The following is a 72,089-nucleotide window of genomic DNA, read 5'->3' as shown; positions in this document are numbered from 1 at the left end:
CATACGCATCCACATAAGAACCTAGTTGAAGACAAAATGTTGAACTTCTTCCAGGCCTATAGTGAACTGCCTATACATTACCAGTAGAGCTGGGCCAAAACAGTGGCTCATTAACGGAATCCCTTGACAGACACCTATGACTAAGGTGCTGGAGGGTACGAAATGCATAAGGTGGGCCATTGTTGGGGCATGTACTATCTTTTCTATTTATGCTAATTTAATAAAGATTTTTTTTTTTACAAATAGCAGTTCATGGGATTCCTTTAGGTTAATGATTATTTGAGAGTGCCCTGTGAACTGGGGTAAAATCCTGGAACTTTATTGCCCTGTGGGTCTCTCAAGGCAAGTCCTCGGCCTCACTTTGAACAATAGCCTCCCCACATATGCCTCTACCAGTTCACCCCCCCAGAACTAGTCTCTTGCACTGCTGATTTTGCACCCCCATCCCCTCTCCTACCTTGTTCCAGCTTGGCTACTCCTCTCGAGCTTGGCTACACTTACAGGAGAGAGGAGTGCCCCCCGTTATTGTCCCATAGGCACCTGCCTCTTCTGTCTACCCATAGTTCCAGTGCAAGGAAACCTCTATGATCAGGGCGGTCAGAAAGATTAGTAAACCATCGCTTGGGGGCAAGTACTTCTTAGGCTCAGTTTGTGCATCTGGCCAGAAAAACTGTCATTTTTTGCTGAGTTCTTAGGCTTCATAAGCTTTAAAATAAGAGAAAATCCTTCTGTATTATGGATTTTATCAACCCCAACTTGGGTTGAAGTGTAACCATAGTAGTAAGATATTTCCGAACATTACCCCAGTGTCCTTTTCGTGTACCATTGTCCGCATGGTTGTCATGTACTAGACTTACCACACTGTTAGGGGCTGAATTAAAATCCTTTGACTTCGAATATCGAAGTCGAAGGATTTAGCGCTATTCCTACGATCCATCGATCTAAGGATTTTCCTTCGATCAGAAAATTGTTAGGAAGCCTATCTCCTTCCCCATAGGCTAACATTGGCCTCGGTAGGTTTTAGGTGGCAAAGGCCAAGTGTCTGGTGTGCTTCCTCCCTATGGGAATTCATGTATGAGAAATTGGCTTGGAAGTAGAATGAGGAGTTGAATGCACTTATGGAAATAAAGTAAGTGGTGTGCCGAAGAAAAGTGTGTCTTGATAAATTGTCAGAAATAGTCTCTGCAGAACACCTAGACTGTGGTGCAAACAGGGCCGCCATCAGAAATTACAGAGTCCCATACAGCAAATTTTTCCTGAGCCCCCTGGGCTACACCCACCACAAGCCCCATCCACAGGTCCGCCCCCCCCCCCACAGTAAAAAACAAAAAAACATTGGTGACTAGGGTCCCCACACATTAAAAAAAAAAAACATCTGTGGTCAGGGCCTCACATTAAAATATTGGTGGCTAGGACCCCACACGGTAAAAAAAAAAATGGTAGACAGGGTACACTAATACAATGACAGGGACCACAAAGGGTTAACTTTAGGAGGGCCCTGCCATGTTGTAGTTACTTCATTAGTGTGACCCACCTGTCAGTGAGCTGCCAACTTCAGAAGGGAGGAGGGGAGCACAGGTGGCTGCATCCTCTTCCAGTAACAGCATTTTCTTCCCTTATTTGTCACAGAATTTAAAGGAACAGTTCAGTATCAAAATAAAAACTGGGTAAAAAAACAATGTTTTGTATGTAATGTATAAAGGCTGGAGTGACTGGATGTGTAACATAATAGCCAGAACACTACTTCCTGCTTTTCAGCTCTCTAACTCTGAGTTAGTCAGTGACTATAAGGGGGGCCACATGGGACATAACTGTTCAGTGAGTTTGTAATTGATCCTCAGCATTCAGCTCAGATTCAAAAGCAACAGTTATGTCCCATGTGCCCCCCCCCCAAGTCACTGATTGGTAACTGCCTGGTAACCAATCAGTGGAAAGCAAGAGAGAGCTGAAAAGCAGGAAGTAGTGTTCTGGCTATTATGTTACACGTCCAGTCACTCCAGCCTTTATATATTACATTTTTTGGCTAACTAACTATATTAGATACATTTTTCATTTTGCACAGCCTATCTTTTTATCCAGTTTTTATTTTTACACCCAACAATTCCTTTAAAGCCCCTGCTGGCCCATTCCCACCTGCCCAACACTCGGCGCTCTGTGATCCGATAAAAAAGGGTTGTGGGCGGATGGCAAGGGGGGCCTGAAGTTGGTAGAAGGTGGGTTGGTGGCCTGTAGCATGTGTGTGGGCCCCTGATGTGGCAGCCCCGGTAGGCCTGGACCCCCAACTCCAACACTGCATCTGGGATCTTCCTGGTAGGTAAAAAAAGACCAATTATTTACATATTGTACTTGGACAGTCTTATTAACTTCCATCCAGCAAAGGATCTCTGATTTCATAGTAGACCCTTTGAAGTTCAGCAATAAAATATGGTAGAAGTACCTCAGCCCACAGCTCTGTTGGTAACCTTTGTCTCTCTGCAATAATATTATATGCAGGGGTCAACTTCTCTAGAGAATTCTGTACCACTCTGAAAAAAGTTATTAGCACCTGTAGTCAGTGGCGTAACTATAGAGGAAGCAGAGTTGCAGGGGGGCCCATGGAACAGGTCTGCTTCCTCTATAACTAATAAGAAAAAAGAAAATTATTATCATACTTACCGGAATTTTTTTTTCCTGGCCATCCTCCCCGTCAACATGAAAATTCACTAATGGGTTATTCTCCTGCTACTCCCAGCCTGGACAGAAGATAGTTAATTTTAAGAACCCATAAAGCCCACCCCCTCCTGGATCACATCAGTCTGTTTATAAAGCCACCATAGGGAGGGCATGTTGACGGGGAGGATGGCCAGGAAAAGAAAATTCCAGTAAGTATGATATTAATTTTCTTTTTTCCTGGCCATCCCCGTCAACATGAAAATTCACTAATGGGTCATACCCAAGCAATTAACCACAAGGGAGGGAAAATAATTATACTTCAATTTATATGGCCCAACAGGCTAAAAAATAAGAAAACTAACTGTCCAAACAGGACCTGAGATGAAGACATAACCTCAAATCTGTAGAGTCTAAAAAGAAACATAGTAGGGGTAACTGCAGATCATTTTGGAAGACACTCCTGCCTCTAATGCCCATGAGGCTGCCACACCAAGTGTCTAATGTACCTACACCCCTAGGCAAATAGTTGCCCTGCTATTTACAAGCCCTTGATATGGTCTTGAGTATCCAGGAAGAGTAGACTTTGAGGCAAGTTCCCCTTTTCTCCTTCCTGCTGGCACAGCAAACGGTATTCTAGACTTTCTGAAGTCTTCTCTTCTTCTGAATAAATCTCAAAACATTGTAAGACTAGATCTATATTTGAATTCTCATCCCGAGAGGATGCTGGAGGCTCCAAGGACAGCAATACAATTGGTTAATTAATGTGGAACTTAGAAACAACTTAAGGCAGGATACTGATTATAGTCTGAGAAATACTTTCTCCTCTTGGAACATCCTGTAAGGAGCATCTATCGAAGGGCCTGGCCCTCGAAGGGCTGACGTCAAAAGTTTGACTTCACAGCTAACTAGGAGTAAGCAACCACAAAGAACTTGATCTAAATGCTCAGTAGTGTAGTAGAGAGGGATCTCCGATCAAGAGGAAGACCCCAGGTTGGACAAATCGACCAGTTCAACGGTGGACGAATTTTGAGTTTTGAAAGGAACAATGTATCTACTAATGGATCCCTCAACCACCTCTTCTCCAAATCACCAACAATGCAGAGACTTGGTCTTTCAGAGTGCTGAGACTCAGACCCTTTTGTAGCCCTATGTTAAGAAACTTCAGGATATCCACCACAGATGGTGTTATGTATTAAGATGCATCTCAACAGCCCAGTAAGAGAATATCTGCCAAGCTTTAAAATATTTACAATTTGTATTGCATTTCCTGGCATTGATAAGGGTTTGACCTGACACCATCAGTTGGTGATTGGGTTTGGATGCTTCCAACTGCCATAGAGAAGGAGACCTCTGGTTTGTGGAAGTAGTAACAAACACAATTGTCAGTCTTCTCAGCAGTAGATACCAAGGTCTTCTTGGCCAAGTAGAAGAATGGTCATCATGTCCATCCTTGACAATAAGATCCTTTGCAGGACTCTAAATATTATACGTACTGGAGGAAAGATGTAAGCAAACAGACCCTCCCAACTCTCGGAGAAGGTATCCACTGCCACACTCCCACACAAGGGACTCTGAAGAGGAAGATCTGAAGCTTGGAGTTCAGATCTATCGCCATCATATTCAGCTCCAGACAGTCCCAATAGATGTTGGCTGAGATAATCTGCCTCAAGATATTGCGCTCCTGGAATGTACAGAGCAGTTAAATCTTGAAGGTGGATCTAAACCCATTCCATGATTGGGACAGTCTCTTTGAGCAAGAACTTGCTCCTTGTTCCCCTTGATTTCTAAAATAAGCTGCAGCTACTGCATTGTCTGATCTTCACTGCAGACCCTAGGAGAACCACACTAAGCTCCAGGATATTGGCCAGTATCTAGGAAAAGGTCTTCTACCTGCCCCTGAGGCATCTGTGAACACCTCCATCCAAGCTGGTTTCCCGAGGGGAAACTCCTTGCAGGGATTGCTGGGTATTTTCCACCAGGCTAGATGTCTCTTGCACTCTTGTGTTAATCTGAATTGTCAGTTTCAAGCTATAGGATCCTACTGCCTGAGAAAATAACTGAATAGACCTCATCCTCCATTTGGTCCATTCACCAAGTTTATAGTTGAAATCAGAAGGCCCAGAATGATCACAAATTACTTTGCAGATGTGAATGACCTCTCACAAAATTGCGTTACCTGAAGGACAGGTGTCAATTTGAGCTCTAAGGTATGCCATTTTCTGGCATGGTATCATCTGACTTTTGGCTACCCTTATGATCCAGCCAAACTTCTCTAAAACCTCCTTTTTAAGAGATGGATGGTGATGTGGTTGGATCACTCACCCCTAAAGTAAATCATCCAGGTAATGGCAGATCTCTATGTTCTCCTGCCCTTTAGCTTGACTATTATAACAAGAAGACAGCAAAATTGGTAATGTTGGTCTTAGTGACAAAATAGTAGAAATCTTCTAAAGCAATGGACACATGCAAATAAACATCTTTAATCTAAAGAGGCTAGCCAATCTCTTGGACAAACTACAAACTTTATAGTAGCAAGGGTCTCATTTAAAGTTTGGCTCCTCTAATATGGTCTAATATGGGAAGTAAGTCTCCAGTAGCAAATAGCAGATAATAGAAAACTCTTCCTTCTTCCTGGGATGAAACCACTGAAATTGCTCTCTTAACAACAGCCCTGGAAACACTGGCAAGAAATGTCATTTTCCCTACGTCTTGAGGAATTGCAGTAGGAACAAATAATTGAAAGATACATATGTATTCACCCATGAATCTTGAACCTTTCTAGCCGAGACTTCCTGAAAGGTGAGCAACCTGGGGTTGGCTGGATGGAGTGACTGTAAATGAGCTTTTGAGGAAGGTTTGGGAGATCTTGGGACTCCAACTCTGGACCTGAAAGAACCTTGTCCTGATCGCCAAGATGAAAATCTAAATTATTCTCCGGATTGGAAATTTTTGGAGTCCTGCCTTCTTCTGGAGAAGACCTACAAATGTTCCTGGAATTGTCATGAAACTGCCATGCTTGGGAAAGAAAAGTACTCTTCCCCCTGAAGACTTGGAGACCATGTCATCTAAGGCTTTCCCAAATAATCCTTTCCCTTCAAAAGGCATCTTGCAAAGAAATTCCTGGAGCCAGTATCTACACACCATGTTTTAACCCAAAGGGCTCTGCGCTGCAACTTCAATGACAAAGAGCAAGCTGACAGCTGGACAAGCTCTAGAGAGGCTTATTCTGAAGTCATCCAGACCTTTTAAGTTTTATGAATTTTTTTTTTTTGTATTTATTTATTTATTTTTCTTCTGGGAATGTAATCCTCAATGACTTGTTCTAGATTCTTTGCCCACATAGAAAGGGCCTTTGTAACTGCCACAGAGCTACAGTAGGCTATAGGCCATCCAGAAGACATATAACATTTCTTTAATTCCTGGGATGTTTCAGTGCTGAAATGTCATCTATTGGCAACGCTGCCTTCTTAGCTAATCTAGCCATTGGAGTCTGCCATCAGATCCACTTGTCTCACCTGAAAAAAATTATACAGCTCTTACACTTATCTCTCAACCAGAACTCTTTTGGAGATTTTAAACTACTCTGCCTGAATAAAATCTGGCACTTAAGTATTCATCAAAGGATCACAGCCGGTATTCGAACTCAAAGCTCCACAGCCGTAAACCAGGTGCTGTGCCACAAGGTCTGAGCCCTTGGAAAAAGAAGAGAAGTGGTTGGTTGGTCAAACTCCTCCAGGTTGAGGGTACATTTTACAGTCTTAATAAGGGGATTAAAAGCTTTTGGTCAAATAGCGAGATCTCTCTCTCAGCCCCCCTTCTTAAGCTGTATAAAAGGTGCATCTTTGATTTTTCTACAAGGCAAATGAGTACAGTTGTAGGCTTTCTTTAATAGCTGACCATGTCACTGAGCTTAACTGCTGGCCCTATATTAAAGGAAATTTCCTAGATAGAGAAAACCTTGATAGGCACAGAGGGAAGCACTGTCTCTTTAAGAGTTTGGGATACTGCTCTCATAATTAAAGACTCCTGATCTGGCAAGGAGTTGGAAGGAATGGCTGCATAATGTGAAACAATTCACCTTCTTAGAAAGATATTCAATGAAACTGTATTACAAAGTCTATGCCCTTCAGTGCAGACTTGTTAAATGCTTCTGAATCTCACTTACCCACTTTTACTGGGCTTTTCAGAAGGAGCAGAGGCACTTAAACCAGCAGGAGAATGCATAATAAGCATAACACTCTGGAGGTTCTTATTTTTTTGAAGTGCAAAGCATGGTACTCACTCGGCAGCTTTTGGAGCGGCTCTTTTAGATGCAGCCAGATCCTCATAGTACACATGTAGCAGCAGCAGCAGCAAGGAAAATCCAGATTGGTGCCAAACAGCTTTCCATACAGGGTGTGCAAAGCACCAGCAGTCACTGCAAAGCTCAATAATACCCCGGCCGCACAGGGTCCCCTTCCTGACAACGCAGTTGTCAATACGGAACAGGGGCTGCGGGTGGAGAAAGAACCTCCAGAAACAAAACTGCACCCGGTAAGCTACAACTTGGCAAATAAGTGAGTACTTTCTTGTCCTGTAAAATAAAGAAAAGAGAGTTAGTTTAAACTGTTAACCCTCTCACACTATGCCCAGGCTGGGACAGAAGAAAAAGACTGATGTGAGCCAGGAGGGGGTGGGCTTTATGGGTTCTTAAAGTTAACTATCTTCTGTCCAGGCTGGGAGTAGCAGGAGATTAACCCATTAGTGAATTTTCATGTTTATGTGGGATGGCCAGGAAAAATATACCCCCAAGAATCTTTAATGAAAGACTGGCAATACTAGCTAAATTGTGAGCTATATGCTCATAATAACGAACACATTTAACCGTTGATGGCTTGAAGTCGTGGACATTTCTCTGTGTCTTAGCTTTTCTTGGTAATGTCAGCTTCCAGCATGTTATATCGGGAATCATCCAGCCTATGTGTAGAATCATGTGTTTGACACTATCCTTAAGCTAACAGCTATTATCTATTCTTCCTATCTAATAATGAAGCGTGGCAAGCACTTACCGTATATACTCGAGTATAAGCCGACCCGAGTATAAGCCGAGGTACCTAATTTTCCCTACATAAACTGGGAAACCTTGTTGACTCGAGTATAAGCCTAGGGTGCTGGTAAGTTTTCCTAAATTTGGCCACAAAAAAATGCCTCACTACATTTCTACACAACTCTCCAGTAGATCCATTAAGTAGGTTCAGCAAGTTGAAGTCAAGTATTTAGGGGTGTCCAAACTGTATACTGTTGCCGCTTATCCACACCCAACAATTACATGTTAAAGAGAGGTGTGCAAAATTTTCCATAATAAATAGCAACCCCTGAGTGTTAATGGGTAGTTTCTGAACCAGTAGTACTTAGTGTCACTGCTAGGATGAGAGAGAGAGATTTATATTATGGTTGCTAAATTAGGGCAAGATTGAATCCACACTAACACATGTATAGTATGTGTGAGTATATATATAATATATAATATTAATAAAGCAATAGAAGGATCAGTTGGGATGTTTTTCATTTACTTGAATGGTGACAAATGAACAGCATTTTTTCCAAATCCCTCTCATCAATGTGTGACTGAGGCTACAAATCTCCCAATAGGCCATTACCTTTAAAGGGAAATGCTGTTTATTCGTGACCATTCAAATAAATGAAAAACATCCCAACTGATCCTTCTATTGCTTTATTATATATGTATATATATATGTAACATTGATGTCTCTCTTCAGGAGGTATAAGGGCCACATGAAGTTGTGCCTGGTATGTGTAGGGGAGAGAGCAGTGAAATGAGCTGACGGTGACTTGTGTGGGAGCTGCCTCTACTCACAGAAAGTAGTGCTGTAGTCTCCATTTCCTTTAGAGCAGCCAGGGGGGAGGGAGAGCAGAGAGACTGGATCGCATGTTACCGGTAATTTACAGCAGCTGAAAACCGGCACAATCAACCTGCGTCGGCACCGGAATATGCGGAAGGGGCCATGTGATCTTTTCTTCCATGGAAGCTCTGCCGCCCCAGGTCCTAAAGCCCCTGGATTGCATGTCAATTTACAGTAGGCACCGAGAACCTGAAAACCGGCACAATGAACTCAGCACCGGAAGATGTGGAAGGGGCCATGTGATCTTTTCTTCCATGAAGGCTCTGCAGCCCCAGGTCCTAAAGCCCACTGGATCGCATGCCAATTTACAGCAGGTGCTGGACGCCCCTGCAGCAACAATAATTACGGTAATGCATTGAAAATAGCTTCCGGCTGAGCTACTGCATACAGCCAGGAACGAGGCAGCTGTGTGGGCCACAGGAGGAACTTTCATGGGCACAAATTGATGCGGTTTGGGTAATGACTCGAGTATAAGCCGAGGTAGACTTTTTCAGCACATTTTGGGTGCTGAAAAACTCGGCTTATACTCGAGTATATACGGTAAGCTAGGATTTTTTCAGCTTGGGGGAATGGCCAGTGTGCTGGGGTCCATATACGTCACACATGTCATGATTGTACCACCCAGGCCAAAGGATGAGCAGTTTTGCTATTGCGCTGTTTTTATGCATTCAGCCGCAGGGGAGCACAGGTTTAGACGCATTCAATTCTTTTCAATGTGCCTGTACTCACACAGGCGCATGTAGGTGCCGAACGCAGGTTGAGATGCAACATGCTGCATTTTTCCTGCGTTTGGCGCCTACACGCACCTGTGTGAGTACAGGCACATTGAAAAGAATTGAATGCGTCTAAACCTGTGCTCCCCTGCTGCTTTGGTTGTTTTCTTTTAGAAAATGATTTGTCTCCATTTAACCCTATAAATGTAAATTTGTACCTTTGCAATTTCAGTTCTGCTCAATAAAGTGGTTACTTGGTAATTAGTGGTTACTTGCTGTACTTAAATGTACACATATAACAGAACTTTTATGAGATTCATACTAGTCAGATTCTGACTATACTCAGCCATTTGCATAGTGAAGGGAAACGGAAAACTTTGAAACTGGCACGGAGGTGGTTACTATAGAAAGAGCACATTTTTATTGGAATAACACAACACCATTCAGGTGTGAAGCACATTTTTAGCATGGAAAAGCGAAATTTATGGAAGCATATAGTAAAAGGTTAGGTAGTTAATATGCAAGTTCCTATGGCACATGTACTTAGCAACTACATAAAAATAAATTTGCCAAATATTTAGGTTGCTATGGCACATGTATTGTAGCAACTAGATCAAAATAACTTTGCAAATAGTTTGGTTGCTATGGCACATGTATTGTATCAACTACATCCAAAAATTCACTTGGCAAATAGTTTGGTTGCTATGGCACATGTATTGTAGCAAGTACATCAAAATAACTTTGCAAATAGTTCGGTTGCTATGGCAGATGTATTGTAGCAAATACATCAAAAAATTCACTTGCCAAATAGTTTGGTTGCTATGGCACATGTATTGTAGCAAGTACATCAAAATAACTTTGCAAATAGTTCGGTTGCTATGGCAGATGTATTGTAGCAACTACATCAAAAAATGCACTTGCCAAATAGTTTGGTTGCTATGGCACATGTATTGTAGCAAATACATCAAAATAACTTTGCAAATAGTTCGGTTGCTATGGCAGATGTATTGTAGCAACTACATCAAAAAATGCACTTGCCAAATAGTTTGGTTGCTATGGCACATGTATTGTAGCAACTACATAGAAAAGAGTTTGAAAAAATACACTTTCTAAGGACCAATTAAATGTTCTAATGAGACCAATTAAATGTTCTAAGAGATAACCACATTCAATTGTGCAGCATATATTTAGCATGGAAAAGCTAGGGCAGATTCACTAAAGGGCGAAGTGACTAACGCTGGTGCAAATTCACTTACTTGCGCATTTTACTGAACGTTACCTCTTGCGCCAGACTTGCCTTCGCCACCTCAGACCAGGCGAAGTGCAATAGAGTAGATAGGGATTGCTTCAAAAAAAGTAATTTTTTTTTCTAAGTCCCAAAAAACGCTGGCGTTTTTTCATTTTTAATGCGTGATCGGCTGAAAAAGATCGAAAAAATTTTTGGGGCTCCCCTCCTTCCCCCTTACATTTCCTAACTCATGGTACCTTAACTATACAGTGGGCACATGTGTAGGGCAAAATAAAACATTTTTGAAGTTTTCCAGGCTTGTGTAGTGATTCTACATATACCTCCATTGTAACTTCAATTTGGCGCCGTATGCAAATTAGCCATCGCTAGCCTAACTTCACGAATTAACGCTAGCGCAACTTCGCAACCTTACGCTACCCCTGAGCGCAACTTCGGCTTTTAATGAATTTGCGTAGCGCTGGCGAAAATACACCTGGCGAAGTGCGGCGAAGGCGTCGCTGGCGCATTTCCGCTGCTTAGTGAATTTGGGCCCTAGAGAGGAGAGAGGTGTTCTGGATTTTTCATTTAGGGACACGGTTGTCCTTAGGACTCAACTATGAATTTGACCTTACCTGTTATATCTGAATCAGTTAAGAACATAGACCTGTTGCAACTATCTATTATAATACTAGAGAAAGAAACTTTGCTCAGATAAATATAGTGACGGATTTTATGGCTAATAATAATCGCAAAGTAATAGACATTTGACTATTTTTAGACTTATTTATATCATATTGTACAAGAATTTAATTGTTAAAAATAAATATATTCTAATTTACTATTAATGATATCTGGGATAGGATACATATGCCCCATAGTGGAAGCTACATGTTTGTACTAAGAATATAGGGTTAATCCCAATTGAATGTTGATTGGTTTTAAACATGATGGGAGGGGTTAACAGGGTTTAAATACCGGTTGGAACATGCTGTGGATAAAGACACCTATGACTTAGTGCCGGAGGGTATGAAACGCGTAAGGTGGACCATGTGGGGTCAGTATGTATCGTATTTTTAATGCAACTTAATAAATAATTGGTTTTAACTAATGAAAAGCCTTGGGACATATATCTTTTGATATAAATTCTCTGTATGCTGATTGCCTATGGAACTGGGGCAAGTCCCTTTGGATTAAGTTTTCTAAAAAAAAATTTTTTGCACATAAAGATTTTAAAGATTTTATTTGAAAAAAAATGCAATATATATATTTTGGAGGAATGAGATGATCCGCAGTTTCTGGGAGAGAGGCTGAAAGTTGGGAATACTATATGGCAGATGCGGTCCTGTAACATTTATTTTTTAAGTTGGATCATTGGTTATTGCAGTGGCTGAAATTAATACTCTAGAAAAGTCTCCATCTATACTTGTTTCTGTTTCTAACTTGCATTTTTTCATTTATAGGAAAAAATGGGGTGAAGTTAGAGGAGTAAACACTCAGATGTTGGGATTCCTTTGCAGTAATATTTATATTAGCTATATTCAGTGGGACTGGGCCCCCAAGGGTCACCAGAGAACCTGACATCCAGGGGCCAATCTCACAACAATTAGACATTGCTAAATATAATAAGTGCCATATAGACCTCATGGAAATAAGAAAGGGATGGGAATTGTCCTTGACTGGTGACTTCTGGGAGATCCTCTGGAACCCAGTCCAACCCTGGCCGAGTTTGATACATGTCCTCTTATGTTAAAAATTTTTTTTTTTGATTACTCAAATTTCAAATTTATGGGAGTTTAAAAGAACTCACACGAATTCGAAATTTGATAAATGTGCCTCTATATGTACGATGCGACTGGGATTTCCTGCCCATTCCTAGTAAAAGACTGGTTCTATTTCTTTTTGAAACGGAGTATCTAAATGACAAAACCCTGCTTATAGAGCTTTAAAGAGATTCTATTGTCTTTTTTAAAACTTTGCTTTATTTTAATTTGTTATTCTAAAATGTATATTGCAAGCAATATTTTGTGGCAAATAAAATGTGAATTTACAAATAAATTCATGAGTTTTACAGGGTTACTTTGAAGTGAGAGCTGCCATCACTGTGTATATTGTGCTGCTGAACTAACAGCAGGTACAGATATGACTGGGCAGGTCTCACTACTTTCTCCCCATCCCTCTCTCTGCACATGGAGAGACATAAGTAAGAGAGACATCATATGCTGGACTTACTGCCCTCTGTCCTGCACCAATAATAATAACTTAACACATGGCTATGGACAATGGCCACTGAACTGAATGGTGGCTGATTCCGAGTGCTTGTTTTGTTTGAGTCTCAGAATGGCCACATGTGCCCTAACCCTTGCCAGCCTTAGCTCTAGGATCAAACATTGTTACCCAGCAAGAATGGAAAACATAAGTAGGCAGCATGGAGCCTGTATATATCTGATAAGAGAAAGGCATTACCTTAGTTACTCTTTAGTTTAATCTTTAGTCTTCTGCACTAAATCCCTGACCCCCTGTGGGTCCCTGAACTGGCACAGCAATGCTAAAGCCAAAACTCCCAGCCAACCAACTTCATTAGGTCGCCTGACGAACTGCCCCCGAAAAACATTATGACCTTGTTAAAAGAGTGGTTCAACTTTATGTTAACTTTTAGTATGTTATAGAATGGCCAATTCTAAGCAACTATTCAATTGGTCTTAATTATTTATTTTTTATTGTTTTTTAATTGTTTGCCTTCTTCTTCTTCTTCTCCAATGGAGGGGGGGTCACTGATCCCCATCTAAAAACAAATGCTCTGAAAGGCTACACATTTAGGGGCATATTTATCGAGGGGCGAATTTCGAATTGAAAAACTTCGAAATTCGAAAAGACCAACCGAAATTAAGTCAAAGTTTTTTTTTGGTCAAATAGGTCCATTTTTGATCGAATAGGTCCGTACTCGGCCGAATTCGAATCATACGAATTGAAGGAATAGCGCATTCGATCGAATTTGGTCCATTTTTGATTGAATAGGTCTGTACTCGGCCGAATTCGAATTGTACGATTGAAGGACACCTACTGTTAGGGACATCAATCCCACACCCCAACCCTAATCCTGACATGAATCCAAATCCCACAGCCAGTCTGGGCGGTGAAGCCAGACAACCATCTGCAAAGACTGACTTAGTTTTAGGGTCATGGCATCAAATTGGCAGGAGTCATGCACACTTTTCATTTCCCAATCAATGCAATTCTTTATCATTCATTATTACATACGATTATTTAGGATTCTTTACACTCACTCACCTATTTGCCCATCACATGTACCCAGCAACTATCTATCTTCTGACATTAAAAAAAGCAACGTACAGTTGGAGCCAGTCCTTTTTCTATATTGTCAATGAAAAAGACCAAAAGGAGCCCTCTCCAGCTCACCGCTGTCCTACTGGCCTGGTGCTCAGTCCTCAGTGTCCCCGCTGTGACCGTATAACAAACTCAACAAATGGACGGCACTTCTGGACAAAGGTTTATTGGCAGGCTGCTGAAAAATGCCCAACGCGTTTCGGGAGTGGAGCCTATGAATTCTTCAGCAGGCTGCCAATAAACCTTTGTCCAGAAGTTCCTTCCATTTGTTGAGTTTGCTATACGGTCATTTTTGTACATCTGGCGCACTGTAGCTGATCAAGCTAATGAAAATCATGAGAATGAAAATCTGTGACTCTACATACAAATTGTGGGGTTTAAAGCCATTTTTCTGCATATTATATGTTATAGACATATAATACACAAAAGCCATGAATATCCTGTAAATTATATCCTTATAAACGGTGAGTTCTGATGTCACCAGTTATAAACAGTGAGTTCTGATGTCATTTTAGTCACATGACTCACTGAAATTCGTGTATTATAATAAATAAAGTACCCCCAGTTGCAAAATATGAGGATATTAGAAGTTACCTCGGAGTTCCATGACCTGTATAAAAACACTCGGCCTTCGGCCTCGTGTTTTTATATGGTCATGAAACTCCTCGGTAACTTATAATATTCTTATATTTTACAAAAGGGGGTACTTTATTCACCATATATACAGCTCAGCTGTTTCAAAAGCAACCGTTGTGCTCATAAAGTGACCTTTAACAAGATTCTGACATGACACTTGCTTCACTATACAGAGGTCTACATCCACCTCAGGCCCTAACGGTAACAACCACTTCCTCCAGCTAGTGGGAGCACTTGAAAAAAAGCTGATGTGGGCATCCCTTTTCATAACCTAATGGGACTACTCTCCCTCTCCTCTGGGAAAAAGGAGCCAGCATAGCTGTCCAACTCAATCCCTGGGGCTTAGATAAACCTTCCCCTCCTACATACGTAATCACAGGTACATTCTGGACCCTGAAGTTTGGGCAGCCAACACTGTATAATGGGCAAAAGAACATCTCTTTATCACTAAATTACTTGGAAACAGACATGTGTGAACAGTTGGTTGCATGCTGGGGTCCTCTAGTGACCAAATAGAGGTATAGACTCATATGTAGCCTATATGAGATTGCCTATAAGTGCTAGGTAAGCATGAAACGCGTTAGGCTCCAGGTGGGGATTGTTTGATACTTTGATTTAATAAAATTATTTTTTATCATAATTAGGGATGCACTGAATCCAGGATTCAGTTCGGGATTCGGGCCAGGATTCGGATTCGGCCGAATGCTTCTGCCAGGCCGAACCGAATCCGAATATGCAAATATGGGGCGGGAGGGAAATCACGTGACTTTTTGTCACAAAACAAGGAAGTAAAAAATATTTTCCCCTTCCCACCCCTAATTTGCATATGCATTTGGTCAAATCTTTCGAGAATGGATTTTTTTTTGGAAATATAAAAGAACATCTCTTGCCTTGAACCACCATTATGTGATTATCTGTGTGCTGCCTCAGGAAGAAGTGTGGAAGCAAAAGACACAAGTCTGTCTGTTAATTGGCTCATGTGACCTAACATGTATGGTTTGTTTGTGTGCACCGTGAATCCTATGATCCCAAGGGGCGGGCTTATTTTTTTAAAATAATAATTTTCTATTTCTGATTACCCAATAGCACATACTACTAAAAAAGTAAATCATTATGAAAAAGGTTTATTTACACGAAGCAGGGTTTTATATATGACCTGATTTATGCAATATCTTTATATAGAGACCTACATTGTTCAGGGGATATAGTTTTCCTTTAAGGATTCAATAAGTAAATACAATGTTTATTTTTGTGTTTTTCTTGTATGGAAGGAAGTATAAAGGTCGCAATGGCCCAGTCATGTTAGCATATGAGATATAAGTGATTACCCACCTTTATGATAAGCATGAATGCCAAGGACATTGGACTTTTCTCCAGTGCATCATAGAGAGAGGTTAGTAGAGTAGAGTCGTAGTGATGATGTACCATAGGTATAGCCAGCATACAAGGCTGTCAGATGTTATTCTATGGGTGCTGTCCCTTCTGTTGAAGCTGCCCTCGCAGCTTGGATATTTTTCATCTGTACCATAGAAGAATTTCACTTTTATTTGCTCTTTATTCCATTCTTAATTGAGTATATTGTTTACTAACACATTTTCCTGCATTTGTATTTGAATGGTGTGACTTTTGGCACTGTCACGATGAGTGCTCGGCGCTCCCTACCTTCCTCCCGGCACGGCGGCGGATCCAAGATGGCGGTGCCCAGGACTACATGTGGGCGCAAGGACGCCGGCGCCAGAGCGCCGGCGCGGTGACGTCACGCGCTGCGGCGCCAAATTCAAACATAAAAGGACGCCGGAAACCCGGGTTCGTTGCCCGAGTATAGCTCAATATTATATTGTGTTCCTGGGTCTCCCTGCTTGCCTGTTATTGATCATCTGCCTGTTTCCTGACCTTGAACCTTCTGCCTGCCATCTTGAACCCTTGCCTGGACTAGACCTCTCTATTGGATTTCCCTTGAATTGTACTTTGCCTGGACTCACTGGAAAAGGACTTCCTCCTTGATCCTTCCTACACCCCCCTGTGGGTGCCGCAGGCCCCCGCTGACAGGCACACGCCGTGAATAGTATTTTATTTACTTGCTGATTACTAGAAAGACCCAGCTGCCAATAGTTCCTTTTCTGTCTTGCATGTGACTTGCATGTAATGCGCCAGAGCAGGCTGAAGTAATGCATTGGTGCTTGCTGCAAATTAATGAAACTAGAATTCTCTGCTCAGCTACAGAGTTTGTCCTGTACAACAAACATGAAATGTACATGATTATCTGAAGAGACTGTCATAAAGTACTTAGTATAATATCTGTTTCCCAACCAGTATATCTTTATTGACTTGTAAACATGACAAACAACCTTGACTTAACACTAGAATTGTAGAATTTCCCGCCTTTCTTTTTGTATCTGTATTGACGTGGAGTATCTGACAGTGTTTCTCCATGAATCATATGTGATATTTGTGATAGCGGGAATGATAATGTGTATTGTACAGAATAAAGTCCACCAATTTGTATTGATTTTTTTTATTAACTAATTTTTTATTACTGCATTTCATTTCATTATATAAAAAAAGAATGTTTCTGAAGTTGAGACAGAATCTTGCAGTGTTCTCCGAATATTTAAACCATCGAAATGTAAAGGGGAAGTAAAGTCTAAATTAGAAAAAGGCTATAAATGCTGTATTTTGTATACTAAACATAAACATGAACTTACTGCACCACAAGCCTAATCAAACAAATGATTTATGCTTTCAAAGTTGGCAACAGGGGGTCACCATCTTGTAACTTTGTTAAACATCTTTGCAAGACCAAGACTGTGCACATGCTCAGTGTGGTCTGGGCTGCTTAGGGACCATAATAAATTATCAAAACAGCACAAGTCAAATAATATCTGCCAGAAGCCGATACAGCAAGACTGATTAATAATCAGAATATACAGACTGCACTGGGTCCTGTGTTGTCATGTAATCTATGTGGATTTTATAGTTTTTGTATTGTTTAATACAATTTTTCTCCAACTCTGCAGAACCAGTGGCTGCAGCAAAATAATCCTCCAAATAGAATCCCAGTTTATCTGTTTTAATCTGGCTCCATGATCTTTGTCCCTGCAGCTGGAGTTGGAAACAGTAAAGGGGATGTAAAGGCAGAAATAAAATTCAATACAAATCTCTACACAGTCGCCGACTGCTCTACAGGGAAACAAACAAAGCTGCTTGAGTTCTGCATGGCTGGGAAGTAAGGCGGGGGCTCCCCCTGCTGTACATAAGTATGATTGTTTCCCTGCAGAGCAGTTAGGGACCGTCTGACAATTCCTATCCACAGCAGTAAATGAAGGAAGAATTTCACTGCATACAGTCAGGTTTCTTATAAAAAACGGTACACATTTTTTAATTAAAGTATATTGGAGATAGGTTTTTTTTTTTGCCTTTACATGCCCTTTAAGTGCAGGGCAAGTATCCCCAATTATGATGATGTAGACAGGGGTATGCTTAGACAAATGCAGTTGGTGTTTTTATTTATTTGTGGTTGTTGCATATTGCATTTCTACAGCACACTTGTTTGGAATTTAAAATGTTGGTTGTTATGTTGTCACCCTAGCAATCAGGCAGAAAGCATTTCTCTCCTAAAGTGTAGACACAAGTCACATGACCAGTGGCAGCTGGGAAATTGACAAAATGTCTAGCCCCATGTCAGATTTCAAAATTGAATATAAAAAAATCTGTTTGCTCTTTTGAGAAATGGATTTCAGTGCAGAATTCTGCTGGAGCAGCACTATTAACTGATTCATTTTGAAAAAAATTTTTTTTCCCATGGCAGTATCCCTTTAAGCTTAAAGCTGTGAAACACCTGGGTCAGCAGTCTGGTAGACTAAATTTCATGGATCTTTACCATCCAACATTAATTTGTATAAAACAAAATAAAACACTTATTCCTCATTACTACATGATAGATCAAACATGCATAATATATAAATCATGTATACATAAAATAATAGAAGGTTATATTATATTAAATAGAAACAATTATATTTTATTATTGAACCTAAATATTCGTATGACTAATTATTCATTTATCTGAAAATCTGACAAGCTTGGGATGGATTCAGCATTACTCATTGCTGTGACAGATATCAGTGCAATTAGTTGTAAAATAGCTGCGGAATGTCACTGCTGGACTTTAAAACCTTACATCAACCAAACAATGGGAAAGTGTTTTAAATCAGGCGGGATCACAAGATGTCAAAGTCCTGGAAACTATTAATCCCTTAAACAAAGAAATTCCTCTCCAAACTTTCTTTCTGTCTTTCAAACAAGACAAACTCATAAAATGTAATATATATATATATATGTATATATGTATATTATCCAATTTGCATTTAAGATAATCCTTCTTACATGTTCTAGAATGCAGACCTACAAATAGTATGACAATATAAGGTCCAAAGGGGCAAATTCACTAACCTCCGGAAATTCGCCAGCGACGGCTGTTAATTCGACAAGCAAAGCGAAGTTGATCTAGCGTTGTCTAACTTGCATACCGCGGGAAGTTAAATTTCAATGGACGTACAGTGGTGTGAAAAACTATTTGCCCCCTTCCTGATTTCTTATTCTTTTGCATGTTTGTCACACAAAATGTTTCTGATCATCAAACACATTTAACTATTAGTCAAAGATAACACAAGTAAACACAAAATGCAGTTTTTAAATGAGGGTTTTTATCATTTAGGGAGAAAAGAAATCCAAACCTGTGTGAAAAAGTAATTGCCCCCTGAACCTAATAACTGGTTGGACCACCCTTAGCAGCAATAACTGCAATCAAGCATTTGCGATAACTTGCAACGAGTCTTTTACAGCGCTCTGGAGGAATTTTGGCCCACTCATCTTTGCAGAATTGTTGTAATTCAGCTTTATTTGAGGGTTTTCTAGCATGAACCGCCTTTTTAAGGTCATTCCACAACATCTCAATAGGATTCAGGTCAGGACTTTGACTAGGCCACTCCAAAGTCTTCATTTTGTTTTTCTTCAGCCATTCAGAGGTGGATTTGCTGGTGTGTTTTGGGTCATTGTCCTGCTGCAGCACCCAAGATCGCTTCAGCTTGAGTTGACGAACAGATGGCCGGACATTCTCCTTCAGGATTTTTTGGTAGACAGTAGAATTCATGGTTCCATCTATCACAGCAAGTCTTCCAGGTCCTGAAGCAGCAAAACAACCCCAGACCATCACACTACCACCACCATATTTTACTGTTGGTATGATGTTCTTTTTCTGAAATGCTGTGTTACTTTTACGCCAGATGTAACGGGACGCGCACCTTCCAAAAAGTTCAACTTTTGTCTCGGTCCACAAGGTATTTTCCCAAAAGTCTTGGCAATCATTGAGATGTTATTTAGCAAAATTGAGACGAGCCTTAATGTTCTTTTTGCTTAAAAGTGGTTTGCGCCTTGGAAATCTGCCATGCAGGTCGTTTTTGCCCAGTCTCTTTCTTATGGTGGAGTCGTGAACACTGGACCTTAATTGAGGCAAGTGAGACCTGCAGTTCTTTAGATATTGTCCTGGGGTCTTTTGTGGCCTCTCGGATGAGTTGTCTCTGCGCTCTTGGGGTCATTTTGGTCGGCCGGCCACTCCTGGGAAGGTTCACCACTGTTCCATGTTTTTGCCATTTGTGGATAATGGCTCTCACTGTGGTTCGCTGGAGTCCCAAAGCTTTAGAAATGGCTTTATAACCTTTGAAATTGAACTTAGATAAACCACAGTTAAGTTATTTTTTAACAAGGGGGGCAATCACTTTTTCACACAGGCCCATGTAGATTTGGAGTTTTTTTTCTCCCTTAATAACGTAAACCTTCATTTTAAAAACTGCATTTTGTGTTCAATTATGTTATCTTTGACTAATAGTTAACGGTTTTTGATGAGCAGAAACATTTAAGTGTGACAAACATGCAAAAGAATAAGAAATCAGGAAGGGGGCAAATAGTTTTTCACACCACTGTATACATAAAATAATAGAAGGTTATATTATATTGAATAGAAACAATTATATTTTATTATTGAACCTAAATATTCGTATGACTAATTATTCATTTATCTGAAAATCCGACAAGCTTGGGATGGATTCAGCATTACTCATTGCTGTGACAGATATCTGTGCAATTAGTTGTAAGATAGCTGCGGTATGTCACTGCTGGACTTTAAAATCTTACATCAACCAAACAATGGGAAAGTGTTTTAAATCAGGCGGGATCACAAGATGTCAAAGTCCTGGAAACTATTAATCCCTTAAACATAAAGAAATTCCTCTCCAAACTTTCTTTCTGTCTTTCAAACAAGACAAACTCATAAAATGTAATATATATATATATATATATATATATATATATATATATATATATATATATATATATATATATATGTATATTATCCAATTTGCATTTAAGATAATCCTTCTTACATGTTCTAGAATGCAGACCTACAAATAGTATGACAATATAAGGTCCAAAGGAGCAAATTCACTAACCTCCGGAAATTCGCCAGCGACGGCTGTTAATTCGGCAAGCAAAGCGAAGTTGATCTAGCGTTGGTTAATTTGCATACCGCGGGAAGTTAAATTTCAATGGATGTATATGTTGCAGTAAATACATTACACTACACAAGTCCAGGGAACGTTAATAAATAAAATAGAGTTGTTATATTGCCCTACACATCAGCCCAGTTTATGTGCCATATGTTCGGAAATGTAGGGGGGAAGCCAGATACCTAAAAAAAATATTTTTGCAGGCTATCATCCTGAAAAACTGAAAAGTCGTAAAGTTTTTGAGACTTTTTTTGAGGAACGCCTATGTACTCTATTGCACTTCACCTGGTCTGAGGTGGCGAAGGCAAGTCTGGAGCAAGAGGTAACGTTCAGTAAAATCCGCATCTCAGTGAATTTGCGTAGTTACTTCCAATCGCCAGAGCAAAAATTCGACTGGCGTTAGAGTGCGAAGTAGTGCTAGAGTCTATCTCCTTTGCTAGCGAATTTACGCCAGCGCCCGTTAATAAATCGGCGAAGTCCCGAAATGACGTCACGCTGGCGAATTTTCGCCAGCGTTAGTCACTTCACCCTTTAGTAAATTTGCCCCAAAGAGAGATGATTATATTTATTCCACTACACAGATTGGGGTTCTCCTTAAATGATTATGCATTAGCCATTTTCTTTTGCTGTATTATATGATTATAATAATCACAGAACATTACAGCATTAAAAAAGTACAGGAAATGTGAGGACCCAATAGCAGGGAGCTATGGAAATGCCCATTGTTTACACTGCAAGAATTAAAATGACTTGTGTTTACAGAATAGTATTTCTGTTTATTGTGAAATATGAAAAATCGTAGCAGAACTAAGCCCAGACCAAGGTTCCATTTATTTCAAACATGATTCATTTTCATTGATACGGTTATGGGACCTGTTATCCAGAATGATAGGGACCTGGGGCTTTCCGGATAATGGATCTTTCTGCAATTCAGATCTTCATACCTTACGTCTACTAGAAAATGATGTAAACATTAAATAAACCCAACAGACTGGTTTTGTTTCATAGTAACATAGTAACATAGTAAGTAAGGTTGAAAAAAGACACTTGTCCATCGAGTTCAACCTTTTTTTTTTTTATTAACTACCTATCTGCCAGTTGATCCAGAGGAAGGCAAAAAACCCATCTGAAGCCTCTCCAATTTGCCTCAGAGGGGGAAAAATTCCTTCCTGACTCTAAAATGGCAATGGGACCAGTCCCTGGATCAACTTGTACTATGAGCTATCTCCCATATCCCTGTATTCCCTCACTTGCTAAACACCATCCAACCCCTTCTTATACCTATCTAATGTATCAGCCTGTACCACTGATTCAGGGAGACAATTCCACATCTTCACAGCTCTCACTGTAACAAACCCCTTCCCAATATTAAGCTGGAACCTCTTTTCTTCTAATCGGAATGGGTGACCTCGTGTCAGCTGGAAAGACCTACTGGTAAATAAATCATTAGAGAGAGTATTATATGATCCCCTTATATATTTATACATAGTTATCATATCACCCCTTAAGCGCCTCTTCTCCAGCGTGAACATCCCCAATTTGGCCAGTCTTTCCTCATAGCTAAGATTTTCAATACCTTTTACCAGCTCAGTTGCCCTTCTCTGTACCCTCTCTAATACAATAATGTCCTGTTTGAGTTTCCAATAAGGATTAATTATATCTTAGCTGGGATCAAGTACAAACTACTACTTTATTATTACAGAGGAAAAATAATTAATTTTCTACAAATTCGGATTATTTGAACAAAAAGTCTATGGGAGACAGCCTTTCCATAATTCAGAGCATTCTGTATAACGGGTTTACGGATAATGGATCCCATGCCTGTAATCAAATTTCTTACAAGGTATCAAGTTCTGTACTATATTAGTACAGATAAGAGACCTGTTATCCAGAATGCTCGGGACCTAGGGTTTTCCGGATAACAGATCTTTTTCGTAATTTGGATCTTCATACCTTGTCTACTAGAAAATCATATAAACATTAAATAAACCTAATAGGCTGGTTTTGCCTCCAATAAGGATTAGTTATATCTTAGTTGGGATTAAGTACAAGCTACTGTTTTATTATTACAGAGAAAAAGGAAATCATTTTTAAAAATTTGGATTATTTGATTACAATGGAGTCTATGGGAGACGGTCTTTCTGTAATTCAGAGCTTTTTGAAAAATGGGTTTCCAGATAATGGATCCCATACCTGTAGTTTTATAATTATACTCAGGGCCAAACTGTGCTGGAGAGAAGTGGAAACTAGCTGATTTTGGGTACCATGTCACAGTGTAATGATCTGCAAGAAGCCACATTTATCACACACACATTTCCTTATGATGAAATTGTCACTACTGCACGTAAACAGGGACCTTAAAGGGATACTGTCATGGGAAAACATGTTTTTTTCCAAAACACATCAGTTAATAGTGCTGCTCCAGCAGAATTCTGCACTGAAATCCAAAGAGCAAACAGAATTTTTAATATTCAATTTTGAAATCAGACATGGGGCTAGACATATTGTCAGTTTCCCAGCTGCCCCAGTCATGTGAGAAATGGATTTCAGTGCAGAATTCTGCTGGAGCAGCACTATTAACTGATGTGTTTTGAAAGAAACATGTTTTCCTATGACAGTATCCCTTTAAATTGTAAGCTCAGCTGGGGCAGGGACTGATGTGAATCAGATGATATCAAAATTCCTTGAATCCAAAGATAGCTGTCCCAAAGGCTTGCTTTTCCATAAAAAATTTCTTTATTTAAATTATCATTAAAAATTTTTGGTTACATTCAGTCCCCCCAGGCCCACCTTACGCGTTTCGCACCCTCCCCGCACCCTATACAGGTATGGGATCAGTTATCCGGTAATTATCCAGAAAGCTCCGAGTTTCGGAAAGGCCGTATCCCACAGACTCCATTTTATCCAAATGATCTAAATTTTTAAAAATGATTTCCTTTTTCTCTGTAATAATAAAACAGTAACTTGTACTTGATCCAAACTAAGATATAGTTAATCCTTATTGGAAGCAAAACCAGCCTATTGGGTTTATTTAATGTTTATATGATTTTCTAGTAGACTTGAGGTATAAAGATACAGATTTTGGAAAGATACGTTATCCATAAAGCCCCACGTAGTGAGCATTCTGGATAACAGGTCCTATACCTGTATATCCATAATAACGATAATAAATCATGCCACTCGCTAAGGAGAACAACTGTACACATGCACAGCCTTTAAGCAACAGACAGTCAGGAGAGGTCACATGACGGTAACAGCAGCAAGGAAGACAGAGGGTTGTTCTATCACGTGGATAAACAATGGCGGACATACAGGAAGTAGTGGCGATTCGGGATTGGTTCGTCAGGAAGGTGAGGCTCCGCCCCGGAAAGGGGTTGACGAGGGCGGGGTCAGCTCAGCTGTTGTGGGGAATTTAGGTTCCTGGACATTTTTAAGGAAGATGGCGGCGCAGGCGACAGACGGGATACGTTTGAGCTCGGTGAGTAAAAGGACTTGGGCTGCCTAGAATAAGAGAACGGAGACGAGTTACACGAAAGGCTTAAAGTTGCGTTTTACTGAGCGGCAGCCGGAGTGCGCCTTATAGTTAATGAGAGGGACATTCCCCAGTGTCTGCTTCCCTCGTGCCTTCTATTTACTACTGAGAATCCTCCTGAGGCGACATTACCTGCAGCTCCGCGTCTGTCTCATTCAACTTCTACTGGAATCTTCACGTCCCTAAAGTGTATCTTTAACTATGACTGACTTTCACCTGCTTCTGTCAGGCCTCCCCTCCCTTGTTCCCTTATATATATATTATACACAGAGACTGGGGAGAACAACTATCTCTTGCCTTCTCTCATACATGTCATTTACTATACTGCTAACCACTGCTGAACTACAACTCTCACCATTCTACTGACACTGCACTCACAATCAGAGGGTTCTGCAGTAATTCGTTGATATTAACATCACTGATTTGAATGAATGAATATATATATATATATATATATATATATATATATATATATATAATACACAAAAGCCATGAATATCTTGTAAATTATATCCTTATAAACGGTGAGTTCTGATGTCATCAGTTATAAACGGTGAGTTCTGATGTCATTTCTGTCACATGACTCGCTGAAACGTGTGTATTATAATAAAGTACCCCCAGTTACAAAATATGAGGATATTAGAAGTTACCTCGGAGTTCCATGACCTGTATAAAAACACTCGCCCTTCGGCCTCGTTTCTATATAGTCATGAAACTCCTCGGTCACTTATAATATCCTTATATTTTACAAGAGGGGGCACTTTATTCACTATATATATTTACGTAGTCTAAAGAAGTAGCACTCACGTGTCTTAAAACAAATTAGAAAAGTCATTAATATGAGCACAAAAAACGACAGGATATATATAGATATCTATATAGAAATATGTATATAGATTTGTAGTTGTGGGAAATTTTCATTCATGTCGTGCTGCCTTGTGGAGATATTGTTGATCACATAACAGCAGGAACATCATTGCTACACGACAGGCACCGTAACCCCAAAAAATAAGTGCTTTAAAGGAAAGACAATGTAATGTACTGTGTTTGCTTCAGAAACACAACTATAGTTTATATAAACAAGCTGCTGTGTAGCCATGGCGGCAGCCATTCAAGCACAGGATACACAGTAGATAACAGATAAGTACTACTATAGTTTATATAAACAAGCTGCTGTGTAGCCATGGGGCAGCCATTCAAGTACAGGATACACAGTAGATAACAGATATGTACTACTATAGTTTATATAAACAAGCTGCTGTGTAGCCATGGGGGCAGCCATTCAAGCACAGGATACACAGTAGATAACAGATAAGTACTACTATAGTTTATATAAACAAGCTGCTGTGTAGCCATGGGGGCAGCCATTCAAGCACAGGATACACAGTAGATAACAGATAAGTACTACTATAGTTTATATAAACAAGCTGCTGTGTAGCCATGGGGGCAGCCATTCAAGCACAGGATACACAGTAGATAACAGATAAGTACTACTATAGTTTATATAAACAAGCTGCTGTGTAGCAATGAGGGCAGCCATTCAAGCACAGGATACACAGTAGATAACAGATAAGTACTACTATAGTTTATATAAACAAGCTGCTGTGTAGCAATGAGGGCAGCCATTCAAGCACAGGATACACAGTAGATAACAAATGCAATCTGATGAAATCCATTGTATGGTACAGAGTTACCTGTTATGGATCCTGTGCATTTTCTAATTTTTCAGTTTTGAATATCTGCCCCCATAGCTATACAGCAGCTTAATTCTATAAATTATATCTGTATTTCTTAAGCAAACACACCAGTTGTACAAGTGTAGGGCAATATTACATTATATTTTCATGACCATGCTAGAAATGCATTCAGGGGGCTCTGCAGTCAGTATTTGGGACAGTTTGGTGCTTCTGCAAGTACAACTGTCATTGAGGATGCTGGGAGCTGTAGTCCTACAGTTTGTAGGGTGCTTGTGCCTGATCTAAGGGATTAAATTATACAGTCAGGGGTGATTAACTTTTAGTATGTTATACAGTGGCTAATTCTAAGCATCTTTTTAATTCGCCTTCCTTTTTTTCTTTTTTTATAGTTTTTGAATGCTTTACCTTCTTCATCTGACTCTATACAGCTTTCAAATGGGGGTCACTGACCCCATCTAAAAATAAATGCTCTGTAAGGCTAAACATGTATTCTTATTGCTACTTTTTATGACTCGTCTTTCTATTCAGACCGCTCCTATTCATAGTCCAGTCTCTTGTTCAAATCAGTGAATGGTTGCCAAGGTCATTTTGACCCTAGAAACCAGATTGCAGAAATTGCAAACCGGAGAGCTGCTGAATAAAAAACGAAATAACTGAAAAGTCACAAATAATAAAAAATGAAAACCAATTGCAAATTGTCTCAGAATATCACTCTCTACATCGTACTAAATTGTATTTTAAATTTGAACAACCCCTTTAACTGACTGTGCTCATGCGTCGCTAGCTAGAAAGTTCCTCGTCCCGCAGTTCTGTATAGTCCCTGCTCTTCTTTCAGTTTCATTTCCGTGTTTGTCAGTTCATTAGACTGAGCGTTGTTGCTGATGAGGAGGGACCGGCTCATATTTACCCATCACATTGCTTTCTTGTGTTGTTTGACTTCTGGGCATTGCTCGAAACTGGAAGCTTGTTGTGCTGGATATGCCAGTCTGATGTGACTCACAGTCTCCTGTTGGTTTTCTAGCTCTTCCCCCTTTGTCCCGAAAATATTTTAAAAATTTTTGTTTAAATATAGACATTTTTTATCTTTAAATGAAATGTCAACCCCCCCCCAAAAAAAAAGTAGAATAAAAGAAAACCTAATTCTAAGCAGCATGGCAATATACGTACATTCAATACATTTTTATTATATGGTTTTTAAGCTATTTGTATATGTTTTATTACTGAAAGCAGTGTTTGTCTGTAACTCTCTATTCTCTGCACTGGTGGTTCAGACTGTTGATACAATGTAAGACAAGGCAGCTACAGAACTTTCTTTGCGGAGGGACTAAAGCTGGCCATAGATATGGAGATATGAACCCCGGACCTCCCCAAACAACCGGATCTCTCCCCGATATGCCCACCTTGAGGTGGGAGATATTGCCCTGATCCGATTGTGGGCCCTAGGGCCCAACAGTCTGATTATAAAGAGTGGTTGGTTCGAGGACCGCAGTCCTCGATCTGACTGGATTTTTAAGCCTGGCCGATTGACACCTGGCTGACTTTTGCCCTGATATCGATCTGCGAAACCCGTTGGAGGGGGCTTTAAGACTTTTGCAACATTGTTTAAAGGAACAGTTACACCAAAACAATTAAAGTGTTTTAAAGGAATGAAAATATCATGTACTGTTGCCCTGCACTGGTAAAACCGATGTGTTTGCTTCTGAAACACCATAGTTTATATAAATAAGCTGCTGTATAGCAATTGCGGAAATTGAAAAAAGCTATATGGCACAGGTTAAATAGTGGATAACAGATAACACCATTATGTTCTACAGAGCTTATCTGCTGTGTAACCTGAGCCTTTTCTCTTTTGAATGGCTGCCCCCATTGCTACACAGCAGCTTATTTATATAAACTATAGTAGTGTTTCTGAAGCAAACACATCAGTTTTACCAGTGCAGGGAAACATTGCATTATATTTTCATTACTTTAATACAATTAAATTTTTTGCGGTTACTGGTCCTCTAAAAAGTAACAACTAGTAGTTGGGCAAATGCTACTTTCAGTAACAATTGAGTTTACAAATAACTTTAAAAGCACTGACTATTTTTAATGAATGTATTTTGTATCTTAGAATGATGTCTTCTTTTATTAGGCACGTTTTAGTTTATGTGGTTGAATTGCCCTTTAAAAATACATATAATGTATTCTGTGCAGTTCTGTGCAATGGACATTTTGCTTAGAGCCGGATATTCATAATTATTGATGACCTATTGTTTAATCATTGAACAGATTTGATGATTGCTGTTTAATATGGGTCTGCTGCAGAGTCCATGGCATAATGTAGAAAAGAAGTTGGGGAGCACCCCCCATCAAATGAGAAACAGAAGAGGGTCAAGTGGTAATTCATAAGAGAACAAGAAAGAGAAAGAACTGACACCCATGTATTTGCACCCTCCCATCAAAGCTTGTCCACAAGCTCGTATTTATACACCATTAAAACTTAACTTTATTACTGATAAATAAGATAAAAAAGTCCAGTGATAATTAAAACATGGTTAGGACCAGGGAGATGGATTAATTTAGGTTATTAGGCTGGTGGTACGGATAAGTGGTAAATGTATGCTAGTGGAGGTCACCCCAAAAAAACTCTGTTTAAACACTATTCGGTCATAAATATTGAGGGTAATTGGGGTAGAAGACTACATGCAATGTTGTACAACACAAATCGCCCCCTTAGAAGCACATAACTCAAATCGGTGTTGTGTGAGTCACTCACTTAAGGTGGCCATACACGGGCCGATAAAAGCTGCCGACAGACCAATTCGGCAGCTTATTGGCCTGTGTATGGGGCCCCCCCGACGGGCTTCCCCGATCGAGATCGGGAGAAAGTCGGCCAGATCTCGAACGGATGGGACAAAAAATCCTGTCGGATCGCGGCCGCGTCTGTTCGTTTATGCGGTTCCGCGATCCGACCCCCATTCCCCTTTGTTAGGATCCATCGTTGGGCCCTAGCATGAGTAGAGGTGGTGCTAATCGTTGGAGAGGCAGGCTTAGCAAATCCTAGAGCTTGCATCTCTATTAGAAAAACCCCTGTTGTGCAGCCCTTGGTCAGCCAACCCCTTCACCCACAGCACAACCCTCCCAATTGGCGGATATCTGCTCTGATATGAGCGTTGAGGCTTCCACCTGAAGCAGTACCCTGTAAACCAACCCCTTCACCCACAGCGTAGCCCCCCCCCCAATTGGCAAAAGCTGCCTTAAGTTACAATTGGCAAAAGCTGCCTTAAGTTACGAGAAGGTGGCGGTTGCAAAGAGTTGTAGTTGAAGGTTGCGTACTGTTATGCAGAGAGTTGTAGTTGCATACTGCTATGCGAAATTAGTGGGAAATGCCTGTAAAAACCACTTCCATACCAACCCCTTCACCCACCACACCATGCCCTCCCAGTAAGTGGTGTCAGCCCCTTATTTTCGTCTGTTCTGGCGCCCTGCCTAACCAATTTTAAAACTAATAGAGTGCCTGACGCGCGTTTCACCAAAATCTAATGAGCTTTGTCAAAAGCAAAAAAATGCCGGCATCGCACAGATATTTGACCACTGTTGTGGCTAGGGTTGCCACCTAGCCGGTATTTTACCGGCCTGGCCGGCAAAAATGATGCTTGATGCCAATGTTATTAATAGGAAAAATGGCAAGAATATAGGAAGGCCGGTATTTTTTTCTAGAAAAGGTGGCAACCCTAGTTGTGGCAGTTAGAAATTCAAACCAGCCAATCAGCCTGTTGTGTGTCACAGGGGGTGGGGCCAGACAAACAGCCTTTTGCGTTTCACCATGGTGGGGCCCATCGCATTTAACTCTTATCAGAGCTGCGATACAGACCTGGTGCAAAAATACCCCAAAGTATCTTGCCACATTAAGGTCCAAAACTTCAATCGATTGTATCCTATTAAGTGTACATTCTCACCCTTCTAAGGAGAATAGGAACACAATGTATATGGATTAAATAGTACAATGGATACTAAGCTTGAAAATCGATATAGTGCTCGAAAAAATGTATCATAAGTAAAAAAAATCCATTGGTGACAGATAGTAGAAATCTGGGACAAACCTTGTAACATTGTATGCGATATAAAGATAAGATGTCGTATGTGGCAGACACTGTGTATGTATCTATTTGTCTTGAGGAATATAACTCAACAAGTGATGTATAATTGGTATCTCACACATGATAATCAAATTGTGTGAATATGGGAGACAGCTTGTACAACCACACTGTATATATGCAGCAAAAACACACATGAAAACATGATATACGTATGACAACAGCTCATATGAATACATTCATGATTATACTCTCGTTCAAGCCTACAGGGCTAAGTGCATTCATATTAAATATCCATTCACTCTCTTTGGATAAAAGGGCTGTTTCGGAATCTCCACCTCTGATTCCCACAGAGATCCATGGCTTTTAGACCATTACTGGAGTGATTGTGGAGTTCTAAATAATGACGGCTTACTGGTGGTAATTTCTTATCTGCTTTAATGAGATCTGGTGCATTCTCGATACTTGAAATATGTTCCGATAATCTTTTTTTTGAAGGCACGATTGGTTTTGCCGGTGTATATCCTTTCACAAGGGCAGATCAACATGTACGCTATGTTATTGGTAGTGCATGTAAATCCCTGTGTGATTCCATGTGTCTTCCCAATTATTATCACTGGACTTTTTTATCTTATTTATCAGTAATAAAAGTTACGTTTTAATGGTGTATAAATACGAGCTTGTGGACAAGCTTTGATGGGAGGGTGCAAATACATGGGTCAGTTCTTTCTCTTTCTTGTTCTCCATGGCATAAGGCTTAGTGCGTACTTGGTATATTGGTAGTGCCGGTTGTGGGGTTCACAATCCCAGTCCCCTCCTTACATTACCTCCCATTTACTTACAGCTGGTATTGCTGCAGGTTGGCCAGTACAAATAAATAGTGCTTGAACCTACCTCCTGCATTAACAGTGTGTATCTCATGAGTATTTTCTCTGTCCATGTAAAACCGGTGGTGGAGAAGAGGGCACTCCTGTATCTGTCATGTATGTAAAGTTACAGATCCGTCTGTCACTGCACATCTGGGTAGGGATTTAAAGTGGACCTGTCACCCAGACTGTGTATCCTGTGCTTGAATGGCTGCCCCCATGCCTACACAGCAGCTTGTTTATATAAACTATAGTAGTACTTATCTGTTATCTACTGTGTATCCTGTGCTTGAATGGCTGTCCCCATGGCTAAACAGCAGCTTGTTTATATAAACTATAGTAGTACTTATCTGTTATCTACTGTGTATCCTGTGCTTGAACCGCTGCCCCATGCCTACACAGCAGCTTGTTTATATAAACTATAGTAGTACTTATCTGTTATCTACTGTGTATCCTGTGCTTGAATCGCTGCCCCATGCCTACACAGCAGCTTGTTTATATAAACTATAGTAGTACTTATCTGTTATCTACTGTGCATCCTGTGCTTGAATGGCTGTCCCCATGGCTAAACAGCAGCTTGTTTATATAAACTATAGTAGTACTTATCTGTTATCTACTGTGTATCCTGTGCTTGAATGGCTGCCCCATGCCTACACAGCAGCTTGTTTATATAAATTATAGTAGTACTTATCTGTTATCTACTGTGTATCCTGTGCTTGAATGGCTGCCCCGATGGCTAAACAGCAGCTTGTTTATATAAACTATAGTAGTACTTATCTGTTATCTACTGTGTATCCTGTGCTTGAATCGCTGCCCCATGCCTACACAGCAGCTTGTTTATATAAACTATAGTAGTACTTATCTGTTATCTACTGTGTATCCTGTGCTTGAATGGCTGCCCCATGCCTACACAGCAGCTTGTTTATATAAACTATAGTAGTACTTATCTGTTATCTACTGTGTATCCTGTGCTTGAATGGCTGCCCCATGCCTACACAGCAGCTTGTTTATATAAATTATAGTAGTACTTATCTGTTATCTACTGTGTATCCTGTGCTTGAATGGCTGCCCCGATGGCTAAACAGCAGCTTGTTTATATTAACTATAGTAGTACTTATCTGTTATCTACTGTGTATCCTGTGCTTGAATGGCTGTCCCCATGGCTAAACAGCAGCTTGTTTATATAAACTATAGTAGTACTTATCTGTTATCTACTGTGTATCCTGTGCTTGAATGGCTGCCCCCATGGCTACACAGCAGCTTGTTTATATAAACTATAGTAGTACTTATCTGTTATCTACTGTGTATCCTGTGCTTGAATGGCTGCCCCCATGGCTACACAGCAGCTTGTTTATATAAACTATAGTAGAGTTTCTAAAGCAAACACACCATTTTTACCAGTGCAGGGCAACAGTACATTATTCTTTGTTTTTTCCTTTAACCCTTTAAGTGCCAGCAGAATTTCACATTTTGGTTACGCGAAATGCCAGCCGTTTTTGAAACATTTTGTGCTCTCTCACTTTAGGGGCATTTTCTGAGGGGAAACCTATAGTTTACCTAGGAAAACTATACATTGTTTTTTCGGTAGAAACTGAGCTTTCTAAATCTGCCTGAGTTTTCATGTATTTCCACCTGTGCAAAAAAATTTATAGTGCTAAATACCAAAAAAAAAAGAAAAATTACCATTTTTCATCGTATATCAATTTATACCAGAAAAATATTTCATTTTACGGATGAAAATCCAACTGATTTGGAAAGCCTTATGTCTCTCGAACGTGCCAATACCAGATATGTATAGTTTTAGGGAGATTTAGGACTTCTGTACCTCAAAAACTCCCGGCAGTATATTGCCGAATTTTGAAAGCACTAAGGCAGAAAACGGCATGCTTTAGATTCCAAGGCAAAAACTCCTGAAACCGTAGGTTTACCCCAGAAAACCATACATTTTTGAAAAGTACACATTCTGCCGATTACAAAATGGGTAACTATGTCTCTCTACTCCCAACTACCAAACATAAAAGCTTGTCTGAACATAGCGGTTTTTCAAAAAAAAATTCAAAATTCTGAAAAATCATTTCAAAGGTTTTATTTTGCTGCTCCGCATATCCCAAACTATATTAGGTACCAAGAAAAAGCACCTGAAATATGATTGCCAGGGGTCCACTGAACAGTTTGATACCCATTATGCATAGGTTTACCAAAGTATCTGGCATTTAGAGACACCAATATGAAGTTAGCACATCCAAATTGATCAGGACTTTACTTCAGCTACTGAGAAATCAACACATTGACTGCATTTTTTTTGGGGTAAAAACACAGAAATATATGTTTACCCCCCAAACCCATATATTTTTGGAAAGTACACATTCTACCGAATCTAAAATGGGTACCCATGCCTTTCTGCTCCAAACTACTGAGTCGCAAGTCTTTCCCAAAATTGTCGGTTTTGGTGAAATATGTGAAAATTGCCTCAAACCTTCAACTTCCCAGCACCATATCACCCATGTATCATTATGCACTAAGAAAAAGCACCCTAAATATGATTGCCATGGTTCCTCTGAACATTTTGGTGGCCATTGTTCATAGGTTTACCAAAGTATCTGGCATTTAGAGGCCCCAAAATGAAGTTAGCGCATACAAACAGTCCCGTGGGTAACTTCAGCTAATGAAAAATCAACACATTGACTGCATTTTTGTGGGGTAAAAACACAGAAATATATGTTTACCCCCAAAACCCATATATTTTTGGAAAGTACACATTCTACCGAATCTAAAATGGGTACCCATGCCTTTCTGCTCCAAACTACTGAGTCGCAAGGCTTTCCCACAATTGTCGGTTTTGGTGAAATATCTGAAAATTGCCTCAAACCTTCAACTTCTCAGCACCATATCACCCATGTATCGTTATGCACCAAGAAAAAGCACCCTAAATATGATTGCCAGGGTTCCTCCAAACAGTTTGGTGGCCATTGTTCATAGGTTTACCAAAGTATCTGGCATTTAGAGGCCCCAAAATGAAGTTAGCGCATACAAACAGTCCCGTGGGTAACTTCAGCTAATGAAAAATCAACACATTGACTGCATTTTTGTGGGGTAAAAACACAGAAATATATGTTTACCCCCCAAACCCATATATTTTTGGAAAGTACACATTCTACCGAATCTAAAATGGGTACCCATGCCTTTCTGCTCCAAACTACTGAGTCGCAAGGCTTTCCCACAATTGTCGGTTTTGGTGAAATAGCTGAAAAATTGCCTCAAAGCTTCAACTTCTCAGCACCATATCACCCATGTATCGTTACGCACCAAGAAAAAGCACCCTAAATATGATTGCCAGGGTTCCTCCAAACAGTTTGGTGGCCATTGTTCATAGGTTTACCAAAGTATCTGGCATTTAGAGGCCTCAAAATGAAGTTAGCGCAGACAAATAGTCCTGTAGGTAACTTCATCTAATGAGAAATCAACACATTGACTGCATTTTTATGGGGTAAAAACACAGAAATATATGTTTACCCCCCAAACCCATATATTTTTGGAAAGTACACATTCTACTGAATCTAAAATGGGTACCCATGCCTTTCTGCTCCAAACTACTGAGTCGCAAGGCTTTCCCAAAGTTGTCAGTTTTGGTGAAATATCTGAAAATTGCCTCAAAGCTTCAACTTCTCAGCACCATATCACCCATGTATCGTTACGCACCAAGAAAAAGCACCCTAAATATGATTGCCAGGGTTCCTCCAAACAGTTTGGTGGCCATTGTTCATAGGTTTACCAAAGTATCTGGCATTTAGAGGCCTCAAAATGAAGTTAGCGCAGACAAATAGTCCTGTAGGTAACTTCATCTAATGAGAAATCAACACATTGACTGCATTTTTATGGGGTAAAAACACAGAAATATATGTTTACCCCCCAAACCCATATATTTTTGGAAAGTACACATTCTACTGAATCTAAAATGGGTACCCATGCCTTTCTGCTCCAAACTACTGAGTCGCAAGGCTTTCCCAAAGTTGTCAGTTTTGGTGAAATATCTGAAAATTGCCTCAAAGCTTCAACTTCCCAGCACTATATCACCCATGTATCATTACGTACTAAGAAAAAGCACCCTAAATATGATTGCCAGGGTTCCTCTGAACAATTTGGTGGCCATTGTTCATAAGTTTACCAAAGTATCTGGCATTTAGAGGCCCCAAAATGAAGTTAGCGCATACAAACAGTTCCGTGGGTAACTTCAGCTAATGAAAAATCAACACATTGACTGCATTTTTGTGGGGTAAAAACACAGAAATATATGTTTGCCCCCCAAAACCCATATAGTTTTGGAAAGTACACATTCTACCGAATCTAAAATGGGTACCCATGCCTTTCTGCTCCAAACTACTGAGTCGCAAGGCTTTGCCAAAATTTGGCGGTTTTGGTGAAATATCTGGAAATTGCCTCAAAGCTTCAACTTTCCAGCATCGTATTGTCCATGTATCATTACCAGCATAAAGCATCCTAAATATAAACATAGGGGTCTACTAAACAGTTTGATGCCCAATGTGCATAGATATACCAAACTTTGTGGCGCACAGAGACCCCCAAATGACAATATGTATAGACATTTTCACGGCTGACGCGCTGGCTGCTTCAATATAACCACCTGGTGTGTGTATTATGCGACATTAGACCACCTAACAGTACAGAGACCCCAGAAAACCATATATTTTCAGAAAGTACACATTCTGACGAATCCAATATGGGTAAATAAGTGTTTCTACTGCAAACTGCCAAACTGCAAAGCAATGCTGAAAATAACAGTTTTTATCAAATTTCAGAAAATCGTCACAAAGCTTGAATTTTACCCCATTATATGCCACACATTTCGTAACTTATCAGCATAAAACATCCTAAATATGAACGCCAGGGGTCTACTGAACACTTTGATGCCCAATATGCATAGATATACCAAACTATGTGGCGCACAGAGACCCCCAAATGACAATAGTGTATATACATTTTCACGGCTGACGCACTGGCTGCTGCAATATAAGCACCTGGTGTGTGTATTATGCAACATTAGACCCCCCTAACAGTACAGAGACCCCAGAAAACCATATATTTTCAGAAAGTACACATTCTGACGAATCCAATATGGGTAAATAAGTGTTTCTACTGCAAACTGCCAAACTGCAAAGCAATGCTGAACATAACGGTTTTTATCAAATTTCTGAAAATCGTCACAAAGCTTGAATTTTACACCATTATATGCCACACATTTCGTAACGTATCAGCATAAAACATCCTAAATATGAACGCCAGGGTCTACTGAACACTTTGATGCCCAATATGCATAGATATACCAAACTATGTGGCGCACAGAGACCCCCAAATGACAATAGTGTATATACATTTTCACGGCTGATGCGCTGGCTGCTGCAATATAAGCACCTGGTGTGTGTATTATGCAACATTAGACCCCCCTAACAGTACAGAGACCCCAGAAAACCATATATTTTCAGAAAGTACACATTCTGACGAATCCAATATGGGTAAATAAGTGTTTCTACTGCAAACTGTCAAACTGCAAAGCAATGCTGAACATAACGGTTTTTATCAAATTTCAGAAAATCGTCACAAAGCTTGAATTTTACCCCATTATATGCCACACATTTCGTAACGTATCAGCATAAAACATCCTAAATATGAACGCCAGGGGTCTACTGAACACTTTGATGCCCAATATGCATAGATATACCAAACTATGTGGCGCACAGAGACCCCCAAATGGCAATAGTGTATATACATTTTCACGGCTGACGCGCTGGCTGCTGCAATATGAGCACCTGGTGTGTGTATTATGCGACATTAGACCCCCCTAACAGTACAGAGACCCCAGAAAACCATATATTTTCAGAAAGTACACATTCTGACGAATCCAATATGGGTAAATAAGTGTTTCTACTGCAAACTGCCAAACTGCAAAGCAATGCTGAACATAACGGTTTTTATCAAATTTCTGAAAATCGTCACAAAGCTTGAATTTTACCCCATTATATGCCACACATTTCGTAACGTATCAGCATAAAACATCCTAAATATGAACGCCAGGGGTCTACTGAACACTTTGATGCCCAATATGCATAGATATACCAAACTATGTGGCGCACAGAGACCCCCAAATGACAATAGTGTATATACATTTTCACGGCTGACGCGCTGGCTGCTGCAATATAAGCACCTGGTGTGTGTATTATGCGACATTAGACCCCCCTAACAGTACAGAGACCCCAGAAAACCATATATTTTCAGAAAGTACACATTCTGTCGAATCCAATATGGGTAAATAAGTGTTTCTACTGCAAACTGCCAAACTGCAAAGCAATGCTGAACATAACGGTTTTTATCAAATTTCTTAAAATCGTCACAAAGCTTCAATTCTACCCCATTATATGCCACACATTTCGTAACTTATCAGCATAAAACATCCTAAATATGAACGCCAGGGGTCTACTGAACACTTTGATGCCCAATATGCATAGATATACCAAACTATGTGGCGCACAGAGACCCCCAAATGGATATATAGTAGAAAAAATTTACAAGGCAAAACAAAATAAGGCAGTAAAGAGTGAAATGCAAAAAAAATCCAATAAAACCACAAAAATCAATGTTTTTTTTTTCCAGACTAGTGTTATCGGCCGTCAGAATCACAGTTTGAATATTTTAGCTGGGCCAAACAGGTTATACGGCTAGAAACAAGTGAACACAACATACGCAGAGCTGAAAATGCAATAAAATGGCTAAAAATTCAATAAAATGGCTAAAAATGCACCAAAATACCCAAAATTGCAATATAATCACCGAAATAACATACAAAAGGTATTGCACAGTACGGTTAGCGAATACGCTATTCGTAATGGCAATAAAACATTTTTTTCAGCCAAAAAAAGAAACGATGCGATAAAAAAAAAAAAAAAAGCCACAATGCCATGTATGTGCGTGTGTACAAATGGTAAATTACATGTTATGTGCGCGTGTGTGTGTGCACGTGTGTGTAAGTGCAGTGAGTGTAAGTGACCCCCCCAATCCCCAAAAATGTATGTGTAAGTGTGTGTAAGTGTGAATCTAAGTGTGTATTACTCTAATAATTGTGTGTTGGTGTGTTTGTGTGTGTAATTGTTGCACTAACCTGAAAAAATCGCTGGAGACTGTTGCAGGCGATCAGGAAGAGCCTCTGGAAGACATCTGCCTCGTGGTTCCTGTCTGTGTGCTGTGGGGGCGGAGATCGTCGATCCGGTGCAGGCTGCAGCAGCAGGACACGTAAGTAACACGTGCCTGCTGCTGTTTTTGGGCCCCTGGGCGATCGCGCCCCAGGGGCCACTCGATCCCCTGCTCTGCTCGTTGCCTAGGGGCAGGGGATCGTGAAGGAGCGGAGCGAGCGGCTCTAACAGCCGCTCCTCCGCTCGCAAACCCGGAAGTGCTGCAGAACGTAGAATCTACGATCTGTGGCACTTTGGTCCTTTGATCCACAGAACGTAGATTCTACGTTCTGTGGCACTTAAAGGGTTAAAACATTTTTTTTTTTTTTTTTTTTTTGGTGTTACTGTTTCTTTGTCCTGTAGAATTCAAAACCACTAGCAGTGCAACTGCTGGAACTCTCTCCTTATTTTCATGTCATTGGCAATGAATCATCTGTTAGTACAGGCATGGGATCCATTATCCAGAAAATTACCGAAAGCTCAATTACCGAAAGGCCATCTCCTATAGACTCCATTTTTCCAAATGTAGATTTCCTAGTAGACTAAAGGTGTGCAGATCCAAATTATGGAAAGATTGGTTATCCAGAAAATCCCTGGTCCTGCGCATTCTGGATAACAGGTCCCATGCCTGTGCCAGCTGCTCCTTATTACTAAATTTAGAGTAATGTGAGAAAAAAGGAATGTAGGAGTTCACTAGATATATTTTCAACTGCAATAATTATACTGGAAATATTTGATAAACAATAATACTAATTGGCCTATGGGTCTGTGCAGTTGTACATTGGGGAATATTTGTAATTAAAAGCTAATTTCACTCGGGCAATTAGTTTCTTTCATAGCACTGCATCACCTGTAACTAATTGCTCCCAATGGAGGAAACCTATTAGAACTGGCTGGGGCACCTTCCCCGTAACCAGTATTGTGAGGGAATTCAAAATCCTACTTTTTATTGCTATAATAACCGGTCATATATTAAAACCACATTCTGTGTTACTAGTGATTAGTTTAGAGACATACTGCACTAGTGGGTGTAGCCCTGTAATACTAATCTAGATGTATTGCTAATTAGCCATGTGAGCTGAAATGGCAAACCCAAACACAGGAAAATATGAATCTTGTGCTTAAGAATTCTTCTAAATTCTGGCATTAGTGAGGTCTGAAATGCTATACTTTTACTCTGCCATTTATCATTAAATGTTTGTAAGGTTATATTTTGTAGGCTTCTAATAATCTATAATATTTTAAAAAAATTACAGTTGTCGGATATATAATTTCCCGGTAATATGAATGATACAAGTTCCCTGTATAACCGTGTGTCTATATATGGTGTCAGAACCCTTCAGTGACTTCTAATATCCTTATCATTTGCAGTAGGGGGTACATTATCCCTTATAATACATGAGTGATACTCAGAGTTCCCTGTATAACTCAGCCTGCAGCCTTGTGCCTTTATATGGTCACAGAACAACCCCTCAGTGACTTCTAATATCCTTATCATTTACAGTAGGGGGTACATTATCCCTTATAATACATGAGTGATACTCAGAGTTCCCTGTATAACTCAGCCTGCAGCCTTGTGCCTTTATATGGTCACAGAACCCCTCAGTGACTTCTAATATCCTTATCATTTACAGTAGGGGGTACATTATCCCTTATAATACATGAGTGATACTCAGAGTTCCCTGTATAACTCAGCCTGCAGCCTTGTGCCTTTATATGGTCACAGAACAACCCCTCAGTGACTTCTAATATCCTTATCATTTACAGTGGGGTACATTATCCCTTATAATACATGAGTGATACTCAGAGTTCCCTGTATAACTCAGCCTGCAGCCTTGTGCCTTTATATGGTCACAGAACAACCCCTCAGTGACTTCTAATATCCTTATCATTTACAGTAGGGGGTACATTATCCCTTATAATACACGAGTGATACTCAGAGTTTCCTGTATAACTCAGCCTGCAGCCTTGTGCCTTTATATGGTCACAGAACAACCCCTCAGTGACTTCTAATATCCTTATCATTTACAGTAGGGGGTACAATATCCCTTATAATACATGAGTGATACTCAGAGTTCCCTGTATAACTCAGCCTGCAGCCTTGTGCCTTTATATGACAACAGATCCCCCTCCCCAATGACTTCTAATATCTTTTTAAGGGATAATGTACCCCAAACTGAAAATAACAATTCTACAGAAATGGAAGTCATGATTGTTGTTTTGAAAACGATTTTGGGCTATATACAAACATACTTGAAAAAAAAAAATTGATTCCTATAAAACAGTACCTGTAATTGATGGAAACTAAACTGCATGAATCCAGTTTTGTGGAAATACAATCCTATTGCCATTATTTAGGGGATTTTTCATCAAAGATAGAGGTTTATCTGGAAATATTAGTTTTTCGAGGGTAGTTTCACTAAAAAAACTAAAATTTTCGGGTTTAAAAAAAAAAATGCCTCAAAGCTGGAAATAGCTTGAATCCGAAAATACTCTAGCTAAAACCTGTCCAGGTCATGTAGAAGTCAATGGCAGAGATCCCTTTACCCATTTGAAGATGTATTTTGCCTTCACGATTTTCTGTTTCTTTTTGTTTGTTTTTTTACGGTGATTTGCGCTCAAAAACTCAATACATTTGAGGTATTCAAGCCCCCCGACTGCATTTTTTTTTTCATAAGTAAGCAACTCGAGTTGTGAGTTTATTTGAGGTAGAAAAAACCTCAGAAACTTGACCTTTGATAAATAACCCCCTTAATGTTTTACTTTTATTTTTTTTTTTTTTTTTAGTAGCGTTAATGTATGGCGATCCAAGTTATCCATAATACTTGGGCTATGGGGTTTTCCAGATAAGGGTTTTCTGCATAATAGATCCCGTATTTGTACAGCAAAACAATCCATTTTTTTTATTCTGAAAGTTTGCTTTCCTCTTCTTTACATTTGCTGCTATCTAGAATTCTTTCCAGAGAGGTGGAACTGTAGATCTAGGGTTGGCAAAAGAGACCGAGAGATGGGATAATAGAAATCCTTCAGTATACATGCAGAACCATGATCATCAAACAAACCAGTAAAGGGCTGTGAAATTCACAAAACTGTAGTAATTTAATCTTGGCTTAAAAGGTACCCGTCACCCAAAAAAATTATTTATAATCCTATTTTATCACATCAGTCAAGCAAAAGGAACTCTAATTACACTATATAAATTATTTGAATCTTGTTTCCTCCAGTCTGGGAATTCATAATTATAACAAGCAGGCAGGTGCCATTTTTGTGGACACTGTTATTAAGACAAGCCTTGTATCATCTCAGAATCTTGTTTGTGCACCAGAATGGGGGACCTGATGTCCATTCCCATGTCCTGGCTACACAATTAAAGAGTGAAAAGAAGGGGGAATGTGGGGAGAACAGCTATTTCTAGGAAGTGCTGAATGGAAAGTGAAAGTAATTGCTTGCCCCGCCTCTATGCCTTGGGCATAGAGGAGGGACAGACAATATTTGATTGACAACTGAGATTTTTAAATGAGTTTACAACATCTATAAATGCTTTAAAAAGAAATAGAAATTGGATTTCATGTTTAATTTGAAAAGGACTTTTATTATACAGCTTTTTGTGTCTGGGTAACAGGTCCACTTTAAAGGGACAGCATACCCCCACTACACCCCCTCCCCCTTTTTCAGTGTTGGTTTAATCAATAAGGCCTTTGCTGTAACTTTTGCGGTAACTTTTACCTTTTATTGTTTTAATTAGGAAACATGTGTTTTTGTTATATTTATGGACTTAATACAAAATATGAAACTAAAGTGACATTCTGATTTCCACAAGCACAACTGAAACAAATCTGTATAAACGAATGCTCCTTTCCCCTGCCTGTTAGATAAACAGCTCTTTATATTGATCCTTTTCCATTGGCTGCTGCTCCATTTTTCTGAAAAGGATAGCTAACCAATGACATCTAGATAATGATTGGGTAGTATGGAATATGTGAGGGCCACATCAGGCCATATATTAGAGTTCTGCGCGGAACCAATTTGTAAGACCCGGCCCGAACTGCAACCCGTATATTTACCCACTTTGATCCGCTACCCGAACCAGACCTGCAACTGCCTTATCTGCAACCCGACCCACAACCTGCCGACCACCATCAAACAGGAAGTGACGGTGCTGCAACCGGTAGTGACGTCATCAAAAGTGGGCAGGAACAGAAGCAAGTCTTGTAAAACTTTAAAAGAAGTAAAATATAGACACTATTACATAAGAAATTAAGATGAGACCCGCGGGTATACCCACATCCTGGAAATACTCCCCTCATTCTGCAGGGTGCCCACTTTTTTTGCGGGTACTCGACCCTCTTCAGGACTTTACCATGTATGCTGTCCACAGTTAACTGCAGTGCTTGGGCTCCACCTGTATGATCCAGTTGGCTTCAGGGCCAAATTGGGGATCAGTCCAATTTGGCCTATGATATAGGACACCAAATGAGTAATGATGCACTGTATTTGGGATATGTGTATGTCTATCTTATTGTAGCTCAATATAATTCAATCTGTATTCTGTTTGTCTGTATCTGAATTTCTCATTTGCTGTACTGTGTCTTTCAGCTAAACCCCAAGTTCCTGCACACCAACTCCACAAGTCACACGTGGCCTTTTAGCGCAGTCGCTGAACTTATAGGTAAGTGTCACTTCATTCCTGTGCTGACTGTGTTATTTTAGAGTCTTCTATGTATATATAGATCCTCATTGCAGTTACAAAACCCAGGACATTCATGGCCTTTATTGGTAGTCCAGCCAGTGTCGTTTGCTTGACCCGCTTTTTTTTTTTTTTTTTTTATTTAGAAAGTTTCTGATTTCAGTATGCTGAAACTTGTTAAATTATAATTTTTGCGATAGAAATGTTAAATTTAAAGGGGAACTATCTTTCTTTTATCTATTTTCAGATAATGCCTATGATCCTGATGTTAATTCCAAGCAAATATGGATTGATAAAACTGTCATGAAAAGCAATATATGTCTGACATTTACAGACAGTGGAAATGGCATGACTATGGACAAGCTGCACAAGATGCTCAGGTAGGTTATCTTCTTTACAGGTTTATGGTGGCCATACATGGTGACCCCGCCAAACGAGTGGTCCTTATCGTGTATGGCCACCATAAGCGGATCTTTCCCCGATATGCCCACCAACAGCAGGTTAATAGGGCCTAGGGCCAAACAATCGGATTATACAAAAGTAAATGGGCGCTGACGGATTGTAGGCAGTTGATTAATATCAGACCAATATCGGCAGCTTGCCATGCATGGCCACCCTTAGTCTGCTAGACTGCAGTCCGCACATTAAACGAGCAGGTAACACTGCACATTTGAATGCCTGTGTGCCGATCTCTAGCATAAGGGAGGCTGCCGGATCCTCTGGGATTGAGCACCGGGCTGATCTGGTGAAGGGTGTGCGTCGGTTCTCTCTACCTTGGTGACACCCTTAGTCTGCAGCAGCATGACTGGTTGCTAGGGTCTCTGAACTCTAAATAAATGAGCCTCTTGGTTGCCAAATGCAGGAGGTGGTTTTGATCAAGAGTGGCAGCTATCTGTCACACTTTGCCCCATACAGAATGGCAGTATTATTAATTCGCACTCTGTTGTCCTAGTTTCTCAGTTTTAAGTATCCACATATCTCACAGTGCTGCCAAAGACGAGCCTTTGCAAATAAGTAGAAGGCAATGGGTTTGTAATTGATAGAGTAGGACAGTTGAAGGGATTAACAAAAAAAAAATAGATTTAAAGAGCATATAAGAAAGCGAAAGTGCAGGGGACAAATTTAGCAGCACTTATTAAAATTAATCAATACCATTCCTTAATGCAACCAATTAGAATTAATTTGATCAGTCTACTAAAGTTATAAAAATGAAAGCATAGATCTCATTGGTTGTGTTAGTTACCGTATTTCAGCACATACGTTTGCAGTCATTCCACCTTAGGGAGCACAGCATTTGATAGAATAAGAGAGCAACAAACTAGGAAGGGGAAGAAGAAAAGGGGATAAAGTATTCGTTAAAGGGAACGGTGGGAGTGAAGGGCAGAGCAAAAGGAGGTGTTTGAGGTGTGAGATTCACTAAGGAAACAGGGCAGGTAGAAGCAGGAGGGTAGAGAGAAAAAGAGAAAGAAAAGACATTACCGTTAATAGTGCCCATAACTGATGTATGATTGATGACAATAACAGTGGGAATAGATGTTTTCTCATTCCCTTTCTAATCCTTTCCATCAGCTTTGGCTTCAGTGATAAAGTTGCTGTGCATGGCCATGTTCCTGTAGGACTTTATGGAAACGGGTTCAAGTCAGGATCCATGCGGCTGGGAAAAGACGCCATTGTCTTCACCAAAAATGAATCTGGCATGCATGTGGGCATGTTATCCCAATCCTACTTGGAGAAGATCAACGCAGAGCACGTACTGGTCCCGATCATATCATTCGACCAGCATAATATCCTTCCATGGCAATGTAAAGACTGACTGTCTGGAAATGTTATTCATACTGCGTAGGGTTGATTAAGTACATGTCTGTGTTTTTGCAAAAGGAAAGGGGAACAAGTACGGGGTCACTGGGCAGGCCTAACAAATTTACACTTCTCCCTTAAAAATAAGTGAATGTAAAATTGATGAGGATTCTTTTCTAAGCACTTTTGCAATGTACATTTATTATTTTTTTTAATTACAAGATATTAAAGGTAAAATGTACTGTTAAAGGAGAAGGAAATTCCCTGGGGGCAAAAACCCTCCCCTGTGTTGTTCCTCCTCCCCCCCCGGGCGAATGCCCCTAACTTGTTACTCACCCCTCTGCACCCCTCTCCCACATGCGCAGTAGATCAGTACCGGTAAATGCTCCTACTGCGCATGCGCCAGAAGATGTCGATTAATCCAGGAAGAAGACCGCTTGGGAGAAGATTTCGCCTGTGAACTCTGTGGACAGGACCTGCGCAGAGAGGTGAGTAACAAGTTAGGGGCATTTGCCCGGGGGGACAGATAGGCCAGGGTGGGGAGGGGGTAGGGATTTTTGTGCCCAGGGGGTTTCCTTCTCCTTTAAAGGGGAGCTATTGTGAAAATGAAAATTTAATATTCGCTACAGCATATAAGAAACTTTCTAAATACATTCATTTAAAAATTCTGTACCACTTCTGAAATAAAACATGAAAATGCAAATTAGACCACACTTTCTTTTTCTGCCCAAGTTAATAGCTGGGTGCACGTCTAGTAGCCTATTCACAAGGGCTACTCCAAAGTATCCAAATTTTCGTCCAGTAGACAGCACTCCCTTTTCAATAAAACCGTCTTTATTCTTTTTTGGACAGCAACATCATGCAACGTTTCGAGTGGCACTCCACTCTTTGTCAAGCATGGAGTGCCACTCAAAACGTTGCATGATGTTGCTGTCCAAAAAAGGAATAAAGACGGTTTTATTGAAAAGGGAGTGCTGTCTACTGGATGAAAATCTGCTTCTGAAATAATCCAGTTTATCTTCACTATTCCTCTCTCAGCATCTGTTTCTCCTCATTCTGTCCTCATTCAGGAGTTGGGTATCAGATGAATGATCCAATATATCTTATAGGGGGGCTCCTTTTGCCTAAAAGATGTATTAAAGTGCACTCTATTAAAATCACCAGAAATCCTCTCTCTCTACATGCATAATTTGTGCAAAAGGCAGTGATTTTGTTTGTACAGGAATCAGTTATTTGAGTGAGCTCTAATACATTGCTAGGAAAGGAAGCCCCCCTATAAAGATATATTGGATCATTCATCTGACACACAACTGCTGCATGAAGACAGGTCGGAAAATGTCCAGCAGGTGGCACGTTAACAGTACATGTATCCTTTAATATCTTGGGATTAAAAAAAAATAATAATGTGCATTGCAAAAGCGCTTAGAATAGCACACATCAATTTTGCATTCACTTATTTTTAAGGTTGAAAGTCGTTTTTTTTTGTTTTTTTTTAAATTGTGCATCACAATTATCATCTGTGCTGTTTGTTGTGTTTGCTCTCTCTTACATGAAAAGATCTTTTCAATGAAAACTACCATGCTTTATAGAGACCGTGCAGATTGTGATCATTGTATGTAACATTTTTGGCATATTCTTTTATTACTGTCTCTTTAATCCGTATTGTCAGCGGGTTCTATGGTGTTTGCTGAACTATAGTTAACAGAAACTTCAACCGACTCTGTTATAGCTCAGCTGCCATAGCAGGGTTTCAATCAAATATATGTAAATGATCACATTCACTTCAGTTTGTATTTGTTTCACTTGCATTCTTCTGCCATCAGATCTTCAGTGCACTGTTATGTTAAGAGTCCTTAACTGATGTCTAACAGCAGCTTGTACAGACGCCTGATTCAGAGGCAAATCTACAGGCAATAACCACTTACTCTCTGCTGAACAGTGAGACAGAGCTCTTAGCTGAACTGGATGCCATTACTGGCCGGAAGGGAACGAGGATCATTATCTGGAACCTGCGAAGGTATATATTTTACATTGTGTGCTAATGGCAGAATGACTCACTGCCACCCACTCTTATTCTATGCAGGCATTCTTTTCGTGGGTGTACCTATTTGAACTTTATTCACTCGACTTGAATTGAAGCAGAATCACGCCTGAATCAACGTTAAAATCATGACCGATGTTACAATTACAAAGGACTTTGATTTTGTATGCACATAGATATGTGAAAGATAGTGGATAAAGTATGACATCCTTAGAAGCTGGTAGTGAAAGTGCTCTGCTTACAGGTATAGATTATAAGTTGTATTCGTACCCTGTGTTAAATAAAATCAGTATGGGACCTGTTATCCAGAATGCTCGGGGCCTGGGGGTTTCCAGATAAAGGATCTTTCTGTAATTTGGATCTCATACCTCACTAGAAAATCATGTAAACATTAAATAAACCCAATAGCCTGCTTCCAATAAGGATTACTTATATCTTAGTTTGGATCAAGTACACGGTACTGTTTTATAATTGCAGAGAAAATCCTTTTTAAAAAATTTGAATTATTTGGATAAAATTAAATCTGTGGGAGGCGGCCTTTATGGATAATGGGTTTCCAGATAACGGATCTGATTCCCATACCTCTATTGTCTTTCCCGTGCTGCAGCTCCTCCTATTCTCTCCATGTTGAAGGAATTATTCAGTGTTAAAAAAAAAAAAATAGGTAAATATTTTATTTTGCTATTAACCGTGTTTAACCCTATGTAAATCTCAATGCTACATTTCTCAGCAGTCTTCTGGTGCAATTAACTGTTCAATATAGTAGCAGTTTTTACTTTACTCATGGCATGACTGTGTATCCTGAGAAGGCTAGAGAGAACGGCAAAAACTTAAAGGAATTGTTCAGTGTAAAAATAAAAACTGGGTAAATAGGCTGTGCTAAATAAAAAAAATTTCTAATATAGTTAGTGAGCCAAAAATGTAATGTTTAAAGATAAAATGAATTTTTAGCACCATGTAAAAGCAACACCGTATATTACTCATACTTGCCTATAAAATTAGGGTATTTTCATGCATCTTATGTCTCCTTTAAGAATATTACAAAATCTCCCCTGAGCCATAGTGTTCTGACCTGCTGTACCCCCACTATGATTTACACTTTGGATTGGATTAATGGATAATACTTACAGGCACTATTGTTCTTCAACCCTTTTTTTCAGTGTTATTAATTAAATTTATTTCCTTTTATCTTAGGGACAAACGTGGGAGCCCAGAATTCGACTTTGATTATGATAAATATGACATCCTGATACCTGCCGAGACTGACGGTACGAAGAGAGGCTATAAAAAGCAGGAAAGAGTGGACCAGGTTGCCCCCGACAGCGACTATTCTTTACGAGTATGTATGAGTCACACTGTCTGTAATTAACCTAATGTCTAACAAATTGACAAGTACAAGACTAAAAGGAGTGGCATAGGTGACTTATTATCAAGGGCATATTTGGATGTAGAAGAAGGGCATCCTCCTCCACCAGTTCTTTTGCCAGACATTGCAGCATGCAAGTGTCCTGCTTTGGGGTTGGAGGCTAACGGAAAAAGATACCTGTGTAGGCCCCTGTTCAATGCTCCCCTAAAGCTGCTGTCCTAGACACTGATAAAAGGGTGGTAATCACAGCAGAAAAGCCTGAGGTACACACTGTTGTGAGCATATCCCTTGTAGAACAAGCTTTAAAGGAATTGTTCAGTGTAAAAATAAAAACTGGGTAAATAGGCTGTGCAAAATAAAAAATGTTTCTAATATAGTTAGGCAAAAATGTAATGTATAAAGGCTGGAGTGACTGGATGTGTAATATAACAGCTACAACACTACTTCCTGCTTTTCATTGTACGATTCACTGTGCACAAACCATACTTGTTGGGTCACATGAGCCAATTAACAGACAGAGTTCTGTCTTTTGCTTCACTTCTTCCTGTTCTAGTTAGAGCTGCAGTATTTCAGGTCAGGTGATCTCTGAAGCTGCACACAGACCATCACAAAATGGTGGCTCAAGGCTAGAGATGTAAAAGGGCAATATTTACTTAAATATATATACCAGTTTGGTAAGATTCTTTAATATGCCACTTAATATGATACAAATAAATCTTTCTCTACTTCTGCTTGGGGGACACAGGGAACCATGGGGTATAGCTGATGCCATTAGGAGGTAGGACACAACAATAAGGAAAAACTAGCTCCTCCTCCACTAGCTATACCCCCCAGCGGGCGGAGCCTAAATCAGTTTTTTGTTGTGTCCTCAGGAGGTCAGGATATGTCCTGCCATTCTCTTCAAGATACTGTTTTATTCTGACACATGGGATAGACAAGACACCTACACTGTGTAGGATGCCTCTACATGTCTTCTCCCAACGCTTGAAGTGTTCCTGGGGTTGTTCAGCCAAGCAGCTCTGACCACCCAGCATAAATACCCTGTCCCTCGTGTGTAGGAAGGGTTAACTGGCCAGGACACAGACGGTATTGTGGGAACAGGAGGAAGCAAGTATATATCTTCCCTTGGTCCCCTTACCCAACACACAGCTAACAGGCATATCAGCTTCAGAGCAGCGAGCCGCACGAAAGGCAAAGCTATTAAGCATCACCCTCTGCCGTAAATCTCACATATCACATTATGTCTGAGGAGAACAGGGAGACCCTCTTTACTAGGGGGTCCCCCGTCACCTCTGTCAGATACTTGGCCTGTGCCAAGTGTCGCAAAAGACTGCCCTCAGGGCATAAAGAACCAATATGTTCCAAATGCAAACTAGCTGTGCCGGTTGCGGAACTCCCAGGTCCTGCACCTGCCCACTGACACAAGAAAACTGGTCAGTCAGGATCATACACCACCAGACAAGAGATGGCTGTTCCAACCAGCGCTCAACCCACTCCTGCAGACTGGGCAGCCCAGTAGGCCTCAGGTATACCTAAACTAGCGCTGTCACTACATAGACTCTTATCTTGCATAGACAACCCCAGGCACAGGGGGGTCCAAGTGCAGGGCACCCTCCCCTTCAGAAGACAAAAGTACTGATAACTCCAGGGAGCACTCACCAGCACCCCTGGATGGAGGGGAGGGTTTGTGCCTATCTGATGGTGAGCTATCCCACAGCTCAGACCTTCAAGAAGAAGAAGAACCAACAAAGTTTTCTTCTGAAGCAGTGGATGCCCTAATCGTCTCTATGTTGGAAACCTCTAAGGTGCTTTTTAAGAGAAATAGTAGATCTTCTCCAAATTTTCCTACTCACTCTCAGCTGGAGCAAATAATTCAACATGAATGGGACAAACCTGAAAGCAGTTTTCAACCAAACCGTAGATTCCTCAAGTTATACCCGTTTGCTACGGACACTACAGAAAAGTGGGCTTCACCACCTTCAGTGGATGCTCCTGTCTCATGGCTATCTAAGAACACGGCATTACCAGTCCCCGATGCCTCCTCCTTTAAAGATCATATGGATAAGAAAAAGGATGGTTCCTACGATAGCTTTTTTCAGCCGCTGGCACTGCGGTTCGTCCTATTTTGGCCAATTCGTGGGTAAGCAGAGTAGTTCAAACTTGGTCAGACTCTCTGGTTCAAGTAACTGTCAGGAGTCCCACGTCAGGAGCTCTCTCAATTAGCAGCCCAGATCAAGGAAGCAAATGAAATATATATATGCAAAGCTGCTCTTGATGCGATGCAAGTAGTCGGCAGAGCTTCAGCGCTCTCGATAGCTGCTCGAAAATCTCTTTGGATGAAATTATGGTCGGCTGACTTATCATCCAAAAAGTCACTAACTTCATTGCCATTCAAAGGAAAACTCTTGTTTGGTTCAGATCTTGATAAGATCATCAGCCAAGTGACGGGAGGAAAGGGCACTCTACTCCCCCAACCAAAAGCACGCTCTTCCTTTCGCAGAGGGAAGTTTTTTCGCCCATCACAAAGCAAGAATACAAGACACTCTCCACGGTGGGTTCTTCCACTTAGGGCCTCGACCCACCCCCCAAGCAGAAGTAGAGAAAAGGAGATTTTGTGTACTCGCTGTAAAATCTCTTTCTCTGGTAGCTTGGGTGACACAGGGCTTCCCTCCCTGTAAGGAGGCCCTCTTCTGTTGTTCTAAGTTATATATGTGATAAGTTTAAAGTTACATTGTTCAAGGTACTTAATTACTACCTATTTCCTTCCTTCTTTGGGACAAAACTGATCTATGCTCCGTCCGCTGGGGGGTATAGCCAGTGGAGGAGGAGCTAGTTTTTCCTTATTGTTGTGCCCTACCTCTTAATGGCAGCAGCTATATCCCATGGTTCCCTGTGTCCCCCAAGCTACCAGAGAGAGATTTTACAGTGAATATACAAAATCTCCTTGTTGCTTAAGTATTCATTTTGGAGGTATAGATTTCCTTTTAAGACAAGTGTTCCTTTAAGAGACATTCCCCATTTTGTTTCTTTGAATTTAAATTTGGTTTAGGGCCATAGAAAAAAAATATTTATATATACTGTCCTGTAAATCCCAGCTGTCTCTTTATACTCTAAAACATTAGCAGTTGGCTACAACTAGCAGGTTAAGTGTCTCATACAATTCATTTGGAGACAGTCTCCAGCTCTGGGGAAAATTGTTCTCTGCATATAGAATATCCAGCATCATATAACTAAATTGTCTCCAATTTCTTTCTTTCACAGGCTTACTGTAGCATTTTATATCTAAAACCAAGAATGCAGATTGTTTTGAGAGGACAAAAGGTTCAAACACAACTGGTCTGTAAAAGCCTTGCGCTCATAGAAAAAGATGTCTACAGGCCACAGTTTTTGCAAGTATCCTTTTTTTGTTGTGTTTGTTTTTTTAATGTATCTGAACACAAGACTGCATTCAACTGTATTTGTTTCATGGAAATATTAAAGGACAAGAAAGGCAGTTTTAGGCTAATTCTTCATTTTGATATTACTGATATAAAAAGGAATATGCCTAGAAATTACCTATTTTATGTGCTGAAGATACAGTACCAACCTAGAGGTTCTGCATCCCAATAACAATCCCAGTCCAGGGTGTGGACGAGCGCCGCAGCCCTGAGAAGGACCCAAGTGTGATTGATGTGGTGCCAATTACATCAGAAAACAGGGCCTCCCGTGTCTGCATGCAATGTTCTTCTCTGTGGCTGTGGTTCATTAGAGAAAAAAAAAATAGACAGAGTGCCGGTGGCTCCTCAAGCCATCAATATGGATCGGAGCACAGGAAGTTTATCGAAAGGGAGGAACGACATAGCGTATAAAGCAATTGAGAGTAGAGTTGAACAAAAACGTATATATAACAGTCTTTCTTCAATTTTATTGGATGAGGAATGGATTAATGAATCAATTTGACTGGATTTAGCTGGATTTGAGCAGACCGTGTCTCTGAACAGCTCAGAATTCATTCTTGTGCTTCTGTCCTGTGTCACATGATGGATCAACACTAGTGTCCCAGTGCCACTGGCAGCCATGCACGCCCAAGCCATCACACTGCCTCCCAAATGTTTTATACAGAACTGTGCTATGCTTTGGATCATCAGCTGTTCCACGCCTTCTCCAGACTTTTTTCTTGCCATCATTCTGGTAGAGGTTGATCTTGGTTTCATCTTTCCAAAGAATATTTTCCCAGAACTGTGCTGGCTTTTTTAGATGTTTTTTTTTTAGCAAAGTCCAATCTAGCCTTTCTATTCTTGATGCTTGCAGTGCACCCTCTGTATTTACTGTCATGCCGTCTTCTTTTTATGGTAGACTTGGATATCGATACTCTACCTCCTGGAGAGTGTTGTTCACTTGTTTGTCTGTTGTGAAGGGATTTCTCTTCACCATGGAAATGATTCTGAGATCATCCACCACTGTTGTCTTCTGTGGACGTCCAGGTCTTTTTGCATTGCTGAGTTCACCAGAGCTTTCTTTCTTTCTCAGGATGCACCAAACTGTAGATTTTGCCACTCCTAATATTGGAGCAATTTCTCTGGGTTTTTTCTGTTTTTGCAGCTTAAAGATGGCTTGTTTCACCTGCATGGAGAACTCCTTTGACCCCATGTTGTCTGTTCACAGCAAAATCTTCCACATACAAGCACCCCCCCCCTCAAATCAACTCCAGGGCTTTTATCTGCTTCATTGATAATGACATAACGAAGGAATTGCCCCCACCTGCCCATGAAATAACCTTTGAGTCAATTGTCAATTACTTTTCAGCCCCTGAAAATGAAGTGATTGTGTTAAAAAAAAGGCTTTAGGGCTCTTATGACGAGCGGTTGAAGCTGCGCTCCCCTACGTTCCGTTTTTCTGCGTTCAGCCGCAGGGGAGCGCAGGAATAGACGCATTAATCTTTTTTCAATGGGGCTGTACTCACACAGTCGCGTGTAGGCGCAGATCGCAGGAAAAATGCAGCATGTTGCGTCTCAACCTGCGTTCTGCACCTACACGCGCCTGTGTTAGTACAGCCCCATTGAAAAAAGCTTAATGCGTCTATTCCTGCGCTCCCCTGCGGATGAATGCAGAAAAACGGAACGCAGGGGAGCGCAGCTTCAACCGCTCGTCATTAAGAGCCCTTAGTTCCTCGCATGTATATGCAATCTTTCTGTCCAACCCACTGAATTAAAGCTGAAAGTCTGCAGTTGAACTGCATCTGAGTTGTTTCATTTAAAATTCATTGTGGTAATGTACAGAACCAAAATTAGAAAAAGTTGTTTCTGTCCAAATATTTATGGACCGAACTGTATAGTGAATTATTTGCAGTATAAACAGTGTAATTTAAGAATAAAAACATTATAAAAATCATGACCGAATCCATTAAATGCTATTCAATACTACTAGGGCCTACTTTCCCTTTAACGGAATATTTATAGAAAACACCCTGAAAAAGTTATTCTGAATAAAAATTCTTGTTTATTGTCTTTAAAGGGGTTGTTCACCTTCCAAACAGTTTTTTCAATTCAGTTGTTTTTAGATTGTTCCCCAGAAATAAAGACTTTTTTCAAATACTTTCCATTATTTATTTTCTACGTTTTTTCCAAAATCTAAGTGTAAAGTTGAATGTTCGTGTCTCTGGTGTTTGAGTCTGGCAGCTCAGTAATTCAGGTGCAGACTCTGAACTGTTACAATTTTGCAACATTTAGTTGATCCATTTCTCAGCAGCATCTCTGGAGTATTAGCAACTATTGTATCAATTCTAACAGCTGCCTGTAATGAAACCCAGAGATTCTGCTCAGCAGGGACAAAGATAAGAAATGGATCAACTAAATGTATCAATTTAGAACAGTTTACAGGATCGGCGACCCCCCCTCCCAGAGCTGCTTCAGAAGGAGAGAAATAACAATTTACACTTCAATATTTGAAAAACCGTCACACATAGAAAATAGAAAGTCTTTGGAAAAAGTCTTTATTTCTGGTGATCTATCTGAAACCAACTAGTTGTTTGAAGGTGAACAACCCCTTTAATAATAATAATAATGTTTTATACAGATGAATGGGACCATAGCAGTGCAGAATCTATGCTTGTGTTCTATTACTTTGTGTGTGCTTTCCTTAATACAAATAGCCTAAAACCATAAAAATCACATTTGGATATAACTGCCGGAACAAGGAACATTATGGAGTGATGATGTACCATAAAAACAGACTCATTAAGGGTTACGAAAAAGTTGGCTGCCAATTAAAGGTATGTTTAAAGCTCAATTAAGAATATTGAATGTTCTTTTGTCTACATGGATCCTAAGTGGTACATCGTTCAAAATATTTAAGCATGGGACCTGTTATCCAGAATGCTCGGGATCTGGGGTTTTCCAGATAAGGGATATTTTCCATTATTTGGTTTAGAGCACACTGAGCATGTGCAGTGCCACTGACAAAATAATGAAATACAATATTTCTAGTCATATACTTCTTGGGCTTTGATTCTCTTATTATGGCAGTTTAGTTTTATGTGAAGACTGAACAGGTTTTCACTGTAGTCATCTGTATTATTTATTTATTTATTTATTTATTTATTTTACCAATTTCCTAGGCTAATAACATGGGTGTTGGGGTTGTTGGAGTCGTCGAGTGCAACTTTCTCAAGCCCACCCACAATAAACAGGATTTTGATTATACAAATGAGTATAGGTAAGTTATAATTTTGCTGCGATTAGAGGATATTTGTCATTTAAAAATATAGTTTGAAGGGGATGTTTACCACATTTGTAAGAAAGGTTGAACTGTTTATTTTCCCAGAGAGTAGTATAATACAAATAATTATTGTGTGTAAAAAAAAAAAAAAAAAAAATATATAGATGGATTGATAGATATAGATGGATTGATAGATATAGATAGATATAGATAGATATAGATAGATATAGATAGATATTGATAGATATTGATAGATATTGATAGATATTGAGATAGATATTGAGATAGAGAGAGAGAGAGAGAGAGAGAGAGAGAGAGAGAGAGAGAGAGATACACACACACTCTAGATACGAGTCAGCAGTAGCCGAATGCTTTATCAGAGCAGGAAATACTTACGTTCCTGTTGGTAGACATCAATGCGAAAATATATGCATGTAGTTAGCTATTCCTTTTAAAGAGAAATAAGTTTTACACACATTCTACTATACAGTGTATGAGCATGTGTATTCGGCTGAAGTGTCTATAGATAAATAAAAGTTTACGTATGTAATAAAATGTACCTGTTTTGAAAATGTGATCTTGTAGGCTCACCTTGTCAGCATTGGGATTTAAACTGAATGATTACTGGAATGAAATGAAAGTAAAAAAGAATTCTCACCCTCTAAACCTTCCTGTTGAAGATATACAGTAAGTAAAAAGCCACCTATTTTAAATGTGTTTTATGGTTGTTAAAGGATAAGTAAATCTTAAAAATAAGTGTAAAAGAGTGAGCTATTCTAAGCACTTTTGCATTGTACATTCATTAGTTTATTTTTATTCCTTGATTTTAAAGGATACATGTACTGTTGACATCAATAATTTTTGTTATAAAAGCACCACCTGCTGGTCACTTTCCAACCAATCTGAGTAAACGAATGAATTTTGTAACAGCGTCACCTGCTGGTCATATGACCACAAAGTAGTCAAGGAAGTTGTCAGGAGAAAGAAAGAGGCTGCTTTGATGATCTTCTGTTGAAAATGTTTTTATTGTTTTCCACGTTAAACAAGCAGGAATTTCAACAAAAGATCAAAGCAGAACAATGAGGCACACCAATACAACTTGTAGCAAAAATGCCTAATAGGAAAATGAAGAGTAAATATGATTGGTGAAGCCATCTTAGTTGTTCCACAGATTAAAATAAGTAAATTAAAATCTAATCATATAACCAAGCAACCAAACCACCAAACAACGCTCAGCGAATGTTACTAAATTTTAAAATTGTACCAGCATAAAGCAACGGCTGTAAACAAAGAAAATATATAAACATATCCATTGAACCAGCAAAGATTAGCTTATAAATGTAACAAGCCCAATGTGCGTGCTTTGAAACTAGAGTCAATTTGATCTGATGATCTTCTGCTCAGGAAAGATTAGCAGAAGAACATCAGAGCAGCCTCTTTCTTTCTCCTGACAACTTCCTCGACTACTTTGTGGTCAGACTGGTGGGAAATGACCAGCAGGTGGCGCTGTTGTTACAAAATTCATTGACGTTAACACTACATGTATCCTTTAATATCATGGAATTAAAGAAAAATACATACTGAATGTACATTGTAAAAGTGGTTAGAATAGCCCTCTCATCAATTTTATTCACATATTTTTAGGGTTTACTTATCCTTTAATGGGTGACTAAAGCCCTGTGACAGAAGATACCAGCATGTGTTAAGGAAATTTACACCAAATGTAAATTAATTTTATGTTAATTCTCTTCTAAGCACTTTTGTAATGTACATTTGTTTTCCTAGTTTTTACCTTGCTATTCGATTTTGGGTAATTTATGTTGCCCTGGGAGCCCAAGGGTAAACTGTGTGCTAAATCCAGCATGAGGAGCATAGTGCAGTTCATGATGTGTAACCAAACCCTATCCTTATGGCCTAACATGAGGTGGTGGTATGGACAAGACCCTGTTGCTAAGCTGCTTCTCCTACGCTCCCTAACTTGTGCCTCTTGATGTGCAAGTTAGAGTGCAGGTTGTGGGCCTATTATGTGCCTTCCCTATCCTGCCACTCACTAATACATCACTGACTAATGCAGTCAATGCTTTATTCCAAAGGCAATCGGCCAATTGAAACAACATCGCCACCTGCTGTTCATTTTGGCTGACTGACTAATGTTAATTAAATTTGTGAGAAGAGTAAATCAGACGATATTCTGCCCCTGACAGCAATCTGACATGGGGCTAGACATATTGTCCGTTTCCCAGCTGCCCCCAGTCATGTAACTTGTGCTCTGATAAACTTCAGTAACTCCTTATTGCTGTACTGCAAGTTGGAGTGATATCCCCCCCCCCCAGCAGCCTAATAACAGAACAATGGGAAGGTCACCAGATAACAGCTCCCTAACTCAAGATAACAGCTGCCTGGTAGATCTAAGAACAGCACTCAATAGTAAAATCCAGGTCCCACAGAGACGCATTCAGTGACATTGAGTAGGAGAAACAACAGCCTGTCAGAAAACAGTTCTATCCTAAAGTGCTGGCTCTTTCTGAAAGCACATGACCAGGTAAAATGACCTGAGATGCACCTACACACCAATATTACAACTAAAAAAGTACACTTGCTGGTTCAGGAATGAAATTTTATATTGTAGAGTGAATCATTTGCAGTGTAAACAGTGTCATTGTAATATCCCAGGAAACTATTGCCTAAGATCTGCCATAAGCAGGGGCCAGATTATTTACATGCAAATCTACAAAGGACTATTTGGTTGTGATTTGGGCTTCATTACTTAGTTGCCTGCCTTTATTATCGATTGATTGCTATGTATTTAGATTGAAAACAAAACCATTTTTTTACCAAATCTTTTTGTGTCCAGGAAAAAGCCCGACCAGTTGTGGGTTCAGTGTGATTCTTGTCTTAGATGGAGGAAACTGCCAGATGCATTGGGAAAGTTGCCCGAAAAATGGTACTGCAGTATGAACACAGACCCACAATTCAGGTAAAGTAGCAGTGTAATGCCAACAAAAATACCTTTCTTTAGCAGATTCTTTTATTTCATTATCTAATACATGTGCCTCTAAATTTTTTTTTTCTGCCATTTAAGTTCTGCATAGACATTTTACTAAATTTTTACTAAAATTGCACTTACAAGCACAACAATATATCTATAAAAAGTATTCTCAATGACAGATGTACAGCCCCCATTATTCTGCAGTTTACTTCCCCCACTAACTTCCTTAAAGGGGATGTAAAATCAAAAAAGTAAATTAATTTAAAGGGGTGGTTCATATTGAAGTTAACTGTTAGTATGTTATAGAATGGCTAATTCTAAGCAACTTTTCAATTGGTCTTCATTATTTATTTTTGACTCTTTCCTGCTCTCAAATGGGGGTCACTGACTCCTTTGTAAGGCTACAAATGTATTGGTATTGCTACTTTTTATTACTCATCTTTCTATTCCGGCCTCTCCTATTCATATTCCATTCTAATTCAAATCGGTTTATGGTTGCTAGGGTCATTTGGACCCTTTCAACCAGAAAATCATGATTTTTATAAAATGGTTACACCATTTTTAATTAAGTATATTGAAGATAGGCTTATATATAGGAAGTGGACCCTTTTAAAGGAATTTCTTTTTCTGGACTTTACATCCTGTTTAATCCTATGAAGGGATCTGCAATGTTCTGTGCTAGGCTGCAGTGATTCAAATGTGTCTGTATCCCACTTGTGTAGCAATGTTAATATCTAATGGGCCTTCTCCTTCAGCCTGTCCCTTGAAGTTCAGCTGAGGCCATAGAAGATGTTGGCTCTCTACTGAGGGTACATACCCACAGATTACCTACTCTGGACTCATGCAGTCATTGGGCATGACTTCAGGGTCTAACAATGATCTTCATATATCTTGCTCTCATGAATACTGGATGTGCATTAGACAAGAATGTACTTTCTAATGCTGTATGAGAGCACACTACATTATGGGGCCGATTTATCAAGGGTTGAATGGTAAATTAGAATTTGAGTTTCAAAATTCACACATTGAAATTTTAATCACACCTCGACCATGGACACAGTCCTGATTGGAATATTCGCCACCTAAAACCTGCCAAGTTCATGTACAAGTCAATGACAGCGGTCGGTCGAGCCATTTGGATATGTTAATAGCCTTCCTGACATTCAAGTTTTTATTTTTGGAGAAAAACTATTCAAATTTTCGGGTCGGAACCGTTCATTCAAATATTAGACATTCTATTTTTTTCTTAAATTACCTGCCAGTTGTATTGAGTGTATTCGAATTGAAAAAAATTCACATGAATTCAAAATTTGACCTTTGATAAATGGGCCTCCCCGTGTTATGGGGCACGGTACAATATGCAGTCTTTCACTTAGGAACCCTTGGAATTTTCTATTTCTGGATTTATCATGACTTTCATTATCTTAACAGAGATTGTTCCGTGCCTGAAGAGCCTGAAGATGATGATGACATCACTCACTCCACGTATGAAAAGACCTATAAGAGAAGGTAAGTCATCCAAGTGCTGGTAAAAATACATGTGAGTGCTTAATGTGTTTGAATGCACCTTGAACATTTACCCAAGTAACATCTATTCTTTACAGAGTAGCATGCATGTCAAATATGCACACTGTGAAACTTATAGTGCATGAGGTGCAACCTTGGTAAAAGCAAGGGTAACTAATTCGCCTTTAAAGTATGGTACACTCCGCCTATGTGTACCATTGAATTTAAAGGGCATGTAAAGGCAAACCTATCTCCAATATACTTTAATTAAATATTGTGTACTGTTTTTATAAGAAACCTGACTGTATGCAGTGAAATTCTCCCTTCATTTACTGCTGTGGATAGGAATTGTCAGACAGTCCCTAACTGCTCTGCAGGGAAACAATCATACTTATGAACAGCAGGGGGAGTCCCGCCTTACTTCCCAGCCATACCGAAATCAAGCCGCTTTGTTTGTTTCCCTGTAGAGCAGTCGGCGACTGTGTAGAGATTTGTATTGGATTTTATTTTGGCTTTACAACCCCTTTACTGTTTCCAACTCCAGCTGCAGGGACAAAGATCATGGAGCCAGATTTAAACGGATAAACTGGGATTCTATTTGGAGGATTAGTTTGCTGCAGCCGCTGATTCTGCAGAGTTGGAGAAAGTTTGTATTAAACAATAGAAAAACTATAAAATCCACATTAGATTACATGACAACACAGGACCCAGTGCAGTCTGTATATTCTAATTATTAATCAGTCTTACTGTATCCGCTTCTGCCAGATATTATTTGACTTGTGCTGTTTTGATAATTTATAACGATCCCTAAGCAGCCCAGACCACACTGAGCATGTGCACAGTCTTGGTCTTGCAAAGATGTTTAACAAAGTTACAAGATGGTGACCCCCTGTTCCCAACTTTGAAATAGAAATCATTTGTTTGATTATGCTTGTGGTGCAGTAAGTTTGTTTGTTTAATATACAAAATATAGCATTTCTAGTCTTATTCTAGTTTAGACTTTACTTACCTTTTAATGGGGTTATTTATCAAAATCCGAAAATATCTCAATTTATTTCTGAAATATACTCTGACCAAATCCGTACGGGTTATTTCTTACCTTATTCATCAATCAATTTTCCTGATAAATTTCCTGTGGGGGGAAAAAATCGTGAAAAACTTGGATCGTACAAATTGTTCGGATTTTAGCCCTGAAAACCACAAAATCTACGGATTATTGCACGAAACCCAGCACAGACCAAGATATCTTCAGGACTTGACTAATATACAACCTCGGCAGGTCTGAGATGCCGGATTTTCAGATTCTGACTTTTTACATCCTCCGGGTATAATAAATCCCAGAGGATAAAAAAAAATTGAATGTTTCGAGCTTTTGGCATTTGGACTTTAATAAAAATGTGAATGAATTATCCTTGCTTCTACTCTGCCTGTCTATATGGAATTTCACAAGTGCACTGAGGATTCCAATTTAAATTTTAATTCTATACTTTGAAGGCCTCATAACTTTATGCTGTTTGCCTAGGATATGGCACTTTGCATTGGAATAGAAGTAATATACATGTGTTTATTGCACATTCAGTATTCTATATTACATTACAGATTGTCTAAATATATGGGCCATTCAGACTTTAACCTGTCTGATACAGCATGCTCCTGGAAACAACAAGTTGTACATGTAAACTGCAATGCAGATAACAGACTGGTTTTAGGGCATTAGTATTATATTTGTTTATAGCTGTCATTTACCCAAAGCCTCTTGTCCAGTTTGAATGATACTTTTGTAGGCGCTATTAAAGAAATAGTAATCAAACCGCATAAGTATAACTAAACAACTGGCATTAGAATATTGGAATGTGGGAATGTTTAACGTGCGAGATGTTCCAAAGCTGTTCCTTTAACTGACATTGTTTATTTTTATTGCAGGAAATCTGAACAACTGCAGCAGGTGAGTTACCTTACTGTGCAATTGTTTGATACTGAGGGTTCTCTTGTACCTTTTTTACCCCTAAGCCATATTCAAATGTAAAAAGAGTTGGGGAGCAACACAAGCATGAAAATAGTACCAGGGGGTGCCAAATAAGGGTTATAATTGGTTATTTGGTAGCCCCTATGTGGACTGGCGGCTACAGGAGACTCTGGCAGTACATCTGGTTTTTATACAACCAAAACTTGCCTCCAACCCTGGAATTCAAAAATAATTACCTGCTTTGAGACCACTGGGTGCAACATCCAAGGTTGTTGAGTAACATGTTACTTTTGAGCCACTGTAGGGGGAACACTATTTGATACAAAAGGATTAGCAGTGCTGTTGAAACAGCAGCTCTAAAAGCCTAGTAATTGTAGTCCAAAACTGCTTAACAGACGCCGCTTAAAGGGATACTGTCATGGGAAAAATCTATTTTTCAAAATGAATCAGTTAATAGTGCTGTTCCAGCAGAATTCTGCACTGAAATCCATTTCTCAAAAGAGCAAACAGATTTTTTTATATTCAATTTTGAAATCTGACATGGGGCGAGACATTTTGTCAATTTCCCAGCTTCCCCATGTCATGTGACTTGTGCCTGCACTTCAGGAGAGAAATGCTTTCTGGCAGGCTGCTGTTTTTCCTTCTCAATGTAACTGAATGTGTCCCAGTGGGACCTGGATTTTACTATTGAGTGTTGTATATATATCTACCAGGCAGCTGTTATCTTGTGTTAGGGAGCTGCTATCTGGTTACCTTCCCATTGTTCTGTTGTTTGGCTGCTGGGGGGGAAAGGGAGGGGGTGATATCACTCCAACTTGCAGTACAGCAGTAAAGAGTGATTGAAGTTTATCAGAGCACAAGTCACATGACATGGGGCAGCTGGGAAATTGACAAAATGTCTAGCCCCATGTCAGATTTCAAAATTGAATATAAAAAATTCTGTTTGCTCTTTTGAGAAATGGATTTCAGTGCAGAATTCTTCTGGAGCAGCACTATTAACTGATTCATTTTGAAAAATAGATTTTTCCCATGACAGTATATCCCTTTAAGCGGCGTCTGTTAAGCAGTTTTGGACTACAATTACTAGGCTTTTAGAGCTGCTGTTTCAACAGCACTGCTAATCCTTTTGTAGTGCAGAATTCTGCTGGAGCAGTACTATTAACTGATTCATTTTGGAAAAAAATAATTTTTCCCATGACAGTATCCCTTCAAAGTATATGTTAACTGAAAATCTCTGTGGTTGTGACATTTTATATAATGCAGTAAGTGCACATTGCTGTTGTAAATGTGTGTTACTGACTGTTGGCTCTCTAGCTGTTGGGGAATAAAAGAAAGTTGCAAATGACTAAGGGACATTCCTGGGGTTCCATTAAAATATATTCGACAATATTATTACCACCTCTACAGACTGACATTACCATTTTGTTCTGCAGATGACACCAGATAAATCTACAATTTTATTCACACCTCAGAATAAGGAAATGCAGCCGTCTCTGAGCTCTGGTCAGAGGTTTTTTAAGCCAAATCAGAGCCAGGGGACAGATCTCAACACAAGGTACGTCAGCATGGCATGTACTATGTCAGCGATTCAGTACAGGTTTCTAACTAGAACTGTTAGCATTATGGCTCAATAAAAAGCATGGAGTTGTTCACCTTTCAGTTCATTTTTAGTATGTTATAGAATGAACAATTCTAAGCAACTTTTCAGCTGGTCTTCGTTAGTTTTTAAATTGTTTGACTTTTTCTTCTGATTCTTTCTAGCTTTTAAATCTAAACACAAATGCTCTGTAAAGCTACACATGTCTAGTTATTGCTACTTTTTATTACTCGTCTTTCTATTCAGACCTCTCCTATTCATATTCCTGTCTCTTATTCAAATCAATGCATGATTGCTAGGGTAGTTTGGACCCTAGCAACCAGATTACTGAAACTGCAGAGCTGCTGAATAAAAAGTTAAATAGATCAAAAACCTTAAATAATACAAAATGAGAACCTATTGCAAACTATCTCATATTATCATTCTCTACATTATACTAAAAGTTAATTTAAAGGTGAACAACCCCTTTAAAGCAGTGATATCATAAAGAGGCTTTTGATAGTAACTGTGGTATAGACCGCCTAAGAAATCGTACAAGTCTGTCAATGAGGTTTGAGGCTTTACAATTCGGATCAGCTATTACAGGATGCACCCACCAGAACAGAACAGGGGTATTGCCAATTCAGATATAACCTCTAAACCAAGAGAGCAGTGGTGGACATTTTTGATTCAAGCCCATCGAGGTGATTGAACTTGTGTAAGGTTTCCCATAGCTCATAACAAGGTAATAGCTGAAGAAAGATATTGCTGTATCAGTCATTTTGTTCAGATCCAGAAAGATATGGAACAGCTCCCCCCACCCAAGTCCCACTGTTTTACCATCATGCTAAGTTCCAGTGTTATTTAATGTAATTGGCCTTCATGCTAAGCTATATACAAAAAGGGGGGTTGTGGGAGCGCTCAAAAGGCTAAGTTTAAGTATATTTAAGTATAATGGAAGTGCTACTTTTCAGTGCACATTCCCTGGTCCCCTATCTCATCAGTAATTCAGTATAAATGCAAGTGCATGTGTTTACAAAACAGGGGTATTTAGTTATAAAGTTGATAAGCCACCATACCACGTCAAGGTAATCCCCATACGACAGTCCCTAACTGTTTACCTCTGGTCATAGTAGAAAAAGTATTTTACTTCTCTGCATAGTAGCATTCCTTGTAGTCAGTGTACCCAGAACCTTGATTTCAGTCTGAGGGCTAAATCCTCCCCCGTCAGTATGCAGCTTTAAGGGTAGGACTACACGGACGTTTTTGGCGCGTTCGGATGCGCTGCGAAAAACTGCATGCGGCAATTTGCACGCGACGGAAATAAGGTAAGAGATATACATTTCGGATGAAGTCGCAGCGTTGAACCGAAGCGACTTTCAGATTCAGACGCTGCACATTGCGACTTCACCTACCTTATTTCCGTCGCATGCGATTTGTCGCATACATTTTGTTGCAGCGCGTTGGATTGTGCCGAAAACGTCCGTGTAGTCCTACCCTTAAGAGAGAGAGATTGCCCAAACCAACGCCCGTTTTAATAGAATGCTTTTTATTGAATTTTAACAGTTAAAAGAAGAGAAAGGAAGGGGGTAAAAGGGAAGGAGAGGGGAAATTGGCTGGATTTATAGTTCATTAGTTGAGGGAGGTGGCTGGCGATTCAAGCCATGGAGTCCATATATTCTCAAATTTGCTTGGGCAGCCTCTAGCTACGTATGTGAGTTAATACAGTTCCAGTTGCGAGTTGACAAGCTTGATCCACCTATTGAGGGTTGGTGGTGTTGGGCCCATCCAATGTACGGTGATCGTCTTTTTGCAGTAGAATAGCAGCAGTCTCATTAGGCATCTGGTGTGTATTCTGGGCACGAGGGAGTCAAGGAGGCCTAGCAGGCAGGTAATCGGGTTGAGCTCTTGAGGTAGTGCCACAATTTCCCTCCAAAATTTGTATATAACAGGGCAATCCCATATTAAATGCAAGAAACCAGCGTTCAGGGCTGTGCACCTTGGACAGTTGGAAGAGCCCATCCTACCCATGACATGCAGTTTCCGTGGGGTACGATATGTTTGATGGATAATTTTATGTTGTATAAGTTTATCTCTTGTACTTACTAAAGGAAGGTAGAGGTTCTCTATGATTTCTTCCCAATCATCGGGATCTATTTGAATCGCACTGGTTTCCCATTTGTATTTAACTCTGGGCCTTGGGTCATATCTCTTAGAAATCAAGTGCTTATATGTGTTAGATAGGAGCTAAGGTCAGGCAGAGCGACAGTCTGGCGGAGAAGATGTAAGGTATGGAGTGTACCATTGGTATAAATGTGCGACCGTTTCTTCACCACTAATCTAGACCATGTTTCAGCTTCAAGAAAGACTGCAAAGTGTGAAAGATTACTGTTGCCCCACAGTGGGGTGTTAAATGTACAATAGCATCCCAGGCCCTCTAGACAACATCTATCACAGGTAGTACAGGGCTAACATCTTATCCTGTATAGAGTGTTTTGAAGGCTTTCAACAGATGCCAGGTATAAAGCCTCTAATAGATGCTGGATTTTCAGCATTAAACACCTTCCAGCTGGCTGTGTGGGAGGACTGGGCTGCCAGGTAGTAAAGTTCATAGTTAGGAGAGGCTAATCCTTGCTGGTCTTGTTGGGCCTTTAGGGTGGCCCTAGATAAGGTAGAACGCCCATTTTTGAAAGCATAGGACCACCATTAGTTTAAAGGGGAGTATGAGGTGCTACAAACCACATGAAGCTTCAGCCACAGCTTCCGGCTACCATACAGTATACAAAAAGGGGGGTTGTGGGAGCACTCAAAAGGCTAAGTTAAAGTGTATATATAAGTATAATGGAAGTGCTACTTTTCAGTGCACATTCCCTCGTCCCACTGTTTTACCATCATACTAGGTTTAAGTATAATTTAATGTAATTGGCCTTTATGCTGAGCACCCCTAAACCAGTGTTTCAGGTTCTAGCCCAGGGGAGCTAACCACACAGTTTGGGGAGCCAATTTATTAAAATGATAAAATGCTTAGATTAAATGCAAAATGGGGGGTGACTGGTTCTGGGGAGCTTAATGCCAACTCATTAATACCTGGAGATTAAAACAAATATAGCTGTTTAAGACCTTTGTCCGTTTGTGTGGGACCACCAAAATGGTTCAATAACATGTTTGTGCCAACACATTTTTTTTTCTTTAATTTTTAAGAAAACCCCCTTCTCATCAGCATGCAGATCAGAATGAACTTGGCCAACTGTATGGCAATTCACTTTGGTATCTTTTAAAGACATTTTACAGCTTCTGAAATGCTTTTTTGTTTTTCTCTTCTAGTTGTAAACGTCCACTATCTAATGAGAGTGCATCTGCAAAGAAGCAAAAGCTCAGCGGGTCGGATACTATTGATCTCCTTCAATGGAGCGATGATGATGATGATGAGGGCGATGTTATTATAATAGAAGATAACAGCACGGCCAAGCCAAAAAATGATAATATGAAAAGTAATCACTTTACCAATTCAAATCCGATCTCTACTGAGAAGATGAATTCTAGACCTGAGAACTTGAATGGAAGTGATCCCCTCCCAAACCCTGATGCCATTGCTAGAGGTGAGACTTCAGCAGTGGCCACCCAGACAGAAAGAGCAGCGTTGAATGTTAAAAAAGAAGAAGAAAGCAATTATTACGACTGTAATACCCAACAGACGGCAGAATCCACTCTTTACATTAACTGTAATGGAATAGCCCATCATGAAATGGACACCTCGCACCAAACCCATCACCAGGAAAGTTCTGTGGATGCAATAGACCGTGAAAAAGAAAGTCTGAGGATCTGCAGCGAAGAGCTGCTTCTCAGAGTGAAGGGATTAGAAGGGGAGATCAAAGAACTGAGAAGCAATCAGGTTAAGAAAGAAGTTTCTCACCAGGAGACTCAGACGGATATCGGCCCACTGAACCCTACTGAATTTCCTTCCAAACAGTTGGTCACCCAGTATGAACAGGCCCTTAAGGAAATCAGCAGGCTGAAAGCAGAGTGTGAGGTGCTACAGAATATGAAGGCTGAGCCAGGCTCAAAAGCTGCGAAATCAGCAGAGGCTGGCAGTGACATGGATGATATGGCTTTGCAGTTGGACAGCTTATTCAGACAGCTGGATGCGTGTTCCACTGAACGGGATCAGTATAAAAGTGAGGTATGCAGTATGCTCTAGTTTTTTATTTAAAGTGGAATTATATCCTACTTGTTGGGCAAGATAACAATTGAATCCATAATTCAGTAAAAAATATATATATATATATATATATATAATTAAACAATGGTATGTAGCTCTGCTCTTTGAAGGGATTGTTCTCCTTTGAGTTCACTTTTAGTATGATGTAGAGAGGAATATTCTGAGACAATTAGTAATTGGTTTTCATTTTTTAATTTTTTTTCATTATTTCACTTTTTATTTAGCAGCAATCTGGTTGCTAGGGTCCAATTTACTCTAGCAACCATGCATTGATTTGTTTCCTTATAGAGCATTTGTATTTTAGATGGGGTCAGTCACCACCATTTGAAAGCTGGAAAGTCTTAAAAGAAGAAACCAAAAAAATCTGACTTTTGAAGAAGTATAGGGAAAATGCAAATAGGAAGAGACCCACTTCTAGTAAAGCAGTAGCCCAAGTATTGGTAAAATTAAAAAATCTTTATTAGGACATGCATTAGACTAACGCGTTACGTGCCTAAATGGGCACTTATTCAAAGGCTTTTTTTTAAAGGATATGAAAAGTTAAACTAAAGAAGTAGATGGAAATGTTGTACATTTATGTTTTGTGCTTCTGTACCAGCCCAAGGCAACCACAGCCCTTTAGCAGTAAAGATCTGTGTCTCCAAAGATGCCCCAGTAGCTCCCCATCTTCTTTTCTGCTGATTCACTGCACATGCTCTGTGCTGCTGTCACTTACTGAGCTTAGGGACCCACTCACAATATACAGTACACATAGAATAGAAATGTCACATTATAAGGCTGATTAGTAATTAATACAGATAATTACTACATGGCAGCACAGAAACCAGTGCAATTAGCATCAGAATTGAATAATCAGCAAACCTGTAGCATCATCTTATATTACAGGGGAAGCTCATTTTCTGCTGGATAATTAGTGACGAGCCCTAAGCTTAGCTTCTCAACAGCCAATCAGAGCCCACTGAGCATGTGAGTGTCACAGACACTTTCCAAGATGGTGACCCCCTGTGACAAGTTTGAAGTCCTGGATCATTGCTGCTATTGACAAGTTGAAACTTTAGGCTGATGCCATAAGTTCACTATATAAAATATGGCATTTTTAGTCCTATTCATTTTTAGGGTTTCCTTCTCCTTTAAAGGGGAGTCGACCAATAAAAATTATATAAATTACAAGGCTCTGTGTGATGTAATTTATGTCCTAATAAAGATTTTTTTTAATTTAAAAATATTTGGGCATCTGCTTTACTAGTAGTAGGTCTCTTCCTATTTGAATTTTTCCTATACTTCTTTAAAAACAAAATACATCGTCCTTCATTATTCGGCTCATTTGTGTATCTTTGCTTCTACAAAGGTAACAGAAGGCAATGTGTTAGAAACAGTGCAGTTGCCTAAAAATCGGTAAAACGGAAACATCACATATTAAAGGGGTAGATGTTGGCCAGATGTCGATCAGGCAGGCTTAACCATTCCATCGGGGCTAGAAACACATCAATTCATTGATATTCCTCTCACCCTGACAGTCTGTCTTACTGTATTGTGATCCGCTCTTTGGCCTATTGTCTACCTCATGATGTGGCCATATAGGCAAAAGATATCCAGCTTAAAGGAACAGTTCAGTATAAAAACTGGGTAAATAGGCTGTGCAAAATAAAAAAATGTATCTAATATAGTTAGGCAAAAATGTAATGTATAAAGGCTGGAGTGACTGGATGTGTAACATAATAGCCAGAACACTACTTCCTGCTTTTCAGCTCTCTAACTCTGAGTTAGTCAGTGACTATAAGGAGGGCCACATGGGACATAACTGTTCAGTGAGTTTGCTCCGCATTCAGCTCAGATTCAAAAGCAACAGTTATGACGTGCCCCTCCCCTCAAGTGACTGATTGGTTGCTGCCTGGTAACCAATCAGTGGAAACAGAGAGAGCTGAAAAGCAGGAAGTAGTGTTTTGACTATTATGTTAGACATCCAGTCACTTCAGCCTTTATATATTACATTTTTGGCTAACTATATTAGAAATATTTTTTTATTTTGCACAGCCTATCTATTTACCCAGTTTTTATTTTTATACTGAACAATTCCTTTAAGCCAACATGGTCTTTGCTTCCAATGCACATGCTCCAGCTCAGCAGTCACTACCAAGATGCCTAGGACCAGATGTGATGTGGCCAAACATGGATGCCATAACCTCCCACTGTATTTCTGCATTTGTTGCATTTCCTTTACTTTTGGCTCTTTGATTCCTTCCTTTACATTTGCCTCTCTTGAGGTTGATGTTGGAATGAGCGGGAGGCTGGTGGTTAAAAATCCATGAGGGGTTAGTTTTGAAACCAGGTATCTACTGGGCAAAGACCTGCTGATTTGGTTCAGCTTGTGAATAGTCGGTTTGCTTGGTTAGAGTATTGGCCAAATGCTTCATTTTAACATGAATTTCTTGTTTGCACAAACAGGCTGAAAAGTTAAAGCAACAGTCAGCGCAGTTAGAAAGTCAAACCAAGCAGCTCGAAACCAGAATTGAGCAGCTGAAGCATATGGTCCAAGACATGGCGAAGAAAGAAAGTGCTTCAACCAGTGCGGCGACAGCGAGTGACCCTAAGTATGATACCGATCCCAAAATATGCATTTAGTCTATTGTGACAGCCACATAATGGTTCAGTTATTACATCACCAGGCCATTTATGAACATTACACTTTGAATTTTTTTTTTAAAGGAAAACTATACCCCTCAAACAATGTAGGTCTCTATAAAAAGATATTTCATAAAACCGCTTGTGTGTAAAACCCTGCTTCATGTAAATTAAACCATTTTCATAATTATATACTTTTTTAGTAGTATGTGCTATTGGGTAATTATAAATATAAAATTGCCATTTTAAAAAATAAGGCCGCCCCCTGGGTTCGTATGATTCACGGTGCACACAAACATACCAAACAAACTATACTTGTTAGGTCACACGAGCCAATTAACAGACAGAGTTGTGTCTTTTGCTTCCACACTTCTTCCTGTTAGAGTTGCAGTATTTCTGGTCAGGTGATCTGAGACAGCACACAGACCATCACAAAATGGTGGTTCAAGGCAAGAGATGTTAAAGGACAATATTTACTTAAATATATATTCCAGTTTGGTAAGATTCTTTAATATGCCACTTTGATATAAACTATCTGTTGCTTAAAGGGATACTGTCATGGGGAAAAATAAATTTTTTCAAAATGAATCCGTTAGTAGTGCTGCTCCTGCAGATTTCTGCACTGAAATCCATTTCTCAAAAGAGCAAACAGATTTTTTTATATTCAATTTTGAAATCTAACATGGGGCTAGACATTTTGTCAATTTCTCAGCTGCCCCAAGTCATATGACTTGTGCTCTGATAAACTTCAGTCACTCTTTACTGCTGTACTGCAAGTTGGAGTGATATTGCCCGCCTCCCTTTCCCCCCCCAGCAGCCAAACAAAAGAACAATGGGAAGTTAACACGATAACAGCTCCCTAACACAAGATAACAGCTGCCTGGTAGATCTAAGAACAACACTCAATAGTAAAAACCCATGTCCCACTGAGACACATTCAGTTACATTGAGAAGGAAAAACAGCAGCCTGCCAGAAAGCATTTCTCTCCTAAAGTGCAGGCACAAGTCACATGACATGGGGCAGCTGGGAAATTGACAAAATGTCTAGCCCCATGTCAGATTTCAAAATTGAATATAAAAAAATCAGTTTGCTCTTTTGAGAAATGGATTTCAGTGCAGAATTCTGCTGGAGCAGCACTATTAACTAATTCATTTTGAAAAAAGATTTTTTTCCCATGACAGTATCCCTTTAAGTAATCAATTTGGTATAGTTTTCCTTTAATTTCACATTTAATTGTAGCAATTTTTCCTTTGCAGCCTTACGTTACGATCTCTGCGGATAAACGTGGCGCAGTTGCTGACCACCCTGATGCCCGACCTGCAATTACAAGATATAAACTATGACGTCGATGTGATTGATGAAATTTTGACTCAAGTTTTAGAGCAAGCCGAGAATCAAGTGAATGGACACAAATAAAAACTGGAGGCAAATAGCGTGGAAGCACCACCCCAATTTGCTGCTAAATGTGACCAGAACTTCTCAGGCCCCTTGGTACAAAAGTGCAAAAAAAAAAAAAAAAACTTTTTAAAACATGAAATTTTTATGCACAGTTGTTACCTCAATTTTTTTTATGATCTTACGGATATAAAGTTTATTTTTTCATTAAAAAAAGAAAAGTAACATGCCAAATAAAGAAGAGAAAATATTTTGGAGAAAATATTTTTTTTTTTTTTTACAGATGATCTGCAGAATTAAGATTTATGGGAGAGATGGTTAAAGTAGAAGAGTAAATGGGCTAATGCAAATACTGCTGCCAAATTGTTTTTTTTATTGGCCCACTTGTAGCTGGATCGTTGGCCATTCCAATGGCTGAAAGGCCCATCTGAACACACAATGTAGAGTCCTAGTGCTCCATCTGTATTTGTTGCTGTTTGTAACCCCTTTTTTTCTATTTAAAAAGGGGAAATTGGAAAGAAGGAAAAGTTGTCTGGTTAACAAAGATATTTTAACGGATCCGCACACACAAGATTATTTTAGGGATGCACCGAATCCAGGATTCTGTTCCGGATTCGGCCAAATCCTTCTGCCTGGCCAAACTGAATCCTAATTTGCATATGCAAATTAGGGGCAGACTTTTTTTTTGTCACAAAACAAGGAAGTAAAAAGTGTTTTTCCCTTCTCATCCCTAATTTGCATATGCAAATTAGGATTTGGTTCGGTATTCGGCC

The 72,089-nt window shown here is 39.7% G+C and overlaps 1 protein-coding gene across 1 annotated transcript; it reads left to right on the top strand.

Annotated features, from left to right (window-relative positions):
- Positions 1 to 24,427: 24,427 nt before the first annotated feature.
- Positions 24,428 to 71,571, top strand: morc3.2.L (MORC family CW-type zinc finger 3, gene 2 L homeolog; the record flags this gene model as incomplete). The annotated part of the gene is given in 17 exon segments (NM_001093378.1): positions 24,428 to 24,518; positions 43,052 to 43,124; positions 43,390 to 43,522; positions 44,712 to 44,926; positions 46,809 to 46,956; positions 48,175 to 48,319; positions 51,608 to 51,739; positions 54,477 to 54,596; positions 54,942 to 55,039; positions 55,628 to 55,729; positions 57,897 to 58,019; positions 59,463 to 59,540; positions 61,461 to 61,482; positions 62,937 to 63,058; positions 66,404 to 67,259; positions 69,744 to 69,889; positions 71,178 to 71,571. Coding segments are annotated over 17 exon segments (2,712 nt in total). The 3' UTR covers positions 71,338 to 71,571.
- Positions 71,572 to 72,089: the final 518 nt, after the last annotated feature.

Source organism: Xenopus laevis, chromosome 2L, assembly GCF_017654675.1.
Source record: "Xenopus laevis strain J_2021 chromosome 2L, Xenopus_laevis_v10.1, whole genome shotgun sequence".
Taxonomy (NCBI): domain Eukaryota; kingdom Metazoa; phylum Chordata; class Amphibia; order Anura; family Pipidae; genus Xenopus; species Xenopus laevis.
This window is presented reverse-complemented; position numbering and strand designations above follow the sequence as displayed.